The sequence below is a fragment of the Nannobrachium achirus genome (genome assembly GCF_963921795.1).
Source record: "Nannobrachium achirus genome assembly, chromosome: 2".
Classification (NCBI taxonomy): domain Eukaryota; kingdom Metazoa; phylum Chordata; class Actinopteri; order Myctophiformes; family Myctophidae; genus Nannobrachium; species Nannobrachium achirus.
This window is the reverse complement of record NC_137811.1, coordinates 42,487,884-42,559,972: the sequence shown is the minus strand read 5'-3', so window position 1 is coordinate 42,559,972 and position 72,089 is coordinate 42,487,884. Positions and strand designations below refer to the sequence as shown.

General features: G+C 43.6%; 1 protein-coding gene across 1 annotated transcript; it reads left to right on the top strand.

Annotated features, from left to right (window-relative positions):
• Nucleotides 1-18,021: 18,021 nt before the first annotated feature.
• On the top strand, nt 18,022-59,292 carry LOC308298491 (uncharacterized protein; the record flags this gene model as incomplete). Its single annotated transcript, XM_080742106.1, has 16 exons — nt 18,022-18,087; nt 19,367-19,576; nt 20,918-21,122; nt 22,160-22,310; nt 23,054-23,187; nt 23,629-23,702; nt 24,292-24,501; nt 25,002-25,206; nt 27,335-27,485; nt 28,229-28,362; nt 29,871-29,944; nt 30,609-30,818; nt 31,319-31,523; nt 33,273-33,423; nt 37,854-37,982; nt 59,268-59,292. The coding sequence occupies 16 exons, from the start codon at nt 18,022-18,024 to the stop codon at nt 59,290-59,292; spliced, it is 2,334 nt and encodes a 777-aa protein (XP_080598232.1).
• Nucleotides 59,293-72,089: the final 12,797 nt, after the last annotated feature.

The window sequence follows — 72,089 nt, the reverse complement described above, 5'->3', positions numbered from 1 at the left end:
GGTGCATAAGTATCTATTACACTATAGTGACCTCTGAGTGAAAAAAGTTAAAAACGTCCTCAACCGTAGGAATTAGCTGAAATCTGTCCCAGTTAATGGAGATTAATTCATTATTAAAATGATCTACATCAATATTCCTGCCTTGTCTCACTGTTACTACACTGTACTTAGGGGGAGACTTTGGTATTTTTTATTTTCCAGACACAGAATATGAAGGAGTGGTCACTTAGGGCGTCAGACATTACGCCAGACATAGATATTATTCTTTCAGTATTGCTAACGAGTATCCAATCCAACAGAGTTGAAGAGAAGAGCGCCTCGGGGAGTTATCAGTCCGTCGGGATGTTATATATGGACAACCCCCAAGGAGCCACTATTTATCCCGCTTATTACCCGGCTACTAAATAAAATTAATAATTTGACTCAAAACTTAAAACAAAACAAAGTATTTCCTTGTTTACAGACGGCTGGAAGTGTTCCACAAGTGTTGCGCTGGGTGTCCCCCAGCGCGACACGGTCAACTTGGAAAACAAGGAAGTGCTGATTAGATAGAATCCCTTTTCTGATACTTTGTCGTCTATTTCTCGCTTAAAATATTTTTTGAAACTTTCTTGAGAGCAACGTAAGTGTTGCGCTGGGTGTCCCCCAGCGCGACACGGTCGACTTGGAAAACAAGGAAGTGCTGATTAGATAGAATCCCTTTTCTGATACTTCGTCGTCTATTTCTCGCTTAAAATATTTTTTAAAACTTTCTTGAGAGCAACGTTTAGTTGTAAATGTCGCTGTGTGGTTGTTTACATGACTGAAGTGCTGCTTACTGCAGCAGGTGCTCTGAGTCTTAGATTAGGCAGCGGGCTGTTATAGAGCGGAGCGGTCTGCTATCCAGAAATAACAGACCGCTGATTTCAGCAACTAACCAATCAGAATCAAGCATCCAAACAAGCCGGGTAATAATGTGGAAGTTAAATACTAGTTACTGAATCCAATCCAGCTTTATGTTTTCAGTTAGGTTAGTACCTTGTCAACTGGCTCTGTTCTATGACTGCTGGAGCTCTCCTTCTGTGCTCTTCCAACGCCTGCTTGTCTTCTGGGCCTGGAGGGAAGTGAAGGTACAGTAGGAATTCATCAAGGACTCAATCAAAAGCCACTGTTAACAAGACCCGAATTAATTTCTACTGGCCAAAAAAATTATAAAAAAAATCAGATGGTGTTGTAGCAGTCCTAATCACAGGAAAATGTAATGTTAAAAAATTAATTATGTTTTTGTAAGGTTTTATAGCCATAATTCATAAATCATGCTCTAATTTGCATTCTGGGGATATTTTTCACAATACTAACATATGCATGTGTTCTAGACATTCTAATGATCACGAGAAAATAATTGTACAGGCATTTTACTTGTGTTTTAGTGAGGAATAGTGCGACGATTCGTAAGGATCAAAGCTAGTTCAGGGGGCGGTCCCAAGGGAGCGCGCGCGCGGAGGGGGGTGGGTCACTAGGTCCTGCCCCCCCCCCTTAGTTCATAGGGAAGTCAGATGGTGGGACTCAGTCTTGTTGCATAGCACTGCTGCTGCTGCTACGCATGGCTGTCTCGAGGGGCTACTGGTTGTTTGTGCTGCTGACTTCTGCTTGGATCATGTCTTTTGCGTCTTTAGCCGCTGTCTACGCTAGGATCAAGGGATTCAAGGCAAGGTTGTATGGGAAAAACTATGGGATTGTGGATTTGGGTAGACACTGCTGTGTTCTAGTACTGCTTCAACAAGTGTGTGGGTCTCCGCTAATGTTGCTAATTCCCAGCTGATTTCTGCAGTGCAGTGCTGCCGATCCTTGCGGCAGTTGTTGTCGTGGCTAGGCTAATTTAGTGTGTTTGTGCTGTTGTTGTTGTTGCTTAGCTAACTTAATTGTGCCTTTGTAGGCCATTGCTCTTCTTGTTTCGGCTGCTCACTATTGCTAAAGCGCATTTTTAGCTGCTGTGATCAAGGCAAGGCTTATGGCATAACTGTTGGGTTTGTTGTTTGTAGTAAACACGGCTGAGGTCTACTTCTAACTACTGTTTCATCAAGGTAATGTTGCCCATTCCAGCGATTTTTGCATACTACAGATCAAGATGAAAGTAGTTGTGGCTACTGGCCAATGCTAAAATAACTTCATTGTGCTTGGCTTGCTTGCGACCGTTCGCTATAAAGGTAAACTCAGTTGGTTGTGCTTATCGGGAACAGTGGTGTGTCATCGACGGAGCTAGCCGTATCTGCTAATGTTGAGCAGCGTTCCTTTCTTCAGTCAGCCAAGGGCTAGCTTTGCTTGTTGTTAGCCGGCTAGCTTCTAACTTCGGTAAGGATAGCTGTTAGCTGGTAAAACAGCTTGCTAGCCATGTTCTAGGCACAAGTATGGCCCCGTGTGAAAACGTTGCCTCTATTAACAGTAATGTCTCATGTCAGGAGGAATAAATTAATATGTAGGTTGCGCGTGTCAGTAAGCGGCATATTATAACTCTATGAATCTACCTAGCAGAGCTTTACGTCTTCACGGAGGAGGTTTACGGTAGCACATACTAAGCGCTGCGTGTGGGAAATGTAGTTCTCTATCATGCCAAGCCTCGGCGTTGCGCTAGAAGTAATAGTCGTATGAACTACACGTCGGGCCAGGAGGAAAGCATTCGATTCAGGCTTCGTCGCAGCGTGCTTAATCTAGTTAGTATCTGGGGCCTATATTGATTCTGCCTCTCCTTGGGTTATGTGTATGTTTTGCACTGTCTGGCCCTCGCGGGATGAATGATTAAAACATTAATCGCCGCTCGCTATTATAACTCTATGGCCGCTCGTTTGAGAAGCTATAAAGGATGTCTGTCTGCGTGCTCATAGGTGCCATAGTTTACGTGCGATCAATGTTTTGCTTCCGCTAACGCAAGTCGTGCCTGTCTGACCTGACGTCACCAGTTGAGTCGCTAGTGCATGCAGGGAAACGTAGTCTACTCTAAAGCGAACCATTCTCTTCAGTTTTCAGCATCCATCAGCTGCAGCTAATCAGCTTTTTTCATCGCATCGCAGGCTATTAGTTAAGATTGATAAGTTCTAAGTTGTCAGTTGTGCTGCTATATTAAATGCTAAATAAATACGCCAATTGTTGCTGCAGCCGCAGTCGGATACTGTCATGTCTCCGTGGTTTCGGCGGAGGCTAGCTCTACTCAAGCGGCTAATGCTGCTGTAATGGCTGCTAATAATTACAACTGACGCTTCTGCTTGTAGGATGCTGACATCATGTTATCTGTGCAGTTCATGCTCAGTGCCACGTGTCTGATACTAACATTATTTGTATCATTACAGCTCCTGGCTAAAGCACTTCTGGTCCGCTGCAATCGTTACTGCTTCATGTTAAAGCTGCTACCAGTGTATCAGAAGTAAAAGTGATTTAATTTAAATGTCGTTTCAAACTAAGGTTCTAGTATTGGGTCACATAGCACACTTTATGTTTTCTTACAGCTCATGCTAAAGCTAATACATGTTGGTTGCTAACGTCCTGTTTATTATTTCAGCTCAAGGCCGGAGCGGCTGCAGGCCCACGGCTTCGGCATCAGGTTATCATGGCAGCTTTATGCTAAAGCGGCTACATGTTCCACTAATCATGTTTTACTTTATAGCTTCTTGCTGCGGCTGCTACATGTCGGCTGCTAACATTTCTATATTTTCAGCTCGTGCTGGAGTGGCTGCATAGCTGCTACTGCAGCAGCTAACATAATCTTTATCACTGCAGATCCATGCCGGAGCTGTGGCAGGCCCGCTACTACAGCAGCATTTTGATCATTGCAGCTTCTGGCTAATCTCCTACAGCTTCTGGCTAAGCTCCTACAGGTTCCGCTAACAGTGCGTTTTTCTTCATAGCTTCTTGCTTCGGCTGCCACATGCCTGCTAACAGGTTTTCAGATTCGGGCTGGAGCTGATGCATGGCTGTCGCTACAGCATGTTTGCCATTGCAGCGTTGTGCTGCAGCGGCTGCGTTGTCTATTAACATGTTATCTTTATAGCTTCGTCCACGGCTGTAGAATACCATGAGGCCAGTCAGGAGTCGATTAGCACTGCAGAGGGCTTTGCTTCTACAGCATCGGCCAACCCAAGCAAGGCGGTCGTCACGCCTGCCAGCCCGCCTGCTGCCCGCTAGCCCGCCTGCTGCCCGCGAGCCCACCCGCCAGCCCGCTGCCCGTGAGCCCACCCGCCTGCCGGCATGCCCGCCAGCCCGCCGCATCGTGCTGGAAGCTGGCGGGGCGCAGGCCCGTTTTCCGGGGGCGTTGTCATGCTGCAACACGCCGACGCCGGTCACGCCGCCATCATGCCGCGAAGGAACCCGGGAACAGCAGTTCCAGCACCAGCGGCGGGAACTCCATTCCTCTCACCAGCGACGGCTATCCCGGAAGCATTGTGGAGCCAGACTCTAGAAGGTAAATAGCGGCGCATTTGCTTGTTCGGTTCTGTTGGGGTGTCAGTCGCTCTCTAAGCTGGGAAATAATGGGCAGCCATAGTTAGATAGCAGCACATTCGCTCGTTCTGTTTGTTGGGTTTTAGCCGCTCTCTTGCATTGCTTGACTTAAAAGTCAAGATGTGGTTTGGGTTGAGTTCTTATATGTGCTTCAGCCGACTCTACAGCAGAACTAACCCACTTTTCCGTCCTTTATTTCCATGCCGAAACACCTGGTCATCCGCCTGATGTCTGCTCCCGACGCCGGGCACCCATGACACGCACCTGGTTCGGCATAAAACCGAGAGCTGCGGCCTGCCCACCCAGCTGGCTGCCTGCACGCCGGCCCCCCCGCCCGACAGCCTGTCTCCCAAACCTTTGCACAGCTCTCTCTCTGGACCGGTGCAGCGACAACAGCAGTGCTCCGGGTGCCGTCATCAACCATGAAATCCTTTAGCCATCGGCAGCTATGTCCGTTCATCACACTCTGCATATGAAGTCCAGCACGCCCAACTGTCAATGAGCATCAAGCCCACGCAACTCAGGACTGAAGCGGCCGCACCATTAGCACAGGTTTAGAAGGTTACATTACGCGGTTCTGCTTCAGCGTATACCTGTTAAGGTTGTGTGTTTTATTGCTGCCTCTCACAGGTATGGGTTTATTGCTGTGTTGCACATGTATGTAAAATGCAAGGCAAGGTGTCCTTTAAGGTTACACCAGTACAGTGGCTCCTCTGCTTCGGCGTATACCTGATATATTTGTGTGTTGTTCGTGCTGCCTATCTGCTGCGCTTCACAGGTCTTAAATTAGTGTTATACTTAGTGGCTCCTGCCCACTATAGCATCGCTAAAAGTAGAGCTACCTTCTTATCGCTGGCTGGCTTTAGGGAAGCTGCTAGTATTAATACATTCGGTACTACTGTGCATTTTCTTTGCTGGCTCATTCTAGTATACAATGGCGCTCTAGAGTACTAGAGTCGGTCAGTAGGTATAGTGTAATTGCCTCCGGCTCAGCAGTAATCGCACATCCATTCGCTGTTGCCTTTAGTATTCCATAGCGCTCTGAAGCATTAGGTTAGGCGGTACATAGTTTAGTTGCCCCCCGCTCCGCAGTAAGGTTAAAAGGTATTTGCTTAGATTACAGCCAAGCTGCCTCCTTCGCCGTTGGCTAGCACTGGCATAAGATTATTATTCTGAATAAACGGTGCTCACCACTGCTTCTGGTTCTGCTGTCAGTTATATAGTTTTCAGTGATGCTGCTCCCGTTATTCACTTGGGCCGTTTAGCAGTACTGCAAGTTAGATAGTTTCAGTATTGCTGCAAGTTAGATATGTCAGTGCTGCCGCACTATATTAGGCCACTGTGTTGCTGATAGGTTTGCTCGTTCTAGGTTAATTGCATCGCTGCGCGCTCCAATATTTCTATCATGCAAAAGCTAGGTGGTTGCTGGGGTGTTAGTTAGGTAGGATGTGAAGCTGTCTGGCGCTGAAGTTATATGAATTAAAGGTTCATCGCTGCTTCTGGTTCTGCTGTCTATATATATATATTTCCATGTTGCTGCTCCCGCTTTTCTCTAGGCTGTTTAGTATGGCTTCAGTCAGATTGCAGTATATCGTTATAGTCAGCAGTACCACCTTCCTCACCGTTGGTTCGGTCTGCCAGCTGCTAATATTCTTACTTATTAAATTGCTTTAGCAGTACTAATAGTGTCTCTCGGCAAGCTGCTAATATTCTTGGCTTAGTATCTTGCTTAGTAATATTTGGTCCGCCAGCTGCTAATATTCTTACTTACTATTTGCTTAGCAGTTTAATAGCGTCTTTTGGCAAGCTGTCAATATCATTGCTTAGTATTTTGCCGTAGTAATATTTGGTCTGCCAGCTGCTAATATTCTTAATTATTATTTTGCTTTAGCAGGATTAATAGCGTCCCTTGGCAAGCTGTTAAATAATGCTTAATTATTCCTGTTGCTTTAATAGTATTTATAGCAATCCAAGCAGGCGGTGCTATTCTTACTTAATTGCTTTAGCAGTTTAATAGCCATCTATAGCACAGGAAAGGCAGTTCATAGTTTGCCCTGCAGTAATGATAAATTAATCGCTAGAGTCACAGCAGAGCTGCCTTCCTTGCAGTTGGCTAGCACTGGCATGGGATTCTGAGCTTTTGGCGTGCTTTGGGGGTTTGTAGTTTTGGGGGGTATCGGGCCAGGGCTCGCTGTAATAAGATTATGCCCTCGATGCTCATGGTAACATGAGGATCGTGGGTTCAGCGAGCCATGGCCCGAGGCAGAACCCCATGCCAAACCATGCTAACTTAGGCTATAGATTCTATGCTGTCTTATAGTAGAGCTAAGGTAGGCTGCCAATACTATGCGCTTAGATATAGGCTTAGATTCTATGCTGTCTCTATAGTAGGGTGCTCAATATGCCATGCTGTGTGATGCTTGCTTTCTGCCTTCATTCTGGTCAATAAAGTATATCTTAACCCAAGTGATCGTCTCCTGAAATAGTGCGACGATTCGTAAGGATCAAAGCTAGTTCAGGGGGCGGTCCCAAGGGAGCGCGCGCGCGGAGGGGGGTGGGTCACTAGGTCCTGCCCCCCCCCCTTACCCATAGTTCATAGGGAAGTCAGATGGTGGGACTCAGTCTTGTTGCATAGCACTGCCCCGCCACCACCCCAGCGCCACCTTCAGGTTCTGCCTTAGATCCCCCTCGGGGGGTATCGGGCCAGGGCTCGCTGTAATAAGATTATGCCCTCGATGCTCATGGTAACATGAGGATCGTGGGTTCAGCGAGCCATGGCCCGAGGCAGAACCCCATGCCAAACCATGCTAACTTAGGCTATAGATTCTATGCTGTCTTATAGTAGAGCTAAGGTAGGCTGCCAATACTATGCGCTTAGATATAGGCTTAGATTCTATGCTGTCTCTATAGTAGGGTGCTCAATATGCCATGCTGTGTGATGCTTGCTTTCTGCCTTCATTCTGGTCAATAAAGTATATCTTAACCCAAGTGATCGTCTCCTGAAATAGCTTCAGTTAAAAAGTGAGATGTTGTTCGTCCAGACGCTGGAATTTCAACTTTGGGAGGTGTGAATGTCAGCCTCTGTGGGGGGTATTTATATACAAATATCGTGGCCAATGGCATTGTAATATTAAACAATAGGATGTAATGGTGATGTTAATGTGAAAAAAGAATCTTTAAACACTATACCGGTAGTCAGGGCTGGGTGTCTGAATGCGTCCTGCACACAGGAGGGAGGCAAGGGGTGAAGGAGTGAGGGGGAAAGTCACACGGTCAAACAAAAAAAACTGTATAATAAAGCATGCAGCAGCTAATTATCATGCACTATAGCTAAGCACAACCCCAAATACAGCCTATACACCTCCTGTGACCTGCACCCCCTGTTGGACTACTGACCCACCCGTTTACTGGCATGGCCGGAGCCAAATGTATCTGTTATACGATTTAACTACCGTAATCAGCTGGTTTACAAAACAAAACCTAAAACATGAATCTAAAAAACAAAACAATAAAGAGGACAAAAACAGCAAAACAGAGTTCCTCCTATTTAAAGACAATATTAATAACAATACAAATTAAAACCAATAAAAACAATGCTACAAATACATCATAGGCAGCCCTTTACCTCAGATTGAGAAAAGCCCAGCACTCTATCCCATGAAGCACTGCACTGAACCAACTGGAGCTGAAAAGCACCACATGCGAGCATATGAGGCTATGGCGTGGGGGGCCACCAAATCAGCGCTCCCAACTGGTCCACGGGCTGCATATAACTGAAACAGGAGCTTAAAGCAATAAGAAACCAGCAGATCCACATACAATGATGTGAAGCTGTGAAGAATACAGATGGGGGAAATCAGCCTATCCCATGGCGGGATTCCCACTGTCGGATGCCTGTAAGATTAAGAAACACACACAGATTTTGCTGATAACTTTACATTTACAAAAACACAGGTGAAGACCTCGCACACTGGATACCGTCAAAGACATCTTGCACCTACAACCCAACACGCCACCAGGCGAACACAAGCCAGCCAGCAGGGACGTGCTGGCCATTGGGAAAAGCGGGACAACTCCCGAACGGCCGGTTCATTCCCGGCCTGTCCAGGCCGGCCATTAGGGAAAAAAAATAATTAAAATGTCGGCCTTCGTTCCATTTTGGGGTCTGGGCGGCCAACAAAGTAAATCGTCACTGTCGGACAGAAACCTTGTATCTCCAAGTTTCAAATGTATACCTTTTTTCGCAAAGCAAAGCCCTGCTTCATCATACAAGGCTGCTAGTGAAAACAGCAGATCTACAAGCACACCTCGTGGTGCGAGGCGTTGTGTGCTTGTAGATCGGCTGTTTTCACTAGTTTAAATTATTTTTAAAATAATAAATACAATACAAACGATTTTGGACATACAAGGTTTCCACCCGACAACAACGAAATATTACTCATTTAATTGGCCCACTGGCTTGTCTCTTTGTCACAAATCTTTGAGTAGCAGCAGCGCTATAGCACGCAATGAGGGCCTCTCCAACTCTTTTTCCGGCTGAATCAGGGGCCCAGGCCAGCACGTCCCTGCCAGCCAGCCACACTGATAGTAGGGTGTGGCACTGTGGCTCCCCTTTATACAGCCAGCATGCAGCCAGGCGTCTCAGCTGTCCTGAATATTGGTTAATTAGGGAGTCACATGACATAATACAACGCTCAACCCACTACACAGGTATGCATCTCTATTATACATCCCACTAAGCAATTTGGTGTTTAAATCACGTTCAAATCGCGTCTTCGCCGTAACCGAACGTTTAGCTAGATCTGGTCTGTTACAAGTTTAAATTTTAAAGTTTTTTCACCGGCTATGCATAGACGAGGCGTTGTATCAACGTCATTTAACGGCTACATTTCGCCGTTAGCGGCCGCCGAAAGTAGTGAAAATGATGGCAGCCAGCAGGATTTAAAATCATTTTTCCTTAGCTCTGAGAGCCGTATCCTACCTGAAGTGTCAACCCCAGTATAGGGAATCCCCGACCTCAAGAAAATCAAGAAAATTGGAAATCTCATCCCCCAGTATATGAAATCCCGACCGGTTATAATATTTTCTCTCTCCCCTTTTTCTCTCTCTCCCCTTCTCTCTCTCCCCCGCGTGATTATGGATCCAACTGGGAAAGATGGATGCATAGCGGCATAGACCGCTCGTTTTCACAGTTATTGTCCACGTCACTGCAAGCAGCGCGAAGGCCAGCGGACCTTGGTCCTGCTCTTCGCCCCCAAGCGCCGCAGGCGCGAGTGGCCGCGAAGAGCGGGCTTCGTAACTCGTGCGGCCGGCGTATGAAGCCGTGGTAAATGCAATCGTTATATTTATGCCCAGGCCGTAAGGCCTTGGCAAGCGCACGATAAACGCCATGATAATTGTGTTCTCCAGTGTTCAGGACCTCTTTACATTTTTAAAATCGCTTCATAATTGCCCGATCTATGAGGAATCAATCTGAAGTTTTGCTTTGCTTCATATAGATGCGTGATCGCTGATCGCGATGCGTCATGCCAATTTATCTTTGCTGTCATGAAAGAGTACTTTTTTCTATTACAAACGGCTAACAAACCTTTCAATAAATCAATTAATCAACCACCCTTCAACCGTGATGTCAGCAACAACTTAGTTACTTTTACCCAGGGGGCAAACCAGCCTTTTTTTTAGGAAACCTGCATTTGCCCCGACATACAAAGTTGTCCACCAGAAATATTATCTATGACCCAGTAGGATCACAACCTATATGGACAACCCGGTCAATTTGTACAACAAAGTCCAATATGGCCGCCTTTAGTTTTAATGGGGGTGTGAATAGGGCAAAATTTTAAACTGAGGGATATTTCCACGAAACTTCACAGGTTGATCAATGGTATACATATGAACATTTTTTGTATTGCAAGTTTCCATGAAATCCAATATGGCCGCCACAATATGGCCACCATAATGTAAGGACCCAGAAAATAGGTTTTGCCTCTAACTTCTGAACCAGATGAGCTAGAAACGCAAACTTGGTGTCTATTTCATGGTGTCTGACCATGGGAGACTCAATGGAATAGCAAATTTTATTATTGGGTGAGTCTGGACCTTTATTGTGCATATTTGCAAGATGTTGGACTCCCAAAATAGAGCTTTAACATAATTTCTACCATGATTGTTGACTGCTTTTGCTAATACAAGCAATATGAATCCATTTGCTAAGATTTATGGCACAGAAGGGACTTATACCTGTATTATTCTTGAGTTTGCATGTTGTCAAAATGGCTGTAAACGAGATATTATATTTCCTGTCCGATTCTACTGTATGTAGTTGTAGCAATGACTTCAGATAAAATCAGAGACCAAAACAATGTATCTTAGAAATTATTATTTAATTTAAAAAAAAAAAGAAAAAAAGAGAGAGATTATCTCAATGAAATGAATGCAACTGCCTTTTTGGGTCTTTCACACATAGACATGCACATGCTTTCCAACAACTTCAGCTTCAGGGAAATTATAATGAACACATGATTAAAACAGGCTGCATTATAATGCAAATAATTGCTAGTCACTATCACTGTCATGTGTACCTATCCTGCTGCATCTTGTCTCCAGTCCTTGGCAACGACACCCCAAGTAGCATGCAATTCCCTTCTTCGCACATGAACAGTTTTTCTGGCAGCCTTTGATACAGCTACATGATATTGCCTTGTCCATTGATATAGGCCAGGCTGGCTCTGTAGATGGACAGGGGACTGCCTTCCCATCACTGAGAGACCATCCATATTCAGTGAAGCAAGGGATGTCTGGCTTCGCGATGTGTGCAGTTTTATGTATTATGGCTGCTAGTGCAGCTCTTTTCAGGTGCAGGCCAAAGGCATTTTCTGTAGGTGGCAGCAGCTTCAACAGGGTTGATCGGTTATTTAGGAACTTGTACACTCCCAGCTTTGCCAGGTCAAAGTCCTCCGAATGGTCAGCTTTTGATGCATATACAGCTATTGTGAGGTCTCTAGCCTGATTCTTGACATCCTCTGAGAGGGAATAAGAGGAATTTTCACCAAACTCCTGAAGTGCAGGGAGATCTAGACCCATGCTGGTCTTGAACCATGCCTTCTTTCCAGTGAAAAAGGGATAGCTGGTGGTATCTCTGCCACTCAGGCTGTGAATAAAGGGCAGGGCACGAAACTGTGCGAGTCCAAGGGCTGAGACCATGTGATGGATAGGAAGATATGCATCCTGCTCTGTTCTCACCCACAGCTCTGGAAGGTCTAGGAGGTGGGTGGCAGCATGATATAGGCACATGATGATGATGTCTGTGTCATTAGCATGGATGACAACTCTGTCAACTTTGTGAGCCTGGACACTGTAGATGGTGTGTAGAATTACCCTTGTGTCGGCCTCCTGTTGTGTTGACTCTAGTGCAGGGACAGGGACATCAACAACACCCCCCTCCTTGATCACCACACTCCTTGTCTCTTCTTTAAATCCTCCACTCAGGTAAAGATGGGTTGTACCAAGAGCAGACTTAAGTGTCTCATTTTGACACCATTCTTCACAGAGGAATCTTAGAAGGTTTGCTTTGTTTTCAGAGACAGCAAAACACTCTTGAGGATCAGGAGCTGTATATTGTGCAGAGACTTCATATTCTTTTGCAGGTTTTGAATGGACATACCTGTGTTCCTGCTCAGCTGTCTTAAGACTGGGTCCACTGCCCTGCCCTTTATTCACAGCCTGAGTGGCAGAGATACCACCAGCTATCCCTTTTTCACTGGAAAGAAGGCATGGTTCAAGACCAGCATGGGTCTAGATCTCCCTGCACTTCAGGAGTTTGGTGAAAATTCCTCTTATTCCCTCTCAGAGGATGTCAAGAATCAGGCTAGAGACCTCACAATAGCTGTATATGCATCAAAAGCTGACCATTCGGAGGACTTTGACCTGGCAAAGCTGAGAGTGTACAAGTTCCTAAATAACCGATCAACCCTGTTGAAGCTGCTGCCACCTACAGAAAATGCCTTTGGCCTGCACCTGAAAAGAGCTGCTCTAGCAGCCATAATACATAAAACTGCACACATCGCGAAGCCAGACATCCCTTGCTTCACTGAATATGGATGGTCTCTCAGCGATGGGAAGGCAGTCCCCTGTCCATCTACAGAGCCAGCCTGGCCTATATCAATGGACAAGGCAATATCATGTAGCTGTATCAAAGGCTGCCAGAAAAACTGTTCATGTGCGAAGAAGGGAATTGCATGCTACTTGGGGTGTCGTTGCCAAGGACTGGAGACAAGATGCAGCAGGATAGGTACACATGACAGTGATAGTGACTAGCAATTATTTGCATTATAATGCAGCCTGTTTTAATCATGTGTTCATTATAATTTCCCTGAAGCTGAAGTTGTTGGAAAGCATGTGCATGTCTATGTGTGAAAGACCCAAAAAGGCAATTGCATTCATTTCATTGAGATAATCTCTCTCTTTTTTTCTTTTTTTTAAAATTAAATAATAATTTCTAAGATACATTGTTTTGGTCTCTGATTTTATCTGAAGTCATTGCTACAACTACATACAGTAGAATCGGACAGGAAATATAATATCTCGTTTACAGCCATTTTGACAACATGCAAACTCAAGAATAATACAGGTATAAGTCCCTTCTGTGCCATAAATCTTAGCAAATGGATTCATATTGCTTGTATTAGCAAAAGCAGTCAACAATCATGGTAGAAATTATGTTAAAGCTCTATTTTGGGAGTCCACCATCTTGCAAATATGCACAATAAAGGTCCAGACACACCCAATAATAACATTTGTTATTCCATTGAGTCTCCCATGGTCAGACACCATGAAATAGACACCAAGTTTGCGTTTCTAGCTCATTTGTTTCAGAAGTTAAGGCAAAACCTATTTTCTGGGTCCTTACATTATGGCGGCCATATTGTGGCGGCCATATTGGATTTCATGGAAACTTGCAATACAAAAAATGTTCATATGTATACCATTGATCAACCTGTGAAGTTTCGTGGAAATATCCCTCAGTTTAAAATTTTGCCCTATTCACACCCCCATTAAAACTAAAGGCGGCCATATTGGACTTTGTTGTACAAATTGACCGGGTTGTCCATATAGGTTGTGATCCTACTGGGTCATAGATAATATTTCTGGTGGACAACTTTGTATGTCGGGGCAAATGCAGCACACCTTCCTTTGCCCCCTGGGTATTTGCATGTATAAACTAGAAAAGAACATTTCTAAGAAATGTTAAGTGTGCCTGCAGCTCGCTAAGTCTGTGCAACCTTGTGTAGCGGTTGGTGTTAGCATTAGCGTTACATTTTTTAACATTACCATTTTTTGCATAAGCTTTAACATTATGGTTCTTCATATGACACCACCCACATGTCTGTACGACAAACGGTTCACGCGATAAAGGGTCACTTCCTGTTTGGTGAGGGGCACTTCCTGTTTGGCGAACTAGGCCCCAATTAAGGTTAAGGACTCGTAATCAAGTCATTTGACGCAACCCGCGCGTCTGTACGACAAACGGTTCACGAGATCAAGGGTTACTTCCTGTTTGGTGAGAGGCACTTCCTGTTTGGCGAAATAGGCCCCAATTAAGGTTAAAGACTCTTAAACTTGTCATTGACGCAACCCGCGCATCTGTACGACAAACGGTTCACGAGATCAAGGGTCACTTCCTGTTTGGTGAGGGGCACTTCCTGTTTGGCGAAATAGGCCCCAATTAAGGTTAAGGACTCTTAATCAAGTCATTTGATGCCATCCACGCGTCTGTACGACAAACGGTTCACGAGGTAAAGGGTCACTTCCTGTTTGGTGAGGGGCACTTCCTGTTTGGCGAAATAGGCCCCAATTAAGGTTAAGGACTCTTAATCAAGTCATTTGATGCCATCCATGCGTCTGTACGACAAACGGTTCACGAGGTAAAGGGTCACTTCCTGTTTGGTGAGGGGCACTTCCTGTTTGGCGAAATAGGCCCCAATTAAGGTCAAGGACTCTTAATCAAGTCATATGACGCAATATGCGCGTCTGTACGACAAACGGTTCATGAGATGTAGAGGCACTTCCTGTTTGGCGAAGGGCACTTCCTGTTACAGAGGGGGCGGGGCTTAATCAATTACAGCTCATCCCTATTGGCCATCTAAGTACACACAGCAAGTTTCGAGACGGTACCATGCTGCAAACTGGAGATAAAGCTGTTTAAAGCTAAGCCAATAGGAAGATAGGGGCGTGGCTTAAGAGGGGCGGGGCTTAAGTAATAAGTCCCTATTGGCCGTTTAAGTCCAGACACCAAGTTTCAAGACGGTACCATGCTGTGAACTGGAGTAGTGGCTGTTTAAAAGCCAGCCAATAGGAATACAGAGGGGGCGGGGCTTAATCAATTACAGCTCATCCCTATTGGCCGGAAAAAGACCAAAGTTGTGTGTGCATTTTAAAGTTTAAATCACGTTGCTAGGCAAAAGTATGGCAGAGTTATGTGGCGCCAAAGTTTCTGTTTTTTTTTCGGAGTCCCCCATTCTAAGTCAATGGGGTTTTTGGGCGTCGTTTTTTGCGAATTACATCGCAATCGTATCGCGGATCGGAAAGAAAAGTAATAGCACACCATTCCCGGCCGAGCCGCACATTTTGATGTATATATTGCGGGGGTGGCGTAAATCTTGCGTCAGTTATTACGTGCCGAAATTTCCCCCATTCTAAGTCAATGGGGTTTTTGGGCGTCGTTTTTTGCGAATTACGTCGCCATGGTAACGCGGATCGGAAAGAAAAGTAATAGCACCCCATTCCCGGCCGAGCCGCACGTTTTGATGTATATATTGCGGGGGTGGTGTAAATCGTGCGGCAGTTATTACGCGCCGAAATTTGCCAGAACATGACTGACTTAAGTATGGCGGATTACAATAAGTGTTTTGCTATTGCATAGCAGGCACACTTAATTATAACATTATAAAGATACTGTTTTACTTTTGATGCTTTAAATACATTATGATGCAACTTTTGTAGGCCTACTTTTACTCAACTGCATTTTGAATTCTGGACTTTTACTGGTAAAGGAGTATTTCTACTGCAGTATTGATACTTTTACTAAGTAAAACATTTGAGTACTGCTTCCACAACTGCTTGGACGTGGAGTTGTTGCAAGCAGAGATGTAGTTTTACAATACAAAGCATTTGAAAATATACACTGTTTTGTCTGTGGCCATCTGTGGTTTTTCTTTTTCACTCCAGCAAACTCAATCATAGCCTTAACATAATACAAATCCTGACAATCTGTACCTGAGTTCAGTACTTGAGTCAGGCCCGGGGCTGGGACATCTGACGCTCTGGGCAATGTACCTATGATGCGCCCCCCCCCCCCCCCCCCCCCACGGACCACACGCCTCCCCAAGTGTTACCGACAAGGGTTTTCAGCTGGTTAATTATCAGTTGCCTTAATGGTCCACGTCACACTGTTAAAAACCAGCATGCGCACGCAGGTAGGCACCGAATGAACCCCACCGCTCATAGGATGCAATGGATGGCACTTGCGTTTAAAAATGCATTCCATCAAACTTTCAGATGCCGTTTTTCTCCCAGTGTGGAGGAAGAATGCTTAGGATTTTTACTGTAAATTCTCACACTTGAAATACATAATCCTTAGTTTCTGTTGATTGTAAACAATAATAGCGATTCAAAACAGTTGTCCTTCAAACCCCACCTCTATTCACCGTCATCAGAACAGAGGGAGCGCTCCTCTTGATCACCCACCCGATCCACTGGATCACCAGAGCGTCTACTGCTCGCCCAGCTGCAGTCCATGAAGCCTAATTATGCTCCGTCCTGCGACGGTGTCGCGCGCAGAGCCGCAGACCTCCAAGCTCAGAAGGGTTGCATTGGTGACGCGATGTGAGTTTGTATATCAGCTACTCTTGACGTGGAACACTGCGCAATGAAGTATATATGTCTCGATAAGGGCGCTCCCATGGGAGCACCTCACTAGCACACAAGAGGAGGTTGAATAACCAGTGCTCCCCAAAACAACAGGTTTGGGGATCTGTTGGGAATTGATTACATGATACAGTCAGCTGTGCATTCAGTCTCAATGTTAGTAAACAAATAATTGGTCTATTATCTTGCATTGCGGCAAGGGGAAGAATGCATGCAGCGCTTCTCTCTCCTCTGGCGCCCCCTTGTGCCATTGCGCCCCTGGGCACTTGCCCACAATGCCCTGCGTAATCGCCGCTTCTGACTTGAGTGGGCCTACTACATGAGAAATATCCACGCAGCGTGCTGGGACTGGGAGGTGATGTTCTATTGTTGCCAGAATGGGTGGTTTTCCGCCCAATGGGCTATAGGACTTAATGAGCTGGAAAATAGTATTAAGCAGTCACTTAAATTTTGGGCTGTTTTTTTTTTTTACATATCTGGTGGGTTTTATTAACCTCACAATCACTCGTTTTTTCGTGCAGTGTGTAAAGCCTGGTTTCTGTCTACTGCCTGGTTTCTATGATCTACCTTACAGTATAACCATGATATGGCAACCCTAACTAGCCACATGGTTTTGACACAATCGCCAGGTCGCCAGGTCCTTTCCGTCTTGGTGTTTCCAGGTTAGTAGACATAATCATAAATGATAGTTAGCCTACATGGTAAAGATATTAGAACAGAATTAAAAGCATGTTTTACAATTACACTTCGTGTGCAAGGGAGCATTTTACTGGACTGAATGAGAATTTGTTGATTTGAGAATCTGTAACTTAAGCTGTGGACACAATTATGTTCTGTAATCATGCTAATGAAAGAGAGGAAAGAGGCCGCACACTCTTCAGCCACGATGCAAATAATTTATTTACCGAAAAATGGTAAATAAATTATTTGCATCGTGGCTGAAGAGTGTGCGGCCTCTTTCCTCTCTTTCATTGTTATCTGCGTGGTCAGCAGACTCAGCACCTCACTCACTTAGGTGTGCACTCCTCCTTATGTGCTTTCCTGTAATCATGCTAACTCATGCTAAAAAGTATAGTGGCTAGTTGTGTGTGCGTGCGCAGTGGTGTAAAGTAACTCAGTGTATTTACTTAAGTACTGTACTTAAGTAGTCTACACTTTATTTGTACTTTACTTGAGTTTTCCAATACTTTTACTTCTACTCCACTACATCTCGGATCCAAATATTGTACTTTTACTCCACTACATTTATTTCAAAACTTTAGTTACTAGTTACTTTTATTATTATTAAAAACATACATTAACCACTTTAGCCGTATTTACATTTTGTCCATTTGATTGTGAGCTTGTAGATCAGCTATTTTCAAATGATTTTTATACATTAAGATAACTTGAAATGGGACATTCTGCACAATGATACTTTACTTTTGGTACTTTTAGTACATTTTGATACCAATACTTTTGTACTTTTACCCAAGTAAATGTTGAATACTGGACAACTGAACTTCCCCCTTGGGATAATAAAGGTATCTATCTATCTATCTATCTATCTATCTATCTATCTATCTATCTATCTATCTATCTTCTACTTGTAACAGAGTACATCTACAGAGATGTACATCTCCAGAGATGAACAACAAGATGAACAACAAGGTGGACGGGCCCGGAACGCCCAAACCGGAAACTAAATCCAAGGTTGGGTTGTCTCTCTGATACTTGAAAACAATTCACCCTTTGTCAAGTCCCGCCCATTGTCCCGTCCCTCTTCACAGTACCATTGGTTGCCGTCTTGGTGGGACACTCGGTGGGACACATCAACTACGATTTTAATTCAGTTGCTTTGTATTGTTATTCTTTGTGTTCAATTCTAATTTTAAACTTGGTGTCAGTAAAATGGAGCTGCTCAGTGGCAGTATAGTGACTCAGCATGTTTTTAAATGTTTTTATTTCTCCAAAGATTATGAAGTCAACATAAAAAAAGGCTGAACCAGGGTGGGACAAGGCAGATATAGCCTGCTGGTTGGTCAGTCAGGGACCAACCAGAAGGCTAACAAGGGGTGAATTTGCGTTATCAACGCAAACTGGGTTCCCACATGTGGTTTAACCCCCCAGCCCCCCCCCCCCCTTTTTTTTAGAACAGTGGTTTTCAAAAATGGCACATCTGCTATTTTTTAAACAACTTTGAAAAATCTTGAAAGTGTTTGAAAAAATCTTGAATCATACTGATGGCATTTGTAGAATCGTGTTAAATCAAGACTTACTTTCTCAACCAGAATAGTTTTTCCTTTAATTTGTGCACAATAAAAAATATATTTGTTTTTTAAAGAGAGAAAATTACATTAGCCCATGCCAGATTCTTCAGTCCGATGTCGATCTTGGTTTTGGAGAGTCGCAGACCATCTATTATCTAGGTTATAACTGTCGGCTGGTTTTGCTGCTGTGCCAGCATGGTACATAGTACGATTTCACAGTCAACCGTCTAATTCACCACATAATCAATCAACACTCAAGGTCACACTTTCCTAGTAGTGCAACTTGATGGTTTTGGCCATTTAATCAACGTGAGGTGTATTTTAATAGGGCCCATTGAATGTAAGGTGTATTTTAATTGCCATTTAATTGTCATTCAATGCAATTGTGTATCGACTTATTTATGCCTGTTAGGACTTAAGCAAGCAAAAATCTCTTTCAGTTACTGGGATATTATTCATCACTTCAGCAAATCACAACATAGTTTAATTCAATTTTATTAAAGTGTCAAATCACAACAAGTTGTCTCAAGACACTTAACATGTAGAATATAGACCTGACAGTCACCCTGAGCAAGCTGTTTTGCGACAGTGGCAACGAGAAACTCCCCCTTAAATGGAAGAAACGTCAGGCAGACCCAGGCTCTAGGGTGGGCGTCCATCTGCCTTCACCGTGTTTCCAAAGTTGTTGATCTGGGCCTCTTGTCCGTTTTCCTTTGACAAAGAAGTTCAATTCTTCCACGACAACCGACGAGATGATCGCCCGGCTGTACGAGCTGGGACCCGAGCCCGAGAGGAAGATGTGGGTGGACCGCTACCTGGGCTTCATCGAGGAGAAGGCCATGGGCATGAACAACCTACCCACCGTGGGCTGCAAGCCCCTCGACCTCTTCAGACTCTACATGTCTGTCAAAGACATGGGAGGCATGGCACAGGTAGGCCTGTCTGTCTGTCTGTCGGTCGCAATTATTATACACAATCTCCTGATCACAATTATGTAAGCTAATTGCAATTATTTTTGCACAATGGTCATAATCGTTCAGGTTCTCCTGTTGAAAACATTTTTACATTTATATAAAAAGTATGAATTACTCAACTTAAAATGCCAATTTTGTTAACCTCTTGAACCCTCAGCATCCCTATTCTGGGGGAACCCTTCGCCAAAAATGGCCGATGAGCTTGTAGATCTGCTATTTTTGGCGAATGGATTTCATTTGTCTAGAGTGTAATGAGAACGTACCAAATGTGCTCTTTACAGGCCAGTTTGATCAAGTATACAGGGTCTAAGTGGAACTGAATTTGCAGCTCAACTAAAGCTAATTGGTCCAAGTGCGTGACAGAGGACAATTACTCGCTAAATTAAAATGATTGTTTTTATTTTTATTAGGGATGTTCTTAGCGACTAATTTCACTGACGTGTACACGACAATTTTGTAAACGAATATTCGACTAGTCGAAAATTATTATTATTATTTCTTTATTGTAATTTCACACAGAAAATAGCCAAAACTGAGCACTTCGATCTATTAGGGCAGTGTCAAGAGTATATAAAAGCCTTTTAAAATGTTATATAATATTGCAATCTTGCTCAAATTAATCAATTACGTCATTGCGTGAATCTGGGTCAAGATCAATAATTAGCGCATCAGTCTCAGCTTGGTCGATACAACAGCTGCTGATGTCTGTCTGACTGGAGTCGCTATAGTAACTGAGCAACAGCTCTGTTCTCTTCAAAGTTGGCTACATAATGGTATTCCATAGGACTCAGCCAATGTATGATTAAGCATTCTCCTTGGCTTGTTCTCACCTCAAAATATGGATTAATTCATGGACCGGATCACAGATACAGCGTGCAGGCGAGTGATTCAAATCCAGTATCTTTAAGATACACGTCGCTTAATTGCCATTAATTTACTTGCAGCCATGCACACTCACTGCATGTCAGCGCGACCAGTGCAGCGCGCAACAGTCAGTCAGACTGAGACACAGACAGTCATGCTCCGCAAATCAACCAAGGGATTGCTTAATTTGCTTGTTAAAAAGTAACATTTTATTAAGACAAGACAGTAATATGGGCGCAGAGTTTAAATGTTTAATAAAGTTAATATCTCAATAATTAAAAATATATTTAATAGAATAATCGAATTGTATTTTCAAAACGAATAGTGGTTTACAAACCGTGTACACGGATAACCGTGTACACGCGCACATCCCTAATTTTTATCACATTAAACGATAATGACGATTATCGTCCCGTCCTCCCTGTCAATCCTCAGATGAGCAAGAACAAGAAGTGGCATGAGCTGGCCACGTCCCTGAACGTGGGCACGTCCAGCAGCGCCGCCAGCTCCCTGAAGCAGCATTACATCCAGTGTCTGTATGCCTTCGAGTGCAAGATCGAGCGTGGCGAGGACCCTCCACCCGAGATATTCACTGAAAACAAAAAGAACCAGGCTCCAAAGGCCCAGCCGCCCTCTCCAGGTTTGAGCCCTGCTCTTTGTCTCCTAGGGGTGGGCGTCTGGGCGATATGGAAAGATACAATATCACAATATTTCCCCAAGCTGTATCACGATACACAATTTTATTACGATTCTTTTTCACGTTGGTTTTAATGTTTTTTTCAACCATTTTTCTGACAGTATACAAATGAAACCAAATTGACCCTTACGTGTCCATTTGGTTTCATTTGTATACTGTCAGAGTTGGAGACCTTGACATTTTAAAGTTTGAGAACTACTGATTTAGACCAAAATGCAGGTTTAAATTGAATTCGGCTATGAATCTCTGTATTAACGATTAAACAGGATTTTTTACAAGGCTCCCTCAATTGTATCACGATACATACAATACCTCTGAAAAGGCATATCATGGAGACATTGTATCGTCTCAACGATAATTATCACCATATTGCCCACCCCTATTCTCTCCATTCTCTCTCTCTTTTTTCAGCAATCTGGTAAACCGTTCCAATTGTTCCGATGTAGTTGTTCTTCAGTCACAATCTTAAAAAAACTCACACATGTGAAAAGATCAGATATGGTATATGGAAATAAAAGCCTTCTGCCAGACACCAACATAATAATGTACGTGAGTGACACTATTCATATCTCGCAATGTGAATTGAGTGTCAATATGCATTTAACCCAGCAGACCAATGCTTATTCCAATACAATTGTGAGTCAAACTTTGACACCCACTTTAATCATAGGTTTAGGTTTATTATTGCATACAAATGATGAAAGTATATACTGTATACATTAAAAAAAGTATTACCTATTAGAAATGTGCAGGAGATAACAATGCAATTAAAACCACTAGTGACAAAGAAGTTCAATTCTTCCATGGCGACCAACGAGAAGATCGTCCGGCTGAAAAATCGGTCATACAAGTCTAATCATACCTTCTCATCTCCGTTTAAGATTCACCCTGCTGTGTTGCGATGTCATTAAAGCTCTGTCGCTTCTCTCTTTCTGCTTCCCCTCTCTTCTGCCTCCTCTCTCTCTCCTTCCACACTGAAGCGTCGCTCTGCTCCACGGCGGGCTCCGGCTCATTGCAAGGCCCCCTGACGCCCCAGTCCACCAGCAGCTCCATGGCCGAGGGGGGAGACCTGAAACCCCCCACCCCGGTCTCCACCCCTCACAGCCAGATGCCCCCGATGCCACCTGCCAGGTGAGGCCCGTTCCTCTGCACCCTCCCTCCATGGATGACCTCACCGTCACCATTAGCCTCTATCTAGGGCTGTCACAATCATTACATAATCGTCTAATCGCAATTATTTGACATAATCGCAGTTATTTTGTGATAATTGTCATCATCGTTAACATGTTGAAAAATGTTTATATAATATATGTTCAAACATTTAACATTTTGTAGAAATAGCAGATCTACAAGCTCACAACGCATCGAAACGCGCTGTGAGCTTGTAGATCTGCTATTTCCACTATCAATGTTCTTTTTAAAGTTTAAAGTTGTCAAATGTGTCAGTAATTTCTTTGTATATTTAGGTTATGTGTCATATCTGCCATGTGCAACTTCAAAGCCTAGAAGCCAAACAGAAATGTAATTGTCAATAACAAAAACACAATGAAATCGTTAATCGCAATTATTTGAGTGACAAATTCTGAATGGTCATGTAAAATGTCATAATCCCCTGGGTGTACAACTAACCTTGAGCACTTAGTGCCAAATGTAGGCCAGATGTAGGCCACGCCACAGAGCCCAGACAAAGCTGGATGTTGGAGCCTGGCTCCTTCCAGGAGCACTGCTCAAAAACATGCATTCCAGACATATTCACTTCTTCGCAGCTAATGACAGCCCTTGTTCCAGTTTTTCTCCATCTTTTGTCAATTGGATGAATACATAAATTAACTGCTGCTGTTGTAAGTTTTGACTCTATCTCCTCTCATCCTCAGGATGACTGGGTACCCCAACATGTCTCCAGTTATGTTGGGCTCTGGACAACCCATGAACAACATGCCTGGCATGAAGAACACGCAGGGTGGGCCTCCATTCGCCATGGAGCCCAACATGTCCAACAACTCCTCTGGTGAGTTACTTTATTTATTTATTTTTGGACGGGACAGTACAGATTAATGAATATTCCAACATGTAACAATAACACGAGATATTGCATGAAGAAAAACTAGACATTTCTGCCATGTTGCAATGTCACATTCAGTGCCTAAAACGTGTTACGTTTTGTGTAACAGAAAGCATCTGATTTTATTTTATTTTAATTAAACACTGTTGTGTCTGTGTATGGGAAAACGGGATGCTCGCATGGTGCAGTCAAACGGCTCTATCTTTCACATAGACGATCATGACTAGACAAGGAATATTTTAACATACTACGAGACTTTAGAGAAAGACAATTGAGCATTGAAGCGACAGCAGGCAGTTTTCTGCTGGTCGGAGTGAAAAAATGACTGTCCATTGGAGCAGTGAATGCTATTGGTGGTACAATAATGTCTTCCCCTGTGTTCTTTAGGTATGCCCCCCAGTCCAGAGATGAACAACAAGGTGGACGGGCCCGCAACACCCAAACCGGAAACCAAATCCAAGGTTGGGGTTGTCTCTCTGATACTTGAAAACAATTGTGTTATCCACGGAAACAGGGTTCCAACATGTGGTTTACCCCCCCCCCCCTTTTTTTTAGAACAGTGGTTTTAAAAAATGGCACATCTGCAATGTTTTAAGCGTTTTTCATTTAATTTGTGCACAGTAAAATAAATACATTTTTTTAAAGAGAGAATACTACATTAGCCCATGCCAGATTTTTCAGTCTTATTTTGGAGAGTCACAGACCAACTATTATATTCTTGGTTATAACAGTGGGTTGGTTTTGCTGCTGTGCCAGCAGTGGTACATAGTACGGTTTCACAGCAACGTGATGGTTTCAGCGGCCATCACACTTCGCCGTTCGATCAATGTGAGGTGTATTTTAGTAGGGCCCATCTGCCTTCACCGTGTCGGGGGGGAGAGGAGAAACAGAGAGATACCAGTAGTAGCAATAACAATATTGCTACTACTTGTTAACTACTTGGAACCCTGAACATGAGGAGGGAGTGGGGCCGACACCGCATTATTTGTTCCCTCGCCGTGTTTCCAAAGTTGTTGATCTGGGCCTCTTGTCCGTTTTCCTTTGACAAAGAAGTTCAATTCTTCCACGACGACCCACAAGAAGATCGTCCGGCTGTACGAGCTGGGATCCGAGCCCGAGAGGAAGATGTGGGTGGACCGCTACCTGGGCTTCATCGAGGAGAAGGCCATGGGCATGAACAACCAACCCACCGTGGGCTGCAAGCCCCTCGACCTCTTCAGACTCTACATGTCTGTCAAAGACATGGGAGGCATGGCACAGGTAGGCCTGTCTGTCTGTCGGTCGCAATTATTATACACAATCTCCTGATCACAATTATGTAAGCTAATTGCAATTATTTTTGCACAATGGTCATAATCGTTTAGGTTCTCCTGTTGAAAACATTTTTACATTTATATAAAAAGTATGAAATTACTCAACTTAAAATGCCAATTTTGTTAACCTCTTGAACCCCCAGCATCGATATTCTGGGGGGCGACCCTTCGCCATAAATAGCCGATGAGCTTGTAGATCTGCTATTTTTGGCGAATGGATTTCATTTGTCTAGAGTGTAATGAGAACGTACCAAATGTGCTCTTTACAGGCCAGTTTGATCAAGTATACAGGGTCTAAGTGGAACTGAATTTGCAGCTCAACTAAAGCTAATTGGTCCAAGTGCGTGACAGAGGACAATTACTCGCTAAATTAAAATGATTGTTTTTATTTTTATCACATTAAACGATAATAACGATTATCGTCCCGTCCTCCCTGTCAATCCTCAGGTGAGCAAGAACAAGAAGTGGCATGAGCTGGCCACGTCCCTGAACGTGGGCACGTCCAGCAGCGCCGCCAGCTCCCTGAGGCAGCATTACATCCAGTGTCTGTATGCCTTCGAGTGCAAGATCGAGCGTGGCGAGGACCCTCCACCCGAGATATTCACTGAAAACAAAAAGAACCAGGCTCCAAAGGCCCAGCCGCCCTCTCCAGGTTTGAGCCCTGCTCTTTGTCTCCTAGGGGTGGGCGTCTGGGCGATATGGAAAAATACAATATCACAATATTTCCCCAAGCTGTATCACAATACACGATTTTATTACAATTCTTTTTCACGTTGGTTTTAATGTTTTTTTCAACCATTTTTCTGACAGTATACAAATGAAACCAAATTGACCCTTACGTGTCCATTTGGTTTCATTTGTATACTGTCAGAGTTGGAGACCTTGACATTTTAAAGTTTGAGAACTACTGATTTAGACCAAAATGCAGGTTTAAATTGAATTCGGCTATGAATCTCTGTATTAACACACTGAGTGCCCGGATGTAAGACGTGTGTGTGTTGCTGGTGCCCATGGCAACGCGTCATTTACGTACCTTCCGGTCGTGGGAAAAGTATCCATAATACGTTGAGTAAATGTAATCCAAGACAAGTATGTCCAGTTTATTTTCACGATGATCTTTTCTTTCAGTCAGGACAGCTTTTTACCAATCTTGGGCCACAGCGTGTGTATCACGGGCGGTAGAAAGGGTCGCGTTTTGAACATGGTGACTGAAAAAGCTAGACTAGGAGAGGGATCCGCCATGTTACGTTACCTCCGGTCCTCCGCAGCGTCACTGGGAAAATAGTATCCATGATACGAGTAAATGTAATCCACGGATATCCTGTTCATTTTTACGACAAAGTTTTCTTTCAGTCAGGACATCTTTTTATCAAACCTGGGCCACAGCGTTTGTGTCACGGTAGGTAGAAAGGACCGCGCATTGAACATGGTGATTGAAAAAGCTAGACTAGGAGAAGAATCCGCGATGTTACGTGTATCTCCGCCGAGACTCCGTTACTGGGTAAATACTAGTATCCTGATACATACGGGTCGTGCGAGCCTGCGAGCGGACGATAGAGTGCATTGCAGGATAGGAACAGAACAGAAGCTTGTGATTGGCTGCAGGGAGACTGCACATCCTGGTCACATGTACCGCGCTGCATTTTGGGAAATGTAGTGTTTTTCCCATATTGGCGTTTGATCACCGTGGTAGAGCCTTCATTGCATAGCAACCAATGTACAGTAACTACAGTATTGTAAAACGCGTCAAACACGTCGTGGGCACTGCGGCTAGGGCATCCAGAGACATCAAAGAGATTGGCGTGTAGACACGCCGTGGGCACCCGATGTGTTAACGATTAAACAGGATTTTTTACAAGGCTCCCTCAATTGTATCACGATACATACAATACTTCTGAAAAGGCATATCATGGAGACATTGTAACGTCTCAACGATAATTATCACCATTTTGCCCACCCCTATTCTCTCCATTCTCTCTCTCTTTTTACAGCAATCTGGTAAACCGTTGGTTAAAAAGAAAATATTTTAATTTTCCTTTTTTGTTTTTGTCTTCCCCTTTCTTAGTGGGTTTATATGGACTAACGACAACACTACATGTTTAGGGCAGTGGTGCTGACAGATTCTGCTGTCGGCAGAATTTGTCTCAAGAGATTACTCTTTTCAGAATGTCGTGGTTATTATGGAAGCCGTTAACAGTTGCGTAAATGGAAATAAGAACCTGTGTTCCAATTGTTCCGATGTAGTTGTTCTTCAGCCACAATCTTAAAAAAAAAAACTCACACATGTGAAAAGATCAGATATGGTATATGGAAATAAAAGCCTTCTGCCAGACACCAACATAATAATGTACGTGAGTGACACTATATTCATATCTCGCAATGTGAATTGAGTGTCAATATGCATTTAACCCAGCAGACCAATGCGTATTCCAATACAATTGTGAGTCAAACTTTGATACCCACTTTAATCATAGGTTTAGGTTTATTATTGCATACAAATGATGAAAGTATACCGTATACATTAAAAAATTATTACCTATTAGAAATGTCCAGAGATAACAATGCAATTAAAACCACTTGTGACAAAGAAGTTCAATTCTTCCACGACGACCAACGAGAAGATCGTCCGGCTGAAAAATCGGTCATACAAGTCTAATCATACCTTCTCACCTCTGTTTAAGATTCACCCTGCTGTGTTGCGATGTCATTAAAGCTCTGTCGCTTCTCTCTTTCTGCTTCCCCTCTCTTCTGCCTCCTCTCTCTCTCCTTCCACACTGAAGCGTCGCTCTGCTCCACGGCAGGCTCCGGCTCATTGCAGGGCCCCCTGACGCCCCAGTCCACCAGCAGCTCCATGGCCGAGGGGGGAGACCTGAAACCCCCAACCCCGGTCTCCATCCCTCACAGCCAGATGCCCCCGATGCTACCTGCCAGGTGAGGCCCGTTCCTCTGCACCCTCCCTCCATGGATGACCTCACCGTCACCATTAGCCTCTATCTAGGGCTGTTACAATTATTACATAATCGTCTAATCGCAATTATTTGACATAATCGCAGTTATTTTGTGATAATTGTCATCATCGTTAACATGTTGAAAAATGTTTATATATGTTCAAACATTTAACATTTTGTAGAAATAGCAGATCTACAAACTCACAACGCATCGCATCGCAACGCGTTGTGAGCTTGTAGATCTGCTATTTCCACTATCAATGTTCTTTTTAAAGTGTAAAGTTGTCAAATGTGTCAGTAATTTCTTTGTATATTTAGGTTATGTGTCATATCTGCCATGTGCAACTTCAAAGCCTAGAAGCCAAACAGAAATGTAATTGTCAATAACAAAAACACAATGAAATCGTTAATCGCAATTATTTGAGTGACAAATTCTGAATGGTCATGTAAAATGTCATAATCCCCTGGGTATACAACTAACTTTGAGCACTTAGTGCCAAATGTAGGCCAGATGTAGGCCACGCCTCAGAGCCCAGACAAAGCTGGATGTTGGAGCCTGGCTCCTTCCAGGAGCGCTGCTCAAAAACATGCATTCCAGACATATTCACTTCTTCGCAGCTAATGACAGCCCTTGCTCCAGTTTTCTCCATCTTTTGTCAATTGGATGAATACATAAATTAACTGCTGCCTGTTGTAAGTTTTGACTCTATCTCCTCTCATCCTCAGGATGACTGTGTACCCCAACATGTCTCCAGTTATGTTGGGCTCTGGACAACCCATGAACAACATGCCTGGCATGAAGAACACGCAGGGTGGGCCTCCATTCGCCATGGAGCCCAACATGTCCAACAACTCCACTGGTGAGTTACTTATACTTTATTTATTTATTTTTGGACGGGACATTATAGATTAATGAATATTCCAACATGTAACAATAACACGAGATATTGCATGAAGAAAAACTAGACATTTCTGCCATGTTGCAATGTCACATTCAGTGCCTAAAACGTGTTAGTGTAACAGAAAGCATCTGATTTTATTTTATTTTAATAAAACACTGTTGTGTCTGTGTTAGAGCTGGGATCGGGCCCATTTTTTCTGTCCGACCCGAACCTGTGTCCGACAGTTTTCTGTCCGACCCGAGTCGACGTCCGAGCATTAATCATGAAAAAGCGTCCGACCCGATCCGAGGCCCGAACCTTATGTTTTCAACGCTTTTTCGCCTCGTTTCTTTTTCTTTGAGGAAGCCACTGATTTACACTCACTAGCAAACTTGTTCTAATATGCAGAGTGCCTGCTTGTTAACCTTAATGTGAATATTAAGCCACACTGTAGCGTGTGAAAGTGTTTAAATAGTTGGCTATGTCGATTATTAAATAATAAAAAATAATAACGTGCGCTGCGCTGCGCTGGACGGCTGACAGTGACTCATTCATTCTGCAAGTTTCTGCGCCTGGAAAAGAGCAGATCTACAAGCTCACAACGCGTCGCGGATGCGAGGCGTTGTGAGCTTGCAGATCAGCCACATTTTGTCATGGAACACGCCGTGATGAAGAAGTATAAGCCAGGATTTACTTGAGTGATGTGATGTGTGTTGAACGGACGGACGGACGGACGAGGCTGGCCTGGCACAGTGCACTGCGACTGCACACAACAGCGCCAAAAAATAAACATCCAATGCAAGGGACAGTAGTGGAACACAAGCTTGGAGCTCCATTCAGCAGCACGCCACTTCCAAACCACAACAGCGCGCTGCGCGTTTACCTCAGCGTGGGACTTTTCTCCGTGGTCAGAGTTGTCTCCGTGGCTGCAGCATTAGCGCGAGCAGTACACACACACACACACACACACACACACACACACAGTGCCACACAGTGCACACACACACACACACACACACACACACACACACACACACACACACACACACACACAGGAGTTGCATGCTGTGTGCATCATCAGAGAGAGTGCATGATGCATGTCATAGGTAGGCAGAGGCTATATCAAAAATATGTCCGACCCAAATCGACGTCCGACAATTAATTATGAAAATGCGTCCGACCCGAGCCCGAGCCCGTCGGGCTTGTCGGGTCCCGTCGGATTTCGGTCGGGTATCCCAGCTCTAGTCTGTGTATGGGAAGACGGGATGCTCGCATGGTGCAGTCAAACGGCTCTATCTTTCACATAGACGATCATGACTAGACAAGGAATATTTTAACATACTACGAGACTTTAGAGAAAGAAAATTGAGCATTGAAGCGACAGCAGGCAGTTTTCTGCTGGTCGGAGTGAAAAAATTACTGTCCATTGGAGCAGTGAATGCTATTGGTAATGGTGGTACAATAATGTCTTCCCCTGTGTTCTTTAGGTATGCCCCCCAGTCCAGAGATGAACAGCAAGGTGGACGGGCCCGGAACACCCAAACCGGAAACCAAATCCAAGGTCGGGTCGTCTCTCTGATACTTGAAAACAATTGTGTTATCCACGAAAACAGGGTTCCAACATGTGTTTTTTTTAGAACAGTGGTTTAAAAAAATGGCACATCTGCAATGTTTTAAACAACTTTGAAATATCTTGAAAGTGTTTGAAAGATTTTGAATCATACTGATGGCATTTCTAGAATCGTGTTAAATCAAGATTTACTTTCTCAACCAGAATAGTTTTTCATTTAATTTGTGCACAGTAAAATAAATAAAAAAATGTAAAGAGAGAATACTACATTAGCCCATGCCAGATTTTTCAGTCTTATTTTGGAGAGTCACAGACCAACTATTATATTCTTGGTTATAACAGTGGGTTGGTGTTGCTGCTGTGCCAGCAGTGGTACATAGTACGGTTTCACAGCAACGTGATGGTTTCAGCGGCCATCACACTTCGCCGTTCGATCAATGTGAGGTGTATTTTAGTAGGGCCCATCTGCCTTCACCGTGTCGGGGGGAGAAACAGAGAGATACCAGTAGTAGCAATAACAATATTGCTACTACTTGTTAACTACTTGGAACCCTGAACATGGGGAGGGAGTGGGGCCGACACCGCATTATTTGTTCCCTCGCCGTGTTTCCAAAGTTGTTGATCTGGGCCTCTTGTCCGTTTTCCTTTGACAAAGAAGTTCAATTCTTCCACGACGACCCACGAGAAGATCGTCCAGCTGTACGAGCTGGGATCCGAGCCCGAGAGGAAGATGTGGGTGGACCGCTACCTGGGCTTCATCGAGGAGAAGGCCATGGGCATGAACAACCAACCCACCGTGGGCTGCAAGCCCCTCGACCTCTTCAGACTCTACATGTCTGTCAAAGACATGGGAGGCATGGCACAGGTAGGCCTGTCTGTCTGTCGGTCGCAATTATTATACACAATCTCCTGATCACAATTATGTAAGCTAATTGCAATTATTTTTGCACAATGGTCATAATCGTTTAGGTTCTCCTGTTGAAAACATTTTTACATTTATATAAAAAGTATGAAATTACTCAACTTAAAATGCCAATTTTGTTAACCTCTTGAACCCCCAGCATCGATATTCTGGGGGGCGACCCTTCGCCATAAATAGCCGATGAGCTTGTAGATCTGCTATTTTTGGCGAATGGATTTCATTTGTCTAGAGTGTAATGAGAACGTACCAAATGTGCTCTTTACAGGCCAGTTTGATCAAGTATACAGGGTCTAAGTGGAACTGAATTTGCAGCTCAACTAAAGCTAATTGGTCCAAGTGCGTGACAGAGGACAATTACTCGCTAAATTAAAATGATTGTTTTTATTTTTATCACATTAAACGATAATAACGATTATCGTCCCGTCCTCCCTGTCAATCCTCAGGTGAGCAAGAACAAGAAGTGGCATGAGCTGGCCACGTCCCTGAACGTGGGCACGTCCAGCAGCGCCGCCAGCTCCCTGAGGCAGCATTACATCCAGTGTCTGTATGCCTTCGAGTGCAAGATCGAGCGTGGCGAGGACCCTCCACCCGAGATATTCACTGAAAACAAAAAGAACCAGGCTCCAAAGGCCCAGCCGCCCTCTCCAGGTTTGAGCCCTGCTCTTTGTCTCCTAGGGGTGGGCGTCTGGGCGATATGGAAAAATACAATATCACGATATTTCCCCAAGCTGTATCACGATACACGATTTTATTGCGATTCTTTTTCACGTTGGTTTTAATGGTTTTTTCAACCATTTTTCTGACAGTATACAAATGAAACCAAATTGACCCTTACGGGTCCATTTGGTTTCATTTGTATACTGTCAGAGTTGGAGAACTTGACATTTTAAAGTTTAAGAACTACTGATTTAGACCAAATGCAGTTTTTTTTTTAAACAGAATTTTTTACAAGGCTCCCTCAATTCACCCTTTGTTAGCCTGGTCCCTAACTGACCAACCAGCAGGCTCTATCTGCCTTGTCCCACCCTGGTTCCGCCTTTTTTATGTTGAATTTGCTAAAACATAATTTCTGGAGAAATAAAAACATTTAAAAACATGCTGATTCACTATGCTGCCACTGAGCAGCTCCAATTGACTGAAACAAAGTTTGAAATTAGAATTGAGCACACAGAATAACACTATGAAGCAACTGAATTAACATTGCAGTGGATGGAATGTCCCACTGAATGTCCCACCAAGACACAACAACCAATGGGTGTGGAGAGGGGCAGGACAATGGGCGGGACTTGACAAAGGGTGAATTGTATCACGATACATACAATACCTCTGAAAAGGCCTATCGTGGAGACATTGTATCGTCTCAACGATAATTATCACCATATCGCCCACCCCTATTCTCTCCATTCTCTCTCTTTTTTCAGCAATCTGGTAAACCGTTCGTTAAAAACGTTTTTGTCTTCCCCTTTCTTAGTGCACTTCCTCAGAGGTGCCTCTGGGTTTATATGGACTAACGACAACTCTACATGTTTAGGGCAGTGATGCTGACAGATTCTGCTGTCGGCAGAATTTGTCTCAAGAAATTACTCTTTTCAGAATGTCGTGGTTATTATTTTTTTAATGTTGATTATCTTTAGTCCAGCACCCAGCCCTATATGGCTCTGGATGTGCATGGCTTTTGTGGCTGTTTGTCAGCCTATGTTTCCATGCTTATCAGGGTGACACATTGTTTGTCATATTTATTGTATTCCTGTTAAATCGTGGCTGTTGGGTGGAAGCCGTTAACAGTTGCGTAAATGGAAATAAGAACCTGTGTTCCAATTGTTCCGATGTAGTTGTTCTTCAGTCACAATCTTTTAACGTAATACTTTTCATCGGTTAAATATTTATAAAAAATAAAAAAAAACTCACACACATGTGAAAAGATCAGATATGGTATATGGAAATAAAAGCCTTCTGCCAGACACCAACATAATAATGTACGTGATTGACACTATATTCATATCTCGCAATGTGAATTGAGTGTCAATATGCATTTAACCCAGCAGACCAATGCTTATTCCAATACAATTGTGAGTCAAACTTTGACACCCACTTTAATCATAGGTTTAGGTTTATTATTGCATACAAATGATGAAAGTATATACTGTATACATTAAAAGATTATTACCTATTAGAAATGTGCAATTAAAACCACTTGTGACAAAGAAGTTCAATTCTTCCACGACGACCAACGAGAAGATCGTCCGGCTGAAAAATTGGTCATACAAGTCTAATCATACCTTCTCATCTCCGTTTAAGATTCACCCTGCTGTGTTGCGATGTCATTAAAGCTCTGTCGCTTCTCTCTTTCTGCTTCCCCTCTCTTCTGCCTCCTCTCTCTCTCCTTCCACACTGAAGCGTCGCTCTGCTCCACGGCGGGCTCCGGCTCATTGCAAGGCCCCCTGACGCCCCAGTCCACCAGCAGCTCCATGGCCGAGGGGGGAGACCTGAAACCCCCCACCCCGGTCTCCACCCCTCACAGCCAGATGCCCCCGATGCCACCTGCCAGGTGAGGCCCGTTCCTCTGCACCCTCCCTCCATGGATGACCTCACCGTCACCATTAGCCTCTATCTAGGGCTGTCACAATTATTACATAATCGTCTAATCGCAATTATTTGACATAATCGCAGTTATTTTGTGATAATTGTCATCATCGTTAACATGTTGAAAAATGTTTATATAATATATGTTCAAACATTTAACATTTTGTAGAAATAGCAAATCTACAAGCTCACAACGCATCGCAACGCGTTGTGAGCTTGTAGATCTGCTATTTCCACTATCAATGTTCTTTTTAAAGTGTAAAGTTGTCAAATGTGTCAGTAATTTCTTTGTATATTTAGGTTATGTGTCATATCTGTGTCATATATGTGCAACTTCAAAGCCTACAAGCCAAACAGAAATTTAATTGTCAATAACAAAAACTCAATGAAATCGTTAATCGCAATTATTTGAGTGACAATTAATCGTCATGTAAAATGTCATAATCGTGACATCCCTAAGCAGATGTGGGATTTTTTTTAAATATTTTTTTATCATTGGTCATGTTTTCAAACTCTCCTTGGGTGGTTATGATCTGTGGGAAGTATGTGTCTCTGATGTCTTCGTACAGTGGACATGCGGTTAGGAAGTGTAACTCAGTTTCCAATGTGTCTGGTAGTTTTCTTTTTGCTGTTTTATAATTTGGTTTTGTTCAATGAGTTATCTGTCTAGTGGCTCTGCTTGTGTTTGAGTTCCCAGATCAGCTGGCTGAGGGGTAGGGGTGGGCGTGATGACGAACCAAACCCCCGCTGGTATTTGCATTGCATTGTAAACAGAAAATCGTGTGGTTTGAGTCACAGACTCACAGTCGCTATATTTTTCAGTTTTGTGGTTCTTTTAGATGGATATCAATGTAACAGAAAGTTCTGTGCACATCCCAGTCAGGGAGCAATAGCGTCACAGAGATGTGCTTACCGGTGGGGCATTCATTCCCTATTTACATCCTTCCCGAGTAGGCCGGTCCCCGACTAGATGCTCGGCCGCCTGACAGATACAGAGATCTCCATATATGGGCATAAAATGGACGCAGACAGACAGATACAGATATCTCCATATATGGGCATAAATGGACACAGGCAAACATCGTCAAATGGGTAGGTATAATGGGGTTTGCATTAAAGGGCGGGGCATTCATTCCCTATTTACATCACTCCCAAGTTGGCTGGGCGGCCGAGCTTCTAGTAATAACAATAGCAATATCTATCTAGGTGAAGGAGTTTAAGTATCTCAGGGTCTTGTTCACAAATGAGAGAAAGGGGAAGACGGAGAAGGAGATCAGCCGGAGAATCGGAGCAGCAGGAGCAGGTTTTGCAGTCGCTAAATCGCACTGTGGTGAAGAAAAAAGAGTTGAGCCGGAAGGCAAAGCTCTCTGTCTACCGAGCAATCTTCGTTCCTACTCTCACTATGGTCATGAAGTGTGGGTCATGACCGAAAGTATAAGGTCGGGTGGCTGGTATCTCCCTTAGAGACAGGGTGAGAAGTTTAGTCACCTGAGAGAGACTTGGAGTAAAACCGCTGCTCCTACACTTGGAAAGGAGTCAGCTTAGGTGGTTCGGGCATCTAGTACGGATGCCTCCCGAGCGCCTTCCTAGGAAGGTCCTCGATGCGCGTCCCACTGGGAGGAGACCCCGTGGCAGACCAAAGACCAGATGGAGGCTAGGGAACGCCTCTGTATACTCCCTGAGGGAGTGGAGGAAGTTGCTCGGGATAAGGAAATCTGGAGGTCTCAGTTGGAACTGTTAGCCCCGCGACCCGTTTCCGGATGAGTGGTTGAAGATGGATGGATGGATGTTGTACACTGCACGTCCCTCAAGTGCCAGCTGCTGCTCACTGTTCAGATGACTATACAGTATACATTAGAGTATCTCCAGATCAGTGTCACCCGAACACGTTCAATGAACGATCGTTCATGAACACCTTCATATTTTGGGCGAATGTGAACTGAATGTTCTTCGTTTCCGCTTGATGAACGCTATTGTTGAACGCGTTCATCCTGACGTCCATGAACGGCGCTCGTCGGCTCGTTCGTGCGGCTCTGTCCTCGCATCTTTCTTTTCATTCACAACATGCCCCAATATCGCAAACCTCGCGCAAGTTGATATGTGAGTGCCGCGGTGCTGTCTGCCTGGGTGCTTCTCTTTACATCAAGTGCTGTGTTTCAGTGTGTGAGTCTCTGCCTCGCTAGGTCTCGAAAGTAAATCCTGTCTATACTTCGTCGTATGACGTGTGTTGCATTCCGAAAATAGCTGATCTGCAAGCTCACAACGCGTCGCATCCACGAGACAACATGAGCTTATAGATCAGCTATTATAACCAACGCGGAAACATGCAGATGTGGCTTCACAATGCAGGAAGACTGGGCACTAGTGGACACCTATATTGTGGGCACTTCAATGTTAAGTTGGATCAAATAATTGCTGTGTGTGGTTTTATATGGGCTGTGTCAATAATTTTGACAAATAATAGCTTGCAGCAATGTCTAAAAAAATATATTTGAATAGCCAATTATAAAATTATTTTGGTTAAGTTGGGGAACCATGAACTTTAGTTCAAAATGTAGAACAATGAAATGAACTAGTTCATTTTAGAAGTTTTGAACTTGAACTAGTTCATTTTGAAAGTGAACTTTCCCAACACTGCTCCAGATTCCACCCCCCGCCCTCTTTTACTCCCCCCCCCCCCCTTTTTTATGAAATATTATGGCCAGTGCACACCATTTTAAATGTATCTGCTCAGGAGGCACTCTGATTGCCACTTGTTCCATTTGTTGTTATATTCTTCTCTTCACAACACTATAGCAATGTTTCTTTTGCTCGTCAGTCAGTTAAACCAAGGGGATATTGAATTCCATAAATTAGAAAACAAAGTAGTGAAAATAGCCGATCTACAAGCTCACCGTGCGGCGCGAAGCAAGGCATTGTGAGCTGCTGTTTTCACAGGCAAACATGAAATTTCTCTTTTGAGTCCTGAGCTAAAAAGTTAAGGGAATTGGGATCTGTGATTCATGCCGCGTTGTGAGCTTGTAGATCTGCTGTTTTCAAAGGCAAAGGGGTCTAATTTATCCTGACTCCAAAAGTTTGGGAACCAATAGCAACAGGCTATTAGCCTACTGTAGGTAAATACATGTATTTATGGCAAGCATTCCGATCGAAACCAAAGACATTCAAGACATGTAAGCACAAAGCAGTGAATAATGTGCACTTACAGTACGTAGACTGTATCTGACGCCAGCTAGAGTCGTTAGCAACATAGCTAGAGTTGTTAGAGTTGTTTAAATCACGTTGCTAGGCGAAAGTATGCCAGAGTAATTTGGCGGGCAGCAAAGTTTAATTTTTATTATTTATTATTTAATTTTTTCAGTTTTCCCCCATTGAAAGTCATTGGGTTTTTGGCGTTGTTTTTTTGCGAATGACGTTGCCATGGTAAAACGTCTAGGCAAGAAAAGTATTAGCGAACCATTCTCGGCTGAGCCGCACATATTGATGTATATATTGCAGGGGTGGTGTAAATCATGCAGGAGTTATTACTTGCCAAAATGTTTTGAAAGATTATTAACTAGGCCTAATACAACTATCTAACTTAATAACTTAATAATATTCCACACAGTAATCCACGGCCGCAGCGCACACGCAAACGGCCCAACCGAAAACTGTTGGTCATTTTATCGTCTAATCAGGCTTCTATTAACATCCTGAACAGTTTTTAGATAGATAGATAGATAGATACCTTTATTATCCCAAGGGGGAAATTCAGTTGTCCAGTTGTAGCACAGCAGTATACAATTATTTACAAAGTTACAGAGACGTAAGAAAAAATATAGATAAGAGGGAGAAAAAAACAAAACAAAAACAAGAGCAGTACAGTACCAAAAAGAGAAGGTGCATCAATAGAGGGGTGCGAATAATATATAAGTATATATACATTAAGTGTCTTACAAAAGAGACCATAGCAGTCAATGCTACTGTAGTTAGTGCAAACAAGTATCTCACTGTCATTGTTAAACAAAGCAAAATACTCAGAAACTACCAACTCAACCTAATAGTGCAATGTCAAAAATCAGTGCGAAACATAAAAAAAAAGACAGCTCAGAGAAGAAGAAACTAGGAAGCGTGTCACCGCAAGATGACACGCTTGAGCACTTTCCCTGAGCACTCTCCCTGGAAGGGCCTTAGAGGTGAAAGTCAATACAGCAATAGTTCCTTAGAGGTCTAAGTCAATACAGCAATAGTTCCGTCAGTCTAAGTTAGGATGGGAGACCTTTTCAAGCGTCCGTTATGTGTCTCGTTGTACAGCTTAAGGGCAGTCGGTACAAAAGATTTTCCTAATCTCTCACATCTCCGTCCTGGGTATCCAAAGCGGTCGTTTCCTCTCTTACTCCAGTAACTGGTAATCTCTAGATGGAGGGGGTGGGAGGAGTTCTCCAAGATGGAATCTAGCTTCCTCGCTGTGCGCACCCTGGTTACTTCCTCCACCCCATGCAGAGAGGACCCAACGACAGAGCCTGCTTTCCTCACCAGTCTGTTTAGGTTAGTGTCACCTGCTCTGTTGTTGCCACCCCACCATGTTATCCCAAAAAAGAGGACACTTGCCATGACAGACTGGTAGAACAGATCTTGCTGACCACCACGGTATCATCTGAGAACTTCTGCAGATGACAGGTCTTGGAATTGAAGCGGAAGTCCGATGTATAGAGTGAACAGGAAGGGTGAGAGCACAGTTCCTTGAGGGGCCCCTGTGTTGCTCACTAGCACATCAGACCGACAGCTCTGCAGTCTCACAAACTGTGGTCTTTCTGAAAGGTAGTCTGTGATCCATGCCACAAAGCCCTTGTCCACCCCCATCAGCGTAAGCTTCTCCGCAAGCAGAGACGGTTGGATAGTGTTGAAAGCACTGGAGAAGTCAAAAAACATAATTCTGACGGTGCTGCCTCTAGGGACTCATAATACCCTCCTAATACGTGAGCAGGCTGTGTTTATAGCTTTTTGAAGCGGTGAAAGCCGCTTCCAAGGAGTGGCTTTGTGTGTCCCGTTCATGTCCATATATGGTAATTTCAGTCCAGAAAGAACAGGTTTTATCTGTCCGTAAATGTGTGTCCCATGTGTGTCCCCTCATGTCCATATATGGTCATTTCAGTCCAGAATGAACAGGTTTTATCTGTCCGTAAATGTGTGTCCCATGTGTGTGCCCTCATGTCCATATATGGTAATTTCAGTCCAGAATGAACAGGTTTTATCTGTCCGTAAATGTGTGTCCCATGTGTGTCCCCTCATGTCCATATATGGTCATTTCAGTCCAGAATGAACAGGTTTTATCTGTCCCGTACGTCCAGAATATGTGTGTAGTGTCCGTCCCGGTCTGATGATTGGATGATTAAAAATGTCCAATGAGACCATACTTTGAGGATTGGTCAAGCTTCACATGACAATCCAGCCCTCCAGATAAGATCATTCATTCATTCAGAATTCAGAATTCTGAAGCTCTAGAACACATAGAATAAAAGTTCACCACTTCACGAATGTACAGAGTAGGGATGCGGTATCGGTACTCGTGGTATCGGTACTCGACCCGATACAACCCTATTTTGCTGTACTCGTACTCGCCAGATACTTCTCACGGCAGCGCCCGATACTCTGCTGGGGCGTCACAAGGGGGAGAAAAGTGGGACTGAGTTACTAGGGCTCAAGGTGAAAGCCAGGGCCTTAATTATTTTATACTTTTGCTATTGAAAAATAGCAGATATGCAAGCTCACAGTGCCGCACTGCGAACGAGGCACCAGTGCTCCAACGATACAGCTGCGACCACTTAAAGGAATCAGCATCACGGCATGCCTTGTTGCGCTAAACGTACCTCTAAAGTTGAATCTCTTTCATATATCCTTCACCACCTCACGCAAATTGCAAAGTATAGGCTACTGTAGGTAAGTTAAACTTCCCAGTTCCCACTAGAAAGCTGTGTGTGTGTTTGTTTGTTTGTCTCTGTCGCTCTTGTCTTGCAAGCTCGCTCTCTCGGTGAAGTGTGTGTCTGTCTGCAGGGACGTGCAGAGAAATTTTAGAGAGGCAGGGGCTGATATTTCTAGAAGACCTTTTGGTGGACAATTCTCTTGAATGCAGCCTTCAGTTATGGTATGGAAAGGGCCCGGGGACATTTGCATTTTTTACCATAGTAAAAAAATGCATTCATGGACACTTTTTACAGACTGATCTGGCAGGGGCTCAAGCCCCCTTTGATGTCAAATTGTCAATGTGTGTACATGCCTGCCTGCCAGTGTAGCACAGCTGAAAAAAGACGATTGATTGAAGAGAATAGAGATTCTGTGGGCTTCGCCACTAGGTGGCGGAAGAAATTACCTCTGGGAACTCAGATTGCTGTGGGCTAAATCAATGAATGCATTTCTGAGAATACCAGAAAAAAAAAAAAATTGACATTATGTTATAGTTGCGGATGAGGATGGATAATATATTTTTTTAGAGGAAAAAAAAAAAGCGTAATTTAAATACATTTTGTATTATTAATTGTACTCGTATCGGTACTCGGTATCGGCGAGTACTCAACATGAAGTACTTGTACTCGTACTCGGTCAGCAAAAAAGTGGTATCGGGACATCCCTAGTACAGAGTTCATAGCTCTAGAACTAGGGATGGCCAAAAGGAGATTTTTTCTTAAAAAAGGAAAAATACACTAATTTTTCCCCATAATAACATGCCATATTTACACATTAAAAACAATAAAACTAGGAGAAACAAGAATACAAATGTTTTCTAAAAGAAATGTTTTTGCAAAGAAACGGTGGGATTGAAAATGATCAGTCTGTAATGTGATGTGCTGTCGCCAGGCATGTAAGGGGGCTTGAGCTTAACTTTTATCTGTCTGTATAAAGTGCCCTCTTTTACGTCAGCCCATGCCTCTCTAACATTCTGTGCACTCCCTGGCTGTCGCCTAACAAAACAGCAGCAGCGAGACGCTCGCATGTAGCCGCATGTAGAGCAATAACTTCCAAACGTATGACTTTTGGAATGGTTGAATCGGTTAAACGTGATGTCCATTTTATTCATTTTCTTCTCTCTCGCCCGTGTTTTGTGTGTGCTGATGCAGCGATCATTGAATTTGCGACTCTGAGCTTTGTTATTTTCGCATAGCCTACTCTGTAACCAAGACGACTTTAACGTTCCTCACATCATCAACATGTAACATTAGAAAGTTGTGTTTTAAGCTCTTCTTAAATGGGATTCAATGTTTCTGTTTTGTAAAATCCAATCGACGACGGAGCATTTGTTTCCTGATGAACAAGTCAGCGTGTACGATTCCAAATCAAGCAGCGTCGCAGACTCGCAGTTGCATGAATGCATGGATGTTACACAGACATTGGTGTCCAGAAATGTGTGACCACAGCGCGTATAGTTGCATGGTTGATGACTTTATGTTGCGTAGATATTGGTGTACGGGGCTTTTGGTGTGACACATGGGTTGATTTCCTTTTTCTTTTCTTTTTTATCGGTCAAAAATAACCGTTAGTGCTTACCGGTAACCAATTTCATATCGGTTTAACGGTAACAGTTAACCGTTGGCCATCCCTATCTAGAACACATTGAATATATTAGGACTACTGTAGTAATCCTAATATATTCAGTAGTCCTAATATAGTCAAGCTTCACATGATAATTTGGCTCTCCAGACAATTTTATGCTCAGTTTCACCGCTTAACTAACCAAGGTTAGATTTTTTTTATATATTTGTAATAGTTTTTATTGTATTTCATTTTTTCCATTGTCCTAAAGAATTATTTTAAAAGTACTAAAGTATAATATGGCTAAGGAAAATACAATAAGATAAAACACAATCTATTTGTAAATAGATTACCCAGACATTGGGTGCCCCTGGATTGAGCCCCATTTATCTCCTCTAGCTGCCCAGGCCCAATGCATGGCATCAATGCATGCGTCATGACGTCACTTGGTCACATGAGCGCATACAGGATGTTATTGTGTAACTTTCTGTATGGACCAGTGTTGATGTTCATAGCTGTTCATTGCCGATCAAAATCTGGACATTTTGCCGCACCCCACCACAGTTTTAGCCATAAAACAAACATCAGAGATAAAGGGCGTTAAAGATGGGGAAATGCACTGGAGTATACGGAGAAAAACGGCTGCGCGATGCTCTCAGCGTCGACTCGAAGCGACTAGCGGCTAATGGGCTACATCAAGACGCAGCCCCAACCTAACGGTGAGATTTAAAGTTAATACTGTAAATACAGTAAACTCATCAACGCGTCGTGGGCCTCCCGCGACATCAAAGAGATTGACGCGTGGGCACTCGCTGTGACTCGCAGATGTTAAGTAGAGCTACAGTACATTTTTCATTTATTTGCATTAGACCTATGGCGTTTTGGGTATGTTAATCTGCAATTTCAATGGCTGTTTTCAAGATTTTTTGGCCATTATATCTGAAACGGAAGGTCCAATCTGCTCAGTTGAAAGCTTGTTGGATGAGTGGTGTTGAGGACCTTAAGCTGGTGGGCCAGTCAATATTGGAAAGTGGCCCGTGGGACTGAGTTTGAGAATCACTGCACTACATGACTTCTTGCAGCCGCAATGGAGGAGAATGGCATAGGCTGTACTACCATCTGAAAGATGGGTCCAGTAAGGTTCTCAAGTTTTAGTTTTGGAGGTTGCCTAAGCCAATAATTATTCTTGTTCACAGTAACATGATATCTGTGTGATGTCAGTTCCCTGAAGTTACTAGTTGTTGTTTTTGTGCAATTTGGGGTATGAGTTTGAGAGCATCATATTACATCTAGATAGATGTATATCTGAGCTGTATTTTTGTCAAAAACATAAAATACACACAAAAAAAAAAAAATATATATATATATATATATATATATATGCAAATTAGGGTGCTAGACACACCCAATCATAAGCATTCCGACATGTTTGAAATGGTCAAACAACAGGAAATAGACACAAAGTTTGCATCTAGTTTAAAGGTTACAGGCCATATTGGCACTGTGGCGACCCAAAGGTCGCCGGCTCGGGCACCCTAGCTAAATCATCAGAGCAGACCGATTAGCACGAAATGACCATTTTATCTACCTAAGGCCCCATACCCAATTGACACCTCTTATGTCTTGGAACCTGCAGATCTCCAGAGCCCACTTTGAGAACCATTTAACTTAAATACTTAAAATTATCATCATGTTGTTATAAGGTGACTAAAAAGGAAATTTTCTTTTCTTTTTCATGTTAGAGTAAAGACGAGGAGCACCACTATCGTTGGCATTGTCTTCAAGGTAAAGTATAACCAAGCTAATCATGATTCCTTTCCTGATCACCTCAGTGATGCTTAAAGGGATATGAAACCCAAAATCACCTTTTCTATAAATATATATTATATAAATAAGTCATTCAGGGATTGACACTAACAGTTGCCCGACTGCCCGGGTAGGTAAATAAAATGGTCGGGCAGGTAAAGGCCATGACCCGAGGACAAGTAGAACATGACCTGTACTTGCCCGACGGGCAAATGCCTCTAAGACCTTGGTGTCAACCCTGTCACTTGTGATAGGGAGCAATGATATGGTTCGATTTGCCCATATGCTTGTGGATTCAGAGCTTTCTGCTGTCTCTGTAGCTATTTCTGTGTACTTCCAGTTTCTGGGTTGAAAATAAATATTTGGCGTCACTCATTACATATTTGCTCACTCTGTTCTATTAATGCGTCGTGACACAGGCATATCTCATTAATATTAATGTTTGTTTTATATAGATTTATACAGTATCAGAAGGGCGTGGTTTCTGACCAGAGAGAAGCACCCGCAGTCATTTTGTAGTGACTGTCTGACTTTAGGGTATAGTTTAGGCAGGGTATATAGAAAGATTAGATTTTCATTATTTTATGTACAGATAGTCTTGCATGTACAGTAGAAGTACATTTGAATTGGTGAGATTGGTGTATTGTACCCGGTAATAACCAGACTAAAATATTGACACGAATAAGCAAATTTTACCATTTGTCATAAAACAAAGTACAATACATTGATCTAATGGCTTTTTCTCTAACTTTTACATTTCAATGTCTCCCTTTATATCTGACAGTTTACAAATGGAACCAAATGAACCCGTCAGGGTCCATATTTGGTTAAAATTTGTACCCTTTCATACATACAGACCCCCTAAAGGAACCCACAGTGTCCCTTGAATCCACTTTGAGAAACACTGCGATGGCCAAAACGCAAAACCTCATCTGCAAATGTCATGATTTTTGGATTTCACTTGAAACGAGGACAACAGGCTATGCTGCACATGGTTAGTCTGTCTGCAAGATCGTTCTGCCCCTCATTTTGCCAAAAAATGTTTTGACTAGAAATAGTACATAGATATAACCTGACTTTCGTCAGATGGTGGCAGTAGTGCGTAGGCTACCGCACTACTTTACCATCTGAGTTCTCTCGGTGGGAGTTGATAACGCTCGTAAAGCCCCGGGCCGGACCAATCAGCGGCAGCTACGGGCGGGCTCTGAGCGGCTCTGAGCCAATAGAGTCTGATTGCAGACCACGTGGATGCAGACAGGCCAATATGAGTGGTTGGAGTTGGCACTCCCAGACTGTGACAGAGAGACGGCCACATCCAATCACCTGCTATAGAATTTCAAAAAATGGCCCGCCCCTTACATCGAGTCTGTCCGAGAGAGCCCAGATGTAAGGCAGGGCGTTACGCACTGCTGCAACTATCTGGCGCAGTCAGGTTAACATAGATAGGTTTTAATGTTGAACACACATTTTCTTTTTCATTTTCCCAACAAAGTGAATTTTTCAGATACAAGGTTTTGCGTTTTGACCATCGACTGGCTATATGATTTTACATCCTCCTAGTAACAACAGGACAACGAAGGCTGCAGACGCAATGGTGGTAGACAACAGCAGACATGCAAACACAACAGCAGACATGCAAACACAACGTGATGGTATCTAGCATGGTTAATAAACCAGACAGCACAACACCACCCCCTCGCGGTAGTGGTGGTGTAGTGTGGTCTGGAACCCCTCGATTGAGATTCTTTCTACCACTTTTTCGAGTCACGTGTTCAAATACTGGATTCTGATTGGCTAAATTCCGGAGGTTATGACAGAACAACTGCCGCAAAGTTGTGTGAGGACTTGTCCGAGATCAATGCGCCTCAGTGTACATCCGGGGACTTCAGGAGGTAGTCGGAACACCTTTCCCCCAACCAACAAATGACCGTGGCAACGGTCCTATGTTTACTAACGTGCATGCTATAGTCGCCGATTTATTTGGATCCAATGCAATCCGCCAACTTTAAAGCCCCTTTTCTCTGAACCTATGCCTTTCTGGAAGCGAACAGCCTCTATTTACGGCCGGAACGGTACTTCTAACTGACGTTAGCTTAGCTGTAAGCTAGACGCATGGATTAGTATGGAGTTGGCGCCATCTGTTGGTGAGTAGAAGATGTTGTTGGTGGAACTATCTGCTGTCTCGCGGAAGTTTTATAGGCAATAATGATTGTAACTTAAGATCCTTGCAAGTTACAACTATGTGTTTTCTTTCATGTATAAGGGAAAAAGTGGTAGAAAAGCTATTTACCACTCGGGGTCGGACATTATGCTCTGATAATGTCCTGTGTGAGGGTGTTATCGGACTCGGCTTCGCCTCGTCCGATCACCCCCTCACACAGGACATTATCAGAGCATAATGTCCTCTCACTCGGGGTAAATTGCTTACATTTCCACCAGCCACCAGAAAGAGTTAGCCAATCAGGGCTGTAGGCTGTGTGGACACAAAAACATTCCCCCTCCCCCTAACCTCTATCACAGGCATCAAACAGGTAGTTACGTGTAGTTGGTACAACAGGTAGTTGTTTGATTGGCATAGAACTAATGATTTGATTGATTGAAGACTTTATTAGAAGTTTGCATAGGAAAAGGTACAGTTTCATGACGGTACAGTTCACTGGTACAAGGTTTACTAAAAGGAGATCCATGAAAAGACTAAGCTTTTTTCCACAGGAAACCATTAAAGTATCTCATATAACATTGAATACAGACAAATACAACACAGTACTATGCAGTAGATATGTAAATAAAATAAAATGAAAGAAAAGAAACAGTAAGTCTAAACAAACAGAAAGTATATACAAAGAAGGGGCAGGGAAGGGTAGGGCTGGGCTAGGTTTGTTTTTTTTACCAGTTGCGAACGGCTGCTGCCTGTAAGTGTTTTTTCAGGGAAATTTTAAAGGATGCTAGTGATCCACACTCCTTTATGGCCTTCGGTAAGGCTTTCCACATTTTGGTGGTATAGCAGAAGAACGAGAAGAACGAACCTTTGTTGGTTTTGACTCTGGGTTGAAAGTGATCTGTGGCGCTGCCTCTGGTGTTGTAATTATGGACATCCTTAACGTTTATAAAGTATTTTGACTGGTACTTGGGTATCATAGTGGTGTAGTGTATCTTGTACACCAGGCCCATTGCAAGTTGCTGTACTACTCTCATCTACTCTGAGCCACCCCACTCTTAACTGGTGAGTAGCGGTGAGGTGAGTCTGATAGGGAAGGTTAAGCAGGACCCTAATTAGTTTATTTTGGGCTGTTTGGAGTTTCGTTTTTAGGGCTTGTGGGGCGTCACGATACCATACGTGGACAGTGTGTTGAAATTGACCATTGGGGCGATCCTCTGTAGGAAACGAGTTTGTTGGTTGATTTAATTTATTACTTTAGAAGTCATCTTTTCGCTGGAAAGATTAGCTTCAAGGATACATCCTAAGTAAGAGATTTCGTTTTTTTCTTGTTATGACCTTGTCGCCCACTTTGATTGTGAAGTTATCGACTTTTTTGAGGTTATGATTTGATCCAAAGAGGATGGACTTTTTCCCAGGTGAATTGAGGATGGTTTTTCCCAGGTGAATTGATAATTTGTTGTCCTTAAGCCATGTGCAGATCTTACTTAGTTCAGAGTTAAGTGTCTTTTCAAGCTGCAAGTGGTCCTTGCCCGAGACTAGGAGAGCAGAGTCATCCGCAAACAGGAACAGGTTGCAGTCGCAAGCAGATGCCATCATTGCCATGTCTTTCACGTATATTAGGAAGAACAGAGGTTGTCAGAGGTGTCTCAATCAGAATAGAATGACACCTGTGTTTGACACAAAATGTGGCCGCTCTGGGACTACAATTGGCACACCCTATAGGAGCATATGAAGATTACATGGCTTCCTTGTGCTGGCCAAGGTAAATAGAGAGGTAAAGACACGCCCCTTTCGCTATCTCGCAGTTCCAACCAGCAGATTCGTCGCACCATGGGTGCCAAACTGCAGCCGGAAGTTCAGTGGAAGACTGTGGAGCAGCCTCCCAGCAGCTCATGAAGTTCATGAACAAACACTATTAATGAAAAAGTGAGACCTTTATAACATACTCAGCGCAGGAAAATAAAAGATGGCATGTCACACATTTTTTTGTGCTGTGTGGATTTTCAATGTGTGCACTGTGTCATTTTATAGCAGTATCTAAAGAGCAAAAAGTATGTTTCTAAATAAACGTGCCAAGTATCGCAAGACTATCCGTTTCCTGTCTGGGAACTAAATCTCGCGATACTTCGGAGACAGAAACGATTATTATTTACTGTTATTATTATTATTTAATTATGTACTGTGCACATCGAAAAGCAGGTGATTGTAAAAATACCTTTGGTATGTTTTCTTTAATATATTCCTGAACAGATTATATGACAAAGGTCTCAGTCGTTAATAAATAGTGTTTCTTCCAGGTTTGTTCTTGAGCTGATCCAGCCCAGATCTAGCCAGCTCCATCGCGACCTGGTGTTTGCCAATGGGTCTGAGGCCTAAAGCTAGATGCAGAATAGACCCAGATTTAGTTGCACTGTTAACTAAAATCTTCGCTTCTGGACCCCATATTTAGTAAAAAATAAGGGTGGGGAAGTTAACGCGATATTAACTAATTAACGCAAAATCCTTTTATCGGCGATAATATTTTTAACGCGCGATTAATGCGGTGATTTTTGCCCCCCCGGTGCAGTGAGTTTTGAGCCTCAGTGCACCCCGTAGTCAGGAAGCGAATGCAGACTGCAGTACGTTTTTCTCTTTAGCAAAGTTACAAAGTTTTCCCTTTATTAACACATATGGTGCCAACCCTGAGTTTCCCGAGTTTGTATTGGTACTAGTGCTGTGCCAACCCCGAGTTTCCCGAGTTTGGGCCGTTTTTGAAAAAAAAAAAGAAAAAAAAAACATTTTTTTTTCCCCAAAAGATTTTTTTGGACCTCCAGAAATGTATTAGGCATGATCGCGATCGCGAAATTGCATGTTTAACCCCATACCAACCCATTCTTTCAAACATGGCAGCCATGTTTGTTTACATCTGTAGAAAACATAATGGCTGATAAATCATGAATGCCTGAACGGATTTCCAAGCGGATTTTTTTGTTTGAAAGCTGTGAACAGCATCTACACACGTGGTGCATCATCTAGGCATGGGCGTGCACTTTTTACACACTTGCACAATTACATGGAAGTCTATGGTAACCATGGCAACGCGAGACATTGAAGAGAAAAAATCATTGCAACATAAGTGTTAAGCACAGTACAATTAAGTCAGTTTCAGGATTTTTTTTAGCACAGTTTATTTTGAGCACTGTAGTGAGAAATTAATAGTTGTGCATTGTGCAAATGCAGGCTTTTCTCAAGTACAAGTCTTCATGCCTCTTTATCCACCTTCCATGTGTCAGGCAGGGATTTCAGCCACTCCTGGAAGTCCTCACGTTTCTGCGAGGCGGGTCTTAACTCAAGCCTGGTGGGTTTAGGAATCACGCATAGTAAACAACCAGACAGTCACTCAGACAGTCAGAGCGGTGGAGGTTTTGGGACACAGGCAGGGGCAGACAGACAACCACGGTTGCACTCATTGGAGACTATTGGACTTCACTCAGTAATCACAGTTCCCTCGAGAACACAGCACATTATTTTGACGGGGAGTGGAGGCTTCTGTTCCATGCGCTGACTGTTACGCTGAAGACGTTATGTAGCCTACTAGCCTACTAGCCCTGGAACTTGTCTGTGCTTGTCTGCCCCAAAGCCTCTGCCATGCGTGTAGCCGGAGAGTGTATCATTGAAAATGAAGTTAGCAAACTGCTGATCACCGACAGTGCACACAACATATGCAAACTTCTAATAAAGTCTTCAATCAATCAATCAAACGTGATCGCAGGGGCCAGGGAACTGGATGGGCATAATGCCCTGTGCCACACATCTTCAGCGAGCTAGCCTATAATCTCCTAGCAATACCTCCGCAATTTGTGGCGTTGACACGTTAATGTTAATGTATTGTTAATCTAAGGCTACCAACGAGCCATCACAGTGTCTACATAATAACAGGGTTTATCAAAGTGAACTAGAGGTGCCATAATCGTAACACCAGTCCAGGGTGCCTCAGAATATTTTGATATTTAAAATGTAGCCTATCAATATTACTTCAGTTAAACTTGCCTCTATGCTTTGTAAAACGCTGCACTGTACTTGAGTATTTTTTCCATACACAAACTCTTCACAAAATAAAAGATTACAAGCTCACAACGCATCTTATTGTGAGATTGTAGGTCAGCTATTTTTGGTGAATGTTCCCCCCTGAATAGGGCTGCTGTGGTTAAAGTGATTAAATGCCAAGTATAAAAGTTAATTTAAATCTGTCCTAATGGAATTTTTTTCGATGATTCTGGACAGTAATGCCTCATTCACACTACAGATATATAGTTGAACGTTTAGCTTGGTAATTCAATGTAATCCCAATGGAAACCAGCTTTAAAGCTTTCAAAGCTTTGTCCTCAGCATCTCCTCCTCTTTAAAGCTGGTTTCCATTGAGATTACATTGAATTACCAAGCAAAACGTTCAACTATATATCTGTAGTGTGAATGAGGCATTAGCCTATTTGTCATAGAATTTGAATAAACTAGGTATTTGTCTACCTCCCATGTTGATATGAGTATTATATATCTGTTTAAGTTAGTTTTAGAAAAGATAAAAAATATGCGATTAAAGTTGTACCATGTAACTTTTTTTATAAAACAAATCTTAAAATTGTCCTAACTGTTAAATCGCTAAAGTTTTAGAACACCCACTCCGTTATTTTCAGCTTCTGAAGCCTTCTCTTTATATGTTTTCTTCTTAGCAGTGACAGGGGCGGGATTTCGCGCGAAAATGACGTAATCTGCATCATCTGTATACGTTGTGTATACGTTGCCCAATCACATCGCCGATCATGCACACATGGTACACTACCGGCCAATCACAGCTTATCTGCTCTGGTCTCCAGGAAGCGCCTCCGCTTGGCTACAGTGTTTACCATGGTAAGGATTTTAACCCTTTAATCCACAAATCCTGGCCAGAAAATTACGTTCTACCATGCGTTCTACCCCTCCACGGATTACTATCGGTCGCGGTGGTTTGCGGCGCCGCTCCGGTGGTCCGCGGCGGTGGTCCGCGACGACTCCGGCCGAAAAACGGCCGAAAAAAGCAATACCGCTACTGACCACTAGTTGAGCAACTTACACAGTACAGCTTTAATTTGCGATTAATCGTGATTAATTATGGACAATCATGCAATTAATTCGATTCAATATTTTAATCGGCCCCCAGCCCTAGTTAAAAATACATATTATTTTGGGGGTCCTTGACATGTTAATGTTTGAGAACCACTGATAGCAATTAGCAACGTACAGATTGTTTTTGTTCCGCAGAGAAATGTAAGGATTTAGAAGACATGTTGTAGAATCTGCCTATATCAGTGGTTAAGGACCCCCAAAATGATATGTATTTGGCTGCGGACCCCCATCTCAAAACATCTTGTCTAGGGACCCCCAGAAGCAAAGATCTTAGTTAAAAATGTTCATTAAGCAGCTCAGACCTGTTGGCAAATGCCAGGTCGACGCTCCATCGGTGTCCCGTATTTCATCGCACTTCCTGCGGGAGTTCTGGCACCCATGGTGAGCTTCATGGCCGGACATGGTGCATCCCCGTTGTCACGTGTTATCCATTCCTTCCTATTTTCCTTGGTGCTGGTGGCTGAGTTGCATCATGGGATATGTAGTTATGTAGTTGGATATGTAGCAAGCGTCTTTTTACCTGGTAACCATGGTAACAGTTAATTTGTCTCTGGATGAGATAACAGGGCCGTGGTTACCCCCTCCCCCTGTTTTTGAAGCGGTGAAAACCGCTTCCAATGAATGGCTTTGTGTGTATCACGCCCATATATGGTCATTTCAGTCCAGAATGAACAGGCTTTTTCAAAAACAGAATGTCCGTTTAATTACCATATATGGTGATCTCAGTCCAGAATGAACAGGGTTTTTCAAAAACACAATGTATGTTACCTCATGTCCATATGTGGTCACTCCAGGCCAGAATGAACAGGTTTTTCCTGTCCCGTACGTGCAAAATATCAGTCCAGAATGAATAGGCTTTTTCAAAAAGCAAAATGTGTGTCCCATGTCCATATATGGTCATTTCAGTTCAGAATGAATAGGCTTTATATGTCCTGTACGTCCAGAATATGTGTGCGGTGTCCCTCCCGGTCAGATGAATGGATACTTTGAGGATTGGTCAAGCTTCACATAATAATTTGGCCTTCAGGGTTTATCTGTCTTGTGCAATAGGTCTCACCTATTGCATGACAAATACCGGCTGTCATACCGGCTCTCCAGACAATTCTATACTAAGATTCACCGCTTCACTTCGAACCGAGGTTTGATTTTTGAGCGGTGGTCACAACTATACTATACGTGGCGGTGTGTGTGGTTCTGTATGCGTCCGTCCGTGTATGCGTGTCTGTAGCCTGCAGGACCTTTTATGACCACACATTAGAGGTCTTCGGACCTGCCCGAGATCCGAAATTACCCACAATCCGAGCCGCCCCGAGCCGGGTAACGGGGCCGTTTTAGAGGATTTACCGCGGGGCGGACCGGGGCCGTGTGCCCCGGTTCCCCGGGTGTCTTGATAGTGAAGTCGCCGGTTCCTGTTACCCGAGTGGAGCCGAGTCAGGCCGAGATTGAATGAAAGAGAATGCAACAACTGCACCAAATAGATAACGCCACACGATGGCACTAAAGATGCAGCATGTAATCTGATGCATTGGTTGTGAGAAGTTTACAACTCACTCACAGTCACAACACTGTATCAGTTGGATTGTTATTATTATCAAAGATATTAACGTAACGTTTTGGTTAACGGTTTACAATGGAGTTGTCATTGCGTGTTGTCATGCTCTGCAGAGCAAAATGGACACTCAAAGCAGAAAGATATAATGAACAACACATGCGACAAGAAAACGATAGCATTAGCATTGGCTAGCCAAAGAAGAAGGAATACATAAAACATGGATTTATTTGTATTTACAAACTGTCCGCATTGACTTACTGGTCTGGGAAAAGATCATTTTTTGACGAGAGGCACAGCGCCGCTGACAGCAACAGCAGCACCATGGCGACGTTAGGTAAGAAATATGTCTGATACAACTCTTAACTCATCTAGTGCCAAAACCGAACATGTTCGGTTTATTAAAACGTATTAAGAAATACAAAAACCGAACATGTTCGTTTTTTTTTTTTTTTTTTTTTTTGGAAAAATCACATTTTGATCTTTAATCTGACAAAGATCCGTTGTTTTGCGATGTTGTCCATGTGCCTAGGACATCCAGTGAGCAAGTGATCACTTAGAATCCTCTATAAAATCAAGGATAACTGCCCATTTCTCTGCCTTTTATTGTATATTATACAAATGTATGGTTGATTTCTGTGGTGCACGGCAGCACAGCACGGCTTTCGGCTCTGCACAGCCAGAGGTGTCAATTGGGTATGAGAGGTGTCAATTGGGTATGGCAAGTTATGGCAGCTGCCATCCCTTGGCTACAGGGGAAATAATAAAATGTACTTTTCATTGTGTCTGTTGCTAAGGTATGGCAACATGACTGTTGTCTTGCATGCGCGTGAGGGCACGCGACCGTGCATGGAAGACACCAGTCATGTTGCCATACCTTAGCTTTTGCTGAACTGACGCCACTGCTGGCAGCCCCCTCCCAGCTGGGAACTGCGTGTAAAGTTGAACTCGGATTGCTGGGAAAGCATTGTGGTCGCGTTCCGGTTTGAGGTTAGGGTTGGGGGGTAGGGTTCGTTTTAGTGTCGGGATACCTGCCTGTAGTCGGCTGCGGACCCCCGGAGTTTACTTTTGCTCTTCTGTGGATTTCACGATCAGCTTGGATATCAACTACGCTACGGCCGTTGAAGCTGGTGGACACTTGCATATGGATACCAGGTACACTAGGCTACTAAACACAAGTGGGTTTCTAACTGACTGAATGAATGTAGAAGGAGGAGATTGGATCGCACAGTGGCAGTGGAGTTGTTTTTTCTTTATTGTTGCATTTGCATGGATGAGAAACAAACGTTTCGCTGTGTGCGATCCATTCTCCTTCTATATGTTGATCTAAAGGGATACCGCACCAGTAGTCAGAGCGCGGTGGTAACCAAAACGTTTACTAACTGACTGATAATAATAATCATTGTATACTAGCACAGTACTGCACGCTGTTATCGCTAACGCTATGGACCAGAGCTATTGAGATTGATCCTGTTGAATTCACGTTTTTTTTATACAAAAAAACGCATGGTTGACGCGGGTTTGTAGGTTGATCGCGTCAACCTGACTGAGACGTTGTAATATGTTCATTTGACTGCCAGGTGGCAGCATCGTTGTTTTGTTTTTTGTTTGGTTCAGATTGGATTTGTTTACACTTCTCAAGGCATGAACATGCAGGCTGTATATGCCGATCATTAGTATATATATATTTTTTTGAATAGGGGGCAGGTATTTATAAGAATTTATTCTTCTGCTTGCTCCTTTTCGTTCATGTGTGTGTACTGTAAAATATTGAAATTCTGAGTATAAATATAATATAACTGTAATGTACACTACATGTGCGAAACAAAAATAAATGAAATGAAATGAAATGTTCAAACCCCTGAAATGGCGGATCATACTGTACGAGTGTAGCCTACGTGGTTCACCCGTCCCCTCCCGCTCCTCCCCCCCTGGCTGGCAGGGGGGTTTGATTGATTGATTGATTGAAGACTTTATTAGAAGTTTGCATAGGAAAAGGTACAGTTTCATGACGGTACAGTTCACTGGTGATCCATGAAAAGCCTAAGCTTATTTCCACTGGAAACCATTGAAGTATCTCATATAACATTGAATGACAGACAAATAGAACACAGGGGAACGTGAAATGATCCGTTCACTGAAATGAACGAGATTGCCTATCACTAACACAACGTGAGCTTGTAGATCTGCTATTTTGGCTTTGTCAGAACTTCTAAGTAGCAGGGGCGGCATAGCTCAGGGGTGGAGAAACCGTTATTAGAACACGAAGGGTTCCCAGTTCGAATCCGGGTTCCCCCTGAGTTAATGTCGAAGAGTCCTTGGGCAAGACTCTGAACCCCTAGTTGCTCCTGGTTTTGATTGATTGATTGAAGACTTTATTTGAAGTTTGCCTTGAGTAGGTTGGGCCTTCACTGCCTTGCATGGTTTCCTCTGCCACCGGTGTATGAATGTGTGCGTGAATGGGTGAATGTAATGCACAATCTATGTAAAAGCGCTTTGGATAAAAGCACTATATAAATGCACCATTTACCATTTAGTAGCCTCGCGCAACGCGTTGTGATCTTGTAGAAAATATCATTGATCAATCTTGTAAAATAGCCGATCTACAAGCTCACAACGCGCCGCGACGCGTTGTGAGCTTGTAGACCTGAAAATGGTAAATGATAAATTGTGCATTTATACAGCGCGTTTATGTGCTTTTAGCGCTTTACAATGTGCATTTTTTACAATGGGCTATGTCACATTGTGAGTTTTTATATATATATATATATATATATATGTGTGACGGAGAGAGTCGCAGCCCCAGCCTTGAAGCCTCAAAAGTCTAGTATCTCCCCCAGATCGCAAAAGATGTCTCTTTGGTCTAGTGGTTAAGTTATTGGACTTTCGCGTGGGAGACCCGGGTACGAAGCCGGGTGGGGAAGTTCAGATCATCTCCGTTACACATATATATATATATATACAGGGTGCACTTTTCGAACAAATGGTATAATTTTTCTTTTCCTCAAAATGCATTTACACTCAGCAACCACTGTTATTCATACACTGAATTCTCAAAGCCCAGATAGGAAGAGGTGCAGCAGTTTTTACTATTGTGAAATAAATGCAAATGTCTGTTCTGCTCTCTTTGCCATCCAAGCTCACAAGAGCTTGGAGCTCAAGGCAAGGCCAGTCTAATAAGATATTTTTTTTACCAGACTCGAACTTATGACCTTCGATATGAGAGGCAAGGAATCTATCAACTGAGCTAATGAGTCATAAATATGTGATTCTAACATGTAATAGATATACACAGATCTGCATTATTTGTGTTTTATATATGACGTGAATGACTAAAACTCAAACTAAGTGAGATAAACCATGATGTTGTCTTTCTTGGGTTCACTGATGCTCAGCAATTCCCATTATACAATTGGTATAATTATAGTTTCACCAGACTCGAACCCACAACCTTCCGTATCAGAGGTGAGTGCACTATCGACTGAGCTAGTCTGTCATAAATATGAAACTGTAATATGTAATACATGCACACGAAGATCTGCATCATGTGTGTTCATATATGACATGTCACTTAGACATGTGAATGGTTTCCTGGCTTGTGTGGTTGGTCATATGTATATCAAACAAGCCCGACAACCATTTTTGGGTTCAAATCTCAACAATGAAAATATATCAATATTATATAGTGCTTTTCTGAGAACCCAACATCGCTATACAAATGTTTGTCGTAGCTACATTTTGCAATGTTGGTGCATTCACCAGCAGATAATTTCTCTCTCTCGCATTCTCAGAGTCCAACTTTACTAAGACAATGTCAAGTTCGAGTTCACGTAGCTACATTGGTAGATACATGAACTATAGGTCGCAAGGTTATGAGTTCAAATCTGGTCTGCAAATAACATTTCAATATTCTTAGTGCTGTAGTAAATGGATGGAGGGCTCGTCTGAGGACGACCTAGATAGAAATACTTTGAATTGATGGTTTGTGTGAACAGTTCAGAGGATAAAATATATGTGTCATGCAGGGTCATGATGATATGAGAGTGAACGAAAAAAGTTATCTCTCATCTCAGAGTTGAACGTATATTGTGTGTGTGTGTGTGTGTGTGTGTGTGTGTGTGTGTGTGTGTGTGTGTGTGTGTGTGTGTGTGTGTGTGTGTGTGTGTGTGTGTGTGTGTGTGTGTGTGTGTGTGTGTGTGTGTGTGTGTGTGTGTGTGTGTGTGCGCGACACAGAGTCACAATGTCCCCCTGCCATCTTCTTTGACAGTCAAAACTCTAAAAATACACCATTTATCATTTTTGTGCATGTGTGTGCACGTGTGTGTGTGTGTGTGCATGTGTTTTGTTCCCCTCTGACACGCCCTTTCTGTAATGGAAATGTTGTTTTGTGTGTGTGTGTGTGTGTGTGTGTGTGTGTGTGTGTGTGTGTGTGTGTGTGTGTGTGTGTGTGTGTGTGTGTGTGTGTGTGTGTGTGTGTGTGTGTGTGTGTGTGTGTGTGTGTGTGTGTGTGTGTGTGTGTGTGTGTGTGTGTGTGTGTGTGTGCATGTGCACAGGGCCGTAAGCAGAGTTCCGAAAATACCGAGGACATTAATATCAAATCGGGTTTTGTGCAGTTTTATCCTTTTGTTTTAACAGGTTTCTACGGTTTATTTTTTTACCTAAATGTAACACAAACATAAACAAAAAAAAGTGCAAAACGGGTGCTTCTTTTTCTAGACACCATGAGCATATTCTATATGATTTATTTAGGCACAGGACATAATAGTCAAATGGTATCAACATGACAATGGCAATCATTTTATTTTTGCAACAATTAAGTATATTTACTTTAGTACTCTCGAGTCGAAAGAGTGCCAGTGTGCTTCAACTGATCTGCAACCAACAACTAACTATGCGGTATGTGCTCATCCCTTATTTCCCCAGCATCACAGTGTTTGATAAATCATAAAGAGCTCTGATAAACATTTCAATTTTCTCACCTGGCCGCTGTACTCTCTGAATCTGATGGAAACAGGCGCCTGTGGATCATATTCCGTTTGAGGTAAAAAGTACTCCTTGTCCTATTTTCCCAACACAACGTCGAACTTCTTCTGATCATCCATTCCCCTGACAACGTGAATGACTTGACAATGCTTTCAGCCTCTGGTCCGGGCCCATAGCGTATAACAGGGAACTGACCTGACCTGAACCTCGCCATCATCCTTGTTTAGTTTTGTTGCCAGATTATAGTCTCCCCATTAATTTGGGCGGTCGAATGCAAAACTATCCCGGCCGGGGGTTAAATTTTGCCATCTTTCTGAAGCGATGCGTCCGTCAAGCTTCTCACACCATGTAATTAGTTTCAATTTCCACACAATTTAAGGTAAAATCCAAACAGGCAGGGTAACAACAACAGAAAAGCGTGTATCAGCCCGGTATCAGCCATAGCACAACATACAACGTGATCACTATAGCAACAGACCTGCTTTACGGCAAGTGTTGTGATGTTCTTAAAGGCACAGCGCACTCACATAGTATGACACTTCCCTCGTAATTTTGGCGTTGTAATGGATTTTCCGCACAAAAAAATCTTTTTTTCGTCGGGAGAAATACCGAGGTCATGTCCTCGGTGTCCTCAATGGTAGTTACGGCCATGCATGTGCATGTGCATGTGCATGTGCATGTCACAGTGAGAGTGAAGTGTTGTGCCCCTGCTGGCCTCCTGACAGACTGCACACAGTGTGATGTTTGTGTTCACTCAGACAGCACTGCCATCTGGTGGGGGCCTTTTAGATGTTATGAATGCAGCCAAGTTGAACTAAAGTCAGCGTGCGTCTCCGCACGTTATCACATACTGTGACAAAAGTAGCCAAGATCCAAACTCCAAATTTTCGGGAGTAAGAGAAAACAACATAAGCTGTCCAATGGTGTGCTGCATGAAGCTGTAACTGACTGCATACAGTCAGTACAGCTTCATACATTTTCTTTTTTTCAAATGGCTCTAACTAGAAAACTAATTCCCAGGGGACATTTTGAGGGAAAACGCGCTTCACTGTGGGGCTTCTAACTAAAAAACTATACAAGATAAAAGCTCAGGGTCTTCGACCCTGAGCTTAGGACTTCCTAATCTATATGTGAAATGACATTCACTCATATATGAATGTTTTTGGATTCTCTGTGGCTCTGCAAAGTTGGGCCAAAATGGTAAGAAAATGGCAAGAAAATGGCTGGCACAGCAACCCACCCAATTAGAAAAACGGCTGGCACTAAAAGAGTTAATATAATAACGTTGGCATTCTTTCATTTCGGGGCCAGTGGTTCGGGTCTCGGACCTCTCGTTCTGCTCGGGTATCGGATCAATTTTTTCTAATAACAGGCGGGCCGTTCGGATCGGATCCATCATGTATCGGAGCTGCTCGGGTAACGGTTCTCAAATTCCAAATGACAGTGATGTTACTAGGTTTTCAATGTAATGGGTCCCGGGACCCACAGGTGGTCATTCAAATGGGTCCCAGAAAAGTTTTATGAGTCCTCAATATAAAGTTTACGCGCGCAAAATGGCGTTGGACGTCGGTGGAATCAAAACATTGACGTTTCTATCGCCTGTTTAAGACTTTCTATGTGGATTTTATTTGTGTTAACGTAGGGTAAAGTAGGATGTTTTCACCCATGAGCAATGGTGGTGTCTGTGGACATTTTTTTTTTCTTTTACCGCAACACGGTAAATTATTTTAACATGGAGGATAAAATATATGTGTCATGCAGGGTCATGATGATATGAGAGTGAACGAAAAAAGTTATCTCTCATCTCAGAGTTGAACGTATATTGTGTGTGTGTGTGTGTGTGTGTGTGTGTGTGTGTGTGTGTGTGTGTGTGTGTGTGTGTGTGTGTGTGTGTGTGTGTGTGTGTGTGTGTGTGTGTGTGTGTGTGTGTGTGTGTGTGTGTGTGTGCGCGACACAGAGTCACAATGTCCCCCTGCCATCTTCTTTGACAGTCAAAACTCTAAAAATACACCATTTATCATTTTTGTGCATGTGTGTGCACGTGTGTGTGTGTGTGTGCATGTGTTTTGTTCCCCTCTGACACGCCCTTTCTGTAATGGAAATGTTGTTTTGTGTGTGTGTGTGTGTGTGTGTGTGTGTGTGTGTGTGTGTGTGTGTGTGTGTGTGTGTGTGTGTGTGTGTGTGTGTGTGTGTGTGTGTGTGTGTGTGTGTGTGTGTGTGTGTGTGTGTGTGTGTGTGTGTGTGTGTGTGTGTGTGTGTGTGTGTGTGTGTGTGTGTGTGTGTGCATGTGCACAGGGCCGTAAGCAGAGTTCCGAAAATACCGAGGACATTAATATCAAATCGGGTTTTGTGCAGTTTTATCCTTTTGTTTTAACAGGTTTCTACGGTTTATTTTTTTACCTAAATGTAACACAAACATAAACAAAAAAAAGTGCAAAACGGGTGCTTCTTTTTCTAGACACCATGAGCATATTCTATATGATTTATTTAGGCACAGGACATAATAGTCAAATGGTATCAACATGACAATGGCAATCATTTTATTTTTGCAACAATTAAGTATATTTACTTTAGTACTCTCGAGTCGAAAGAGTGCCAGTGTGCTTCAACTGATCTGCAACCAACAACTAACTATGCGGTATGTGCTCATCCCTTATTTCCCCAGCATCACAGTGTTTGATAAATCATAAAGAGCTCTGATAAACATTTCAATTTTCTCACCTGGCCGCTGTACTCTCTGAATCTGATGGAAACAGGCGCCTGTGGATCATATTCCGTTTGAGGTAAAAAGTACTCCTTGTCCTATTTTCCCAACACAACGTCGAACTTCTTCTGATCATCCATTCCCCTGACAACGTGAATGACTTGACAATGCTTTCAGCCTCTGGTCCGGGCCCATAGCGTATAACAGGGAACTGACCTGACCTGAACCTCGCCATCATCCTTGTTTAGTTTTGTTGCCAGATTAATAGTCTCCCCATTAATTTGGGCGGTCGAATGCAAAACTATCCCGGCCGGGGGTTAAATTTTGCCATCTTTCTGAAGCGATGCGTCCGTCAAGCTTCTCACACCATGTAATTAGTTTCAATTTCCACACAATTTAAGGTAAAATCCAAACAGGCAGGGTAACAACAACAGAAAAGCGTGTATCAGCCCGGTATCAGCCATAGCACAACATACAACGTGATCACTATAGCAACAGACCTGCTTTACGGCAAGTGTTGTGATGTTCTTAAAGGCACAGCGCACTCACATAGTATGACACTTCCCTCGTAATTTTGGCGTTGTAATGGATTTTCCGCACAAAAAAATCTTTTTTTCGTCGGGAGAAATACCGAGGTCATGTCCTCGGTGTCCTCAATGGTAGTTACGGCCATGCATGTGCATGTGCATGTGCATGTGCATGTCACAGTGAGAGTGAAGTGTTGTGCCCCTGCTGGCCTCCTGACAGACTGCACACAGTGTGATGTTTGTGTTCACTCAGACAGCACTGCCATCTGGTGGGGGCCTTTTAGATGTTATGAATGCAGCCAAGTTGAACTAAAGTCAGCGTGCGTCTCCGCACGTTATCACATACTGTGACAAAAGTAGCCAAGATCCAAACTCCAAATTTTCGGGAGTAAGAGAAAACAACATAAGCTGTCCAATGGTGTGCTGCATGAAGCTGTAACTGACTGCATACAGTCAGTACAGCTTCATACATTTTCTTTTTTTCAAATGGCTCTAACTAGAAAACTAATTCCCAGGGGACATTTTGAGGGAAAACGCGCTTCACTGTGGGGCTTCTAACTAAAAAACTATACAAGATAAAAGCTCAGGGTCTTCGACCCTGAGCTTAGGACTTCCTAATCTATATGTGAAATGACATTCACTCATATATGAATGTTTTTGGATTCTCTGTGGCTCTGCAAAGTTGGGCCAAAATGGTAAGAAAATGGCAAGAAAATGGCTGGCACAGCAACCCACCCAATTAGAAAAACGGCTGGCACTAAAAGAGTTAATATAATAACGTTGGCATTCTTTCATTTCGGGGCCAGTGGTTCGGGTCTCGGACCTCTCGTTCTGCTCGGGTATCGGATCAATTTTTTCTAATAACAGGCGGGCCGTTCGGATCGGATCCATCATGTATCGGAGCTGCTCGGGTAACGGTTCTCAAATTCCAAATGACAGTGATGTTACTAGGTTTTCAATGTAATGGGTCCCGGGACCCACAGGTGGTCATTCAAATGGGTCCCAGAAAAGTTTTATGAGTCCTCAATATAAAGTTTACGCGCGCAAAATGGCGTTGGACGTCGGTGGAATCAAAACATTGACGTTTCTATCGCCTGTTTAAGACTTTCTATGTGGATTTTATTTGTGTTAACGTAGGGTAAAGTAGGATGTTTTCACCCATGAGCAATGGTGGTGTCTGTGGACATTTTTTTTTTCTTTTACCGCAACACGGTAAATTATTTTAACATGGACTCCAATGGAGGCGCATCCCCGGGACCCCAGGACCATGACATGAATGAGTCCCTGGGTGACTTGAATGAGTTTTTGATGCGGGATGCGCACGTAATGACATCACTGAAATGATAGACGGGGCCATATGGGTCCGGGTCCATTTCCCCCGGGTCCTTTTGGGTTCGGGTAGTTCAAATTGGACCCGTGAAGACCTCTACCACACATGTTAAGGGAGGGGCGCTGTTGTTCAGGATAGGCCAGGCACACTCACACACAAACGTTCAGGCCAGGCCAGGCGCACACACACACACACACACACACACACACACACACACACACACACACACACACACACACACACACACGGGGAAGGGTGGGTCAGCAGGCCCCCCCCCCCCCCCACACACACACACACAGGGGGGAAGGGTGTGCCCCCCCCCCCTCCCCCCAAAACACACACAGGGGGCACACGCACACACTCACTCACTCAGGCCCCTGTTAGACGGAGACGAATTACTAATTACCAGGTAGTTTTTACTAGTAAAACGGCCATTTTGACACACAGACGCGTTTTTATGACCTAATCCGACACTTTTTTGAATTCGGGTCTGAAAGTGGAAAAGCGCGTTTACGCATCATTTTCGCAGCTGTGTAAAGGAAGAAAACAACTCGCCTGCCCCCTCCCCTGCTCTATAAAGCGCACAGCCCATTAGCTGCTCCACACAACAACAACACTACATTGGAGTTCGGAGTGTTTGCGTTCTTGTGCCAGCAACTACAGTTTTTGCTACATCTTATAAAAATGTTGCTTTAAACCACGTCAATAGGCCTACAATAAAACAGTAACATGAACATTGTTTTAAGCATTCAAACTTGTTTTCAAAGCGAAATAAATCCATGAACTTATTGCCGTGTAGGCCTATATGAGACAACCTGCGGGCGGACATTAATGAAAAGATTGCTTGCATCCATCGTGGGGCAGAGAAAGAACAGAGACGAGAATAATGTATCTCTTTGACAACACAAATGCGTGTCATTTATTATTTTCACAGGTTGTATTTTATTTGACACAGAAACAGTAGGCCTATACCTCAATGTAAATAAAATAAGCCTATATATAAATCTGTACCTCTGATTTTTCTTTATGCAAAAAAAATCAAACACAATGTTTCTTTTCTGTAAACAACAGCATTATTTAAGAACAATGAATTAAATGACAAAACAGTCAGTATCATAACGGTGCGCACCGCGCTGAGCGGCTGACGCTTTCTTTTTCAGATCGGAGGCCTTTAGTAGTTTTACACACATCACACAGTAGCCTATTTTATTTTATATTCTAATAAAATCCAAAAGAGTTCAAATTCACTTCACTGTTCACACAGTGGTTAAAAGAAAACGAATACGGACATATCGTTGTAAACAAATGATTGATAAATAAAGCCTCATCAGCCTACACTAGGCTATGTGTGTATTCATTCATACATTTAGAACATATAACACAGGCTACTGACCTTGGCTTGCACCCCCCCCCCCCTCAAAAAAAAAAGAAAAAGAAACGAAAAGAGAAAAAGACAGTTTGTTACAGTGAGTCCAGTCCATTGTTCTATTTATCCTTATCCTTAATCCGCAGCTGTGGTTGAGCTGTCGCGTCGCATGTTGTGAAGTTTGTCCACGTTCTTTGGAAGAAGTGAGCATCGGGTTTTGTTAACAATAAAGCCAGCCTTTGAGAATATTCGCTCGGACGGCGTGGATGTGGAGGGGATGCAGTGCAGCCGTCTGGCTGCAAAGTTCAGCCTCGGATAGTGGTCCTCGTTTTTTGCCACCAGCGCAGGGGTCCGCAGTCGTCAGCTTTCGTTTGGACACCGTTTCATATGCCTCATCTCGTTTAGCATCCGACAGGAATGTCAACTTTTTGAAACGTGGGTCGAGCACTGTGGCTTGCACATAGAGGCTGCTCCTCGCACACTTTCAGGTGGCGTGTTTTCATATTGTTGAGCATAGGTACAGTAGCAGACAAGGATGCATTCAGTTTGTCGTGGATGCTGCCATTCTTTTCGTGTTTACGTTGTGAGACGGAAGAGAGAGTCAGAAAGTGAAGGAAGTCACTGGTTTGTGGGCATGCACATTCTCTTTTACTGGTTTTGTGGCAACTTCCCAGTGCCACCTGTAGGCCGGGCATATGTACTACAGCATTTTTTACAGCGTTTCGTGTAAACGCAGACAATACGAGTCAATGAGGAGCCAATGCGAGGTACAGTATAAAGGCGATCTCATTTTGATAACGAATCCAAAATGAGATCGGCAGCGTCTCCGTCTAAAAGGGGCCTCAGGCACACACAGACACACGCGCACACACACACACACACACACACACACACACACACACACACACACACACACACTAGAGCTGGGATACCCGACGGGACCCGACAAGCCCGACAGGCTCGGGCTCGGGTCGGACGCATTTTCACAATTAATTGTCAGACGTCGATTCGGGTCGGACATAATTTTGATTCATAGAAAATAAAGTGTAAAACGATACAACTATCGTCTCTGTGTGTGCTATTTCCTTGTCTTTCTGGTGCACTGCACGTGGCTACGCTCAGTGCGTTGTCTTGACAACCATGCACACAATATGTTCATGGGAAAAGGAAGTGGGAGACGGAGTGTCATATGTGACGGAGAACAAACAAACAAACAAACAGATACACGAGAAGAAAAAGCGAATGAGTGAGAGATAATGTTGCCGCCAGCCGAGGTAAAAGTTAACTTGTCTACGGTAAAGTTTAAAGCAATTGAAAACGAAAGAGGGAAATCAGCGCCGCGGTATGGACGCATTTCAACGTAGTTGTCAACGCAGACATAATTAAAAAGTCCGATGTTGAATGTAGCCTTAGCCTAAAACCCATAAACCATAATGGTTGGATTAATAATAGTTTTTGATTAAGAAAGACGGCCAACTGGCCGTGGACTGGCCGTTTGTGGAAAACATGTGGAACATGTGGAAAAGGTTTGTGTGTGAATACTTTATTAACAGTTTGTAAAAGAGGATTTTAAATGTGTGACTGCAGCGAGTCACTGACTGCAGTCAGACAAGAGTCACCAGACGCGCAGTGCACGTTATAGCCTATTATTTAATAATCTAACCTAGCCTACTTGTGTAATTATTTAAAACACTTTCACAAGCCACAATGTGGCTTAATATTATTAAGGGTAACAAACAGGCACGCTGCATGCACTCAATGCACATTATAACAAGTTTGCTAGTGAGTGTAAATCAGTGGCTTCCTCAAAGAAAAAGAAACGAGGCGAAAAAGCGTTGAAAACATAAGGTTCGGGCCTCGGCTCGGGTCGGACGCTTTTTCATGATTAATGCTCGGACGTCGACTCGGGTCGGACAGAAAACTGTCGGACACAGGTTCGGGTCGGACAGAAAAAATGGGCCTCGATCCCAGCTCTAACACACACACACACAACACCACTATGGTGACCATAATTCCAGCCACTCAAACCGGGACACAAAACACTGTTGCCTAAAAATGGGACCCTGGGTGGGGAAATCACACCACTGACAATTGCCGATGATGGAGAGTTTATTTCGCTTTTTGAGAGGCACTCTTGCCGATTTCGTAAGAGACTTTTCGTCAATTGCAAGATATTTAAAAGTTATTTGGGGCCATGATGATTTAACCCCTTCTTCCCATTACTAGACTAAGGATTTATATTGTCTGTTTTATTGTTTACATCCACAATTATTCACGTGCGGCAAGATCGAGCACTAGTTTTACTAGTAGGCTAGTGTAGGCTTAGAAGCATTTTCAGAAGTTAATTTAATGTTTTCCATTTCATGATTTCCTTTATCCTCATCTCGTTGCGCTCAGGTTCACCGGGAAACCTGCGGTCGCGTATTTGACCCTTAAGCACTGCAACCCCCGCTGCACCCACCCAGTAGTGCTGTTGTGCAGCCTCCACGACCACAGCTCAGTTCACACGGGTGTGATTTTTTTCTCTCCTCCCCCTTTTTTCCCCCCTATTGAAATAACTATATGATGGGAACTATGCCTGAGAAGAATTTCCCCCCTTGATGTGACAATAAAGCCAATTCTGATTCTAATTCTGATTACCTTTCCCTCTGCAGAATGGTGTACTACTTGCATGTGACAGCAGGAGAACCGACGAGATTGATGGTGAAGTTAGTCATGACGACACGTCCAAGTCCAAAATCTACCAAGTGACTGAAGAGATCTAGTAAGTGCTCTACTCTATATATAAAAGTATTTTATTATGCTTTTCAGGGTAACTTTTCAGTGTAACTGACCTTTGTCAGGTATCTGATGAGATACCCGATTTACTAGGGATGTAACGATACATTTTAATAGCGATTCGATACATATCACGATACATGGTTGACGATACGATACATGGACGATATTGGTTCATTCATGGTGATACGATACGATTCGATTTACTCATTTAAAATCGATATACCGTAAATCCCCAATTAATCGCCCGGTGGCAAACTGCCGCCGGGTCCCATATATCCGCCCAGGGTCTGACCCCATTTTGCGCAATAAACGCCTGTTTCAAATAAGCGCATGGTTTGTATAAGCGCCTGGGCCGTTATTTGCAATTAATATTATCCTTATTAGGTTTTATGTAAGAGGCCGGGCTATTATTTGTTTGGTTGTTTGGTATTATTTGCTATTTATTTAACTTAACTGGTCATTTATGTTGCATGGCAGTGGTGCGCTGAAAACAGCAAATCTTCAAGCTCACAGCAGTGCTGTGACTGACAGCACGTTGCAACGCACCACACTCGCTGTGCGTTGCTACGGGTCATATGTTGCATGACGGTAGTGCGCCGAAAACAGCAAATCTACAAGTTCACAGCCCTGTGGACAGACACTTCTAAGCCAAATGTATATGGTCCCCAACACAGTGCGGTGCGCTACCATGACGCACAGGAGGACGCACTGTCTGTGCGTCGGGGAACAGATTGCCAAAGGACACCAAAAAAAGAGAGAGGAAAAAAAGAAAAGGAGCTGCTCTCTGAGCAGTGCGCACTGACCATCATTCATTACTGTCTAAAACGTTGCTACGATGCAAAATTTGCGTGAGTAGGCCTACTTTAATGGCAAAACATTGTGATGGAGAAAGACTGGCCAGTGGCAATAAAGACCAGCTGGATCAGAATAAATCATTACCTACTGTTGCTGCTGCCTCTTCAGTCCGCATTTTGAAGAAGTAATCCATTATTTTGAGGTTCAAGGGGAATGCAGAAGGCTTAATAATAATGCAATACCATAATATTTTAATGTCAGAGCTGTTCAGTGGTCACGTCAGCGAGTCCAGTCTGAGCACCGCAGCTGCAGGACTTCTGCGCTAATTGGGTCGTTAACTAGATGCGTCTTTGCTGGCATGCGGTAATTGATTATTTTGGAGAAAGATTCCCTTAGTATAAATATAGTATATAGACCTATATATTTTTAAAAGGCTTTCATACACTCTTGATATTTTTTAAATGAGGTTTGGTCTAATAGATCGCAATGTGCTATTTTCTGGGTGTTCATAACAATTACTGTATTACAATAATAATCATATTCGTGTACACTGTAGGGAGCTACAATGGAAAAAACTATGGCTCGTGGACCAACCGGTGACTTTGTACACGACTTCGTACATTTCCCATAGATTCTATGGGACTTGACCACTTGCTCCTGCCCTTCGTGTACACGGTCTGTGCCGTCTATAGTTTCTTAATGGGGGGCAGCAGAGAGCCATATGTACACAGGCCCTAGGTGGTGTCCACGACCAGTAGTTTTACATGAACCCTCAGAGGGACACTGTGGGCTTAACAAGTGGTCCGTGGTGGTTCTCAAAGTGAGGTCGGGGGACCCTCAGAGGGACACTGTGGGCTTATCAAGTGGTCCATGGTCGGTTCTCAAAGTGAGGTCGGGGGACCCTCAGAGGGACACTGTGGGCTTATCAAGTGGTCCGTGGTCGGTTCTCAAAGTGAGGTCGGGGGACCCTCAGAGGGACACTGTGAGCTTATCAAGTGGTCCGTGGTCGGTTCTCAAAGTGAGGTCAGGGGACCCTCAGAGGGACACTGTGGGCTTATCAAGTGGTCCGTGGTCGGTTCTCAAAGTGAGGTCGGGGGACCCTCAGAGGGACACTGTGGGCTTATCAAGTGGTCCGTGGTGGTTCTCAAAGTGAGGTTGGGGGACCCTCAGAGGGACACTGTGGGTTTATCAAGTGGTCCATGGTCGGTTCTCAAAGTGAGGTCGGGGGACCCTCAGAGGGACACTGTGGGCTTATCCATACCTTGGCTACAGGGGGGAAATAATTAAATGTACTTTTCATCGTGCCTGTTGCTAAGGTATGGCAACATGATTGGTGTCTTGCAAGACACCAGTCATGTTGCCATACCTTAGCCTTTCCTGAACTGACGCCGCTGTGAACATGTGTACACAGCCAGCATATTACTCAATGCCAAACTTTGCACACACACTCCTTGCCTGCCAATCCACAACCTCCACCCCTCCAGGGACCCCCAGGGCTTATCTCCCGATTAGGACACTTTCCAGCATAGTGACATGCAGAACAAACTGTCCATATAGTATGGTTTACATAAAAGTCAGTTGTCTTTCACACACACACACACACACACACACACACACACACACACACACACACACACACACACACACACACACACACACATATATATATATATATATATATATGTTACAGTATGTTCAAGAAACCAGTAAAAGTTGTCAAGGAGCACTCGTTTTGACGTTCACCACACACTAATCACCACCAGATGGCGACGTCAGCCACTGCTCTGCCATTCACCAGAGTGTATATAAGAGAGTTACGTCACGCTTTGAACTCGCCGCAGACCGGAAGTGTTTACTCTTTATTTACTAGCCTAGCCTAGCCTAGCCTAGCCTAGCCTAGCCATTAGCTCCATTGTAGTCACTTGGACAGGGCGTTTAACATGCGCTTGCCCAGGCCTTACGGCCTGGGCATAAATATAACGATTGCATTCACCACGGCTTCGTAACTCGCGCGGCGCTCCGCCGGCCGCGCGGCCCTGGCCCGCTCTTCGCGGCCACTCGCGCCTGCGGCGCTCGGGGGCGAAGAGCAGGACCAAGGTCCGCTGGCCTTCGCGCCGCTTGGGGCTTCGTGGACCCAGGGGGGCCTCGTAACTCGTTTGGGCTTCGTGGATACAGGGGGGCTTCGGTAGCCGCTCGCAGTGTCGTGGACAATAGAGCGGCGCACCGCCTGGAGTACGTTGTTGTGGCGACCGCTTGCTCCGCCCCGTGCCGCACCACGAGTGCTCCGCGTCTCGAATGTGCTGTTTCTCTAATATACTATGACATATACATATATATATATATATAGATTAGATGTCTTTATTATCCACAAGGGAAATTTGTTTTGCTTGGGTCAATGCATATAAAAAAACACAATACATAAATATACAATACAATAAAACACCCAGCAAAGTACTTCAGTTCTGTAAAAGAGTATAAAATGATTCAGAATTTTAAAAGGTATTTAAGAGGTATTTAAAAGAAAGCAAAGTCCTCCCTCCACACTGTGGAACACTTAGGTTCATATGTGTGTGTATGTGTGTGCCGTGTGCGTATGCTAGTCCAGTTGAGGTGAATCAGGTGTTTGGGGGTTTGTGTTTGTTGAGGAGCCTAATGGCAGAGGGGATAAAACTGGCACTGGCCTTTGCCTTCTTGAATGTTGAGGCATCATATCTCCTACCCGAGGGCAGGATCTTAAAGCAGGTGCTGAGATTATGAGTTGGATCTCTCGCGATCTTTGCTGCTTTCTTCACTGTCCTCTGGTCGTATAGATGCTGGAGGGCAGAGCACTGCATCCCACAGAGCTTAGACCCCACTGAGGTTACCCTCCGCAGCTTAGCCTTGTTGGCCTCTGAGAGAGCCCCGTACCAAGCCAGGAAGGAGAAGGTAAGGAGGCTCTCTATATGGCAGATGTAAAAGCTGCGAAGGATGGGGGGGGCAACATCCATATATCTCAGCCTCCGTAGGAGGTAGGTCCGCTGCTGACACCTTGAAAAGATGGCCTGTGTGTTGTCATTAAAGGTCAACCCGCTATCAATGGTGGTCCCAAGATATTTATAGCTGCTATATATATATATATATATATATATATATATATATTTCATTTATTTATTTCATAAATATTTTTCATCACAATTGGGTTTGTGGGGAGCCATCCCTGCTTCAAGCTGTCACAGCATGGTACCAACACTTCAAACTAATACCCAATACAGCAGATCTACAAGCACCTCACAGATCTACAAGCACCTCGCACATGCCAGGGACAGAGTAGGTTGGCCTGCATAAGCCTTGCTGAGCCTTGCTGTCAACACACTATACTACACCACTCAGGCCACCAAGCCAGGTGTGGTCAATTAGTGCCTTCTTTTGATCAGTGGCTTCTGCTTGATGAGTGGCACCAGTCTGTCTTTGTTCCCTGGTCAGTCAAGTTCACTGGGAGAGAATGTTTCAGATCAGTGCAAGTGTATTTGTTTTCCATTTGGACTTACTGTGTTTTGTTGGTACAGTATGCGTGCGACTAACTAATATTTCTGATAATTCCAATTTGTTTGTTGTTTAATTAGCCGGATTGTGAATGCCCTGCATTTTTCTTTCATCTTTAGAACCACACGTGTGTAACAAAACAGAGTGGTGATCATTTGGTGTGGGTGAAGAGAAGAAAAACATTTCATTAAAGGAGTAGTTCACCCCCAAAGTGACTTTTTTTCTATTGAACTCAAGTCTCCATGGCGTGAGTAATACATTGAAAAAATAAGTCATTTTGGGGGTGAACTACTCCTTGAATGTCAGTTTTGTGGTGTTTTGATTGGACACCCTGAGGATATTGACAGATAGACAGACAGACAGACAGACAGACAGACAGACAGACAGACAGAGAATTGTAGGCCTTGCATTTATTTGACTTGGTTCCAACAGATGGCGAAAATAGCTAATCTTCAAGCTCACAATGCCTCACTGTTTGGACAAAGAGTTGAGGCGTTACATTTTGTAAAACACGGCCTTGTGAAAATAGCAGATCTACATGCTCACAACACCTCACAACGCAGGGCGGCGTGAGCATGTAGATCTGATATTTTCACAATTTCTGCCCCTAATATTTAATTTATCATTTTAAAAGTATTAAAAAGTCCTTAAATTGTCTCTTTAGAAATGTGCAGATAGCCTCTGTATACTGTTGAGTGGAAAAACAATGTTTCACATTAAGCTAAACATTTGGGACCACCCAAGATCATTTGGAGACCCCTCTAGGGGTCCCATAGTTGAACCACTGACTTATAAGGGGAGTATGGAGACCCCTCTAGGGGTCCCATAGTTGAACCACTGACTTATAAGGGGAGTATATGAGGCTGGATCCGTCTGGAACACTGCACTAGGCTCTCGCCAGCTCTGTAGCTCTCCACACTTGAACAGTTGTGTCCTTAAATTCAATTATAATAATTAACCCCTGTATATACGGGCAATAGTTTTACATGACTTTGTGTACACAGCCAATAGTTTTACATGAACATGTTCAGGCTTTAGTACTGTACTGTCTCGTGTAGCCCAACAGAGCCCATCACAGCACAACACGGCCCACCAGAGCCCAATACAGCCTACCAGAGCCCAATAGACTCCAGCAAACCTAAGTCCAGCCCAGTCCTGCCCAATAGGAGTATAGACCAGGGAAGGGGGGTAGTTAGATGACTGCACCAGACTCCACCAGGCTGCTCCATGCTCCAGCCAGCTCTGTAGATCCTGTGTACACGGCACTCCTAACTCGAAAGGTCAAGGAAAAGGGTCGTTTTAGGCGTCAAAACAGGCCCTTTGTCCTTAAAATGAATAAAAAAATCAAAAGAATATGTTTTGTTTCAGGCAGGACACACGTTTCATATTTGAAGCATGCCCGATCTGATGGAATGGGTTTCGTGTCTCTCCGACACTTTGAACCCTTTACGATTGCGAAAAAGACACCGAAACCCGGATTTTTGTCCTTAAAATCAATAAAAAAATCTAAAAAAATCTGTTTGTTTTACGCAGGAAACACTTTTCATATTTGAAGGATGCCTGATCCGATGGAATGGGTTTCGTGTCGCTCCGACACTTTGAACCCTTTATGATTGCGAAAAAGACACGAAATTTGCACGCCACCAACACGATTACACATTCTTTCGGATAAAAGACACTTATTCTGACTTACTTTTTGACGCTGAATCCAACAAACCCGGTCTCGTGTCTCTACGACACTCCTAACTCGAAAGGTCAAGGAAAAAGCCACTGTGTACACAGGCAATAATTTTACATGACTTTGTGTACACGGCCAATAGTTTTACATGAACATGTCTAGGCTTTAGTACTGTACTGCCTCGTATAGCCCAACAGAGCCCAGCACAGAACAGCACAGCCCACCAGAGCCCAATACAGCCCCCCAGAGCCCAACAGAGTCCAGCAAACCTAAGTCCAGCCCAGTCCTGCCGAGTAGGAGTATAGACCGGGGAAAGGGGGTAGTTAGATGACTCCACCAGGCCATTACTGTCCAGATCTGGCTTGAATAGGCCAGACCAGGGTAGACAGGACTGCACCAGACTCCACCAGGCTGCTCCAGCCAGCTCTGTAGATCCTTGCACATGCGATTAACCACTGTGTACACGGGCATTAGTTTTAAGTTTTACATGAACCCTCAGAGGGACACTGTGGGCTTATCAAGTGGTCCATGGCCGGTTCTCAAAGTGAGGTCGGGGGGCCCACAGTGTCCCTCTGAGGGGACACGGCACAGACCGTGTACACAAAGGGCAGGAGCAAGTGTTCAAGTCCCATAGAATCTATGGGAAATGTACACAGGCGTGTACAAAGTCACCAGTAGTTTTACATGAACCCTCAGAGGGACACTGTGGGCTTATCAAGTGGTCCATGGTCGGTTCTCAAAGTGAGGTCGGGGACCCTCAGAGGGACACTGTGGGCTTATCAAG